Genomic DNA, 71,360 nt, shown 5'->3' on the forward strand with positions numbered 1-71,360 from the left:
CTTCGCTCAGCGGCACAGTTTGGAAAATAGAGGAATATTTTAGTGGTCTTTTCAGATAGTTGTGGATAATCTTTGATATGACACTAAATTTGAAAAGTGGTAGTTTCTAAAAGGTTGCAGTGTAAAATCTGGAGCCATATCAATGAACATTTCATGTTTTATTGCATATAATCAATTGGTCTAACTTTTACTTTATTTAAATGGATCTTTCACCCATGCATGGTTTTGTGACTTCACGCCTTGGTCACTGGGAAAATGTTAGTTTGCTGAGTTATGCTGATTTTCTAAATGTTGACACATTTCAGTCTACAATACCCAAAATAATCACATTCATTTTTAAAAAATTTTTTTTTAAGTTTATTTATTTTTGGGACAGAGAGAGACAGAGCATGAATGGGGGAGGGTCAGAGAGACAAGGAGACACAGAATCTGAAACAGGCTCCAGGCTCCGAGCTGTCAGCACAGAGCCCGACGCGGGGCTCGAACCCACGGACCGCGAGATCATGACCTGAGCCGAAGTCGGCCGCTCAACCGACTAAGCCACCCAGGTGCCCCAATAATCACATTCATTAATATAACCATCAATCTTTAAGCATTGGGAAGCTGGCAAGCTCATGGTAGCAGATAGAAATCTTTCAAAATTCACTTGACACTTGAATTTTATCATTGACAACAAACATTGGTAGTGATTTTCCTTGAAGAAAGGAAAGGAAGCCTCACTTCATTCATTTTTGAGAAAATGTCTGCCATGTGTCCACATCCGAATAACATTAGTTTGTCAGCGAGCCATTCTTTCAAATGAAAATAGTTTTTCATGGCTAAGGCAGCTGACGCCTATTGCAAACCAACAACTATGGGCGTGTGTCTCCTCCGGACAAGTGTCACAGTGCGGTGCCTGGCAGGGTCCGGATTTTGTCACACAGGATACAACCGAGAAGTATACCCAAGGGTCAAGATTTAATAAAATTAACAATTCTCACTGCTTCGTAAAACACAGCGTACGTGCAAAAGGCTTGCTTGCTTTCTTTCCTTCCGGTAGGTAGTGTATGGTGGTGAAGAACGTAGTGACGAATTGTACGGGTGATCCGGGCTGAGGCAGCAGCAATTTCCCCCGCCATTGTTTTGGTACCATCGGTGTGAATGTCAACACAGTGAGAAAGACCATGTAGTATCTTGAAACCAGTTTGGGCTTTGTGGATCCCTTGAAAGGATTTCAAGGACTTCCAAAGATCTGTGGACCACGGCTTGAGGACTGACTGTTTTCAGGATGACCTCCTAGTTTCATTAGATATGTTGAGTCTGACGCTGGTTCCATCAGTGGTGACTGCGTTGTCACCAACAGGTTGGGGGTTTTCAAGGACGTAACACTAATAGTATTAGGAACTAATGTATCTTAGATGCTGCTTCAGATGCTCTGCCTACGTTATCTCACAGCAGCCCTTGAGTCGTTTCCGTTTTATGTCACTTTTAGATGAGGAAACCGAGGATCAGAGAGGTGAATTAACTTGTTGAAGAGCACACAGCTGGGAAGTAGGAGAGCCACCATGAAACTCTCGTCAGTCTGACTCCAGGGCCCACGCTCTGAACTGCTTTGTTATTGCTGGAGAGGCTGACAGGATGGGCAAAGTGAAGAAACAACACGTCAAGGGGGCAGGAGGTCAGAGTAGTGATTGAGAATCTTGGACCCAAGGGTCTAAGTAGCAATTCAAAGGTTTCCTCCAAATCTCTTTTCCCATCTGAGTCTCACAAAGGCTGGCTGAGTTGGCTGGTGAGGGTTCTTATTTCCATTCTATAGGTAAGGAAGTTGATGTATCTAGCAGAGAAAGAGCCCCAGAGTCATATACTGGGAGAGCTCCACCTTCTCAACCAATGCCAAGGACTCAAGGCCCTTCTTGGCAGCCTTTCCCCTTTGGGGTGTCTGCTGTCACATGCCTTGGAGGGGAACTTGGCAGAACAGGCAGTGTGTTGCTTTTGCTTCTAGAGAGAGAGAGAGAGAGAGAGAGAGAGAGAGGAAGGGCAGGCCCATTAGCCCTGGTGCCATAAGGGAAAGTGATCGACCTCCCGACACTGGTCTGGCCAGCAGTGAGAGTGAGCCCTCCTCACCTTGGGATCTGTAACTGAGACTCATAGGGGTTCCCCATTCTGGGGGGTACAATTTACACGAAGCCAGAAACTATCTGCCAGCCAAAAAGGAGGCATGGAGGGGTGTGGGAGAGCTGAGGCTGGAAAAGTACACTGATGACTTTGAGGCCACTGACAAGGGGTGTTTGGAGGAACAGAGGAAAGGGTCCCCAAGTGTAGCTCAAATCTCTCTTTCTACCCAAGGAGAAACTGAGTCCCTCAGAGAAGAAGGAACTTGCCAAAAGTCACACAGCTGGTAAAAATGCCATGCTGGCCCCCAGACTCCCTGATGCTTAAAGCACAGCACTCTCAGAAAAGAGAACATGTTCTGACAAATAAAAGCCGGCCTGCCCGGTGTCCCCACTCTGCTGTCTCAGAGCAAACAGAGGCGAAACTGGTAGCCAAGGTTGCTTTGTAAGGAGAAGCTCAAGCTCTGGGGACCCGCGCTCCTTCTACAAAACCCTTGCCAACAAGGGCCGCGAACTGGGATGGAATTTCTTTGGTTTCTCAGGACATCCCCCCTGGGCTCCTGATCGTGTTCCTTCTGTGTACCACTCTGCATGTTTCAATTCCAAGCGGGCTTTATGTTCAGTTCACTCTGACATTCTTTCCCTTTCAACGAGTTGATTTCGCCTTTGTTCTTTTGTTTATATTCCCTAGACAATCCACAGTTCCTGAGAGTTAACAGGCCTCCTGGATGCGGAAGAGGGGAAGTTTCAGGACAGTTCCTGAACGTCCGAACCTTCAAAGCCCCATGCAAGGCCAGCAAGCAGCCTCCAGAATCAAGGGGGAGATCCTTCCCGAGCCAGGGTCCGCTCCAGATGGAATGCCTGTTCTCAGCTTGGCATTCTTGTTGGTCTCCCTGCCCCAGGGCAGTGCCCTCCCTGGCCTTCCATGGGAGGCTCCGTGTAGAGAAAACTTCCCAGGAATCGGGGGAGGATCACCCGGTCCCCCAGCTCCTTTCCTCATTAGCAGGCTGAATTCAGAATTTTAATTCTTCAGCTTCAGGTTTTGTTCACCAGGGCAAAGGGCAGAATTGTAGGGAACCCTCCCCTTCCTCCCCCTGCTCCCCCTGTGCTCTCCCTCCTCCTCCCCCTCCTCTTTCTTCTTTTGTCCACAGATATTTATTGAGAATCCGCTATATTCAAGGCCCTGTTTTTAGAACTGGGGATTCATCAGTGAAAGAAGCAAACAAATTCTCTGAGGGAGCTGACCATCTGTCGTGATGTCAGGCCACGCGTGGAGCAGAGTGTGGGTGAAGGGCCGTTTAGACTGGGTCGTTAGGGATGGGCTTAGTTAGGACTAGGGTCAGGAGGAGAGGCAGGAGGAGGCGGTGTTTGACCTGAAGGTGAGACACCTGAAGGAAGCAAGAGGATGTGCCCTGAAACCATCTGAGGAAGACATCTCTACTTGCCAGAATGGTCACTGCAAAAATGCCCTCCACCCATAGATAGCACAGGACCAGCTTCCTTCTGCTTCCTGGTGACATCCTCCCCCACATTCTTGAAGATGATTCTTAGGTCCCAATTCAACCTTCTTCTCCTTCTCCTCCTCCTCCTCCTCCTCCTTCTTCTTTTTTTAATGTTTATTTATTTTTGAGAGAGACAGAGACAGAATGCGAGTGGGTTAGGGGCAGAGAGAGAGGGAGACACAGAATCTGAAGCAGGCTTCAGGCTCCGGGCCGTCAGCACAGAGCCCGACGCGGGGCTCAAACTCACGAGCTGTGAGATCATGACCTGAGCCGAAGTCGGACGCTCGACGGACTGAGCCACCCAGTCGCTCCTCCTCCTTCTTCTTCTTCTTCTTCTTCTTCTTCTTCTTCTTCTTCTTCTTCTTCCTTCTTCTTCTTCTTCTTCTTCTTCTTCTTCTTCTTCTTCAGTGTTTATTTATTTCTTTTGAGAGAAAGAGAGAGAGCACAAATGAGTGAGTGGGGGAGGGGCAGAGAGAGAGGGAGAGAGAGAATCCCAAACAGGGTCCGTGCTGTCAGCGCAGAGTCCGATGAGGGGCTCCATCTCACGAACCATGAGATCGTGACCTAAGACAAAATCAAGACTAGGGTACTTACCCAAGCAAGCCACCCAGGCACCCCCTCCCCAGTCCAACCTTCTTATCTCAGCAAATCTGGCCATTATTTCACCCCAGAGTGCCCTTTCATGGTAACCTTCCCTTAACAGCCTTCCCCAAACAGCCATTCTAGAATATGCGGTTAGCTAATTCTTTGTTTCTTCTTCTGCCGTTCTTGATCCTCACAAGAGTCCAGAGTTTCAGAGCTGGAAGTGCTCTCTGAGCTCGGATGGCCTGACCCCTTCACTTTAGAGATGGGGAAAGTAAGGCCCAGGCATAGAAACGGCCTTGCTAATGGCGGATCACGGGGTTAGTTACAGAAATGGCATAGCGGGGCCTGTGCTCAGATGTCCCACTGATACAGTGCTCTTTCTCCTTCTGCCCCCACCCCATCCCACAGCACATAGCACTGCTGTTCCACAACCATTTTCTATACTTGGAGAATAACAATAATAGCTCATGTTTCTCCAGAACTCGGGTTTCCTCTTGCACTGTTGTTCTGTTCTTCTCTGAGGACATTTTCTGAGAAGGGAAACTCTCTGTAGGTTTCTTTTCTCTCTCTCTCTCTCTCTTTCTCTTTCTTTTAAACTAAATATTATCTTTTGCTCCATGCCAGCCTCTGTGCTAAAGGCTTTACACCCAGGATTTCATTTAACACTCAACTCTTTTGTGAAGCGTTGTTAATAATCATTCTTATTGAAACACTGAAACACTGGGAAGCCCAAATTCAGAGAAAGGGAATAACCTGCCCAAGTTCATACAGTCGGAGAATGGATGGTGGAGCTGGAATAAGAACCCAGGCAGGGTGGCTCCAGAGCCTGTACCTTCGTGTGATAGGCTAGTCGGTTCTTCAGGTATAGCCAGGGCAGAGTGCTCCTGTGGGAGCCTCTATGTCTTCGGCCATTTTGGTTACTTTCCTTGTCTCCATTATCATAGCAGGTAGACCAGGCCAGGAACCTACTCTCCTCCAGCCCTTTTCCTAGAGGCTCCTGACACATAGGTTGGCATGCTTAGCATCTCCTGACCTTGACCCCTTGGCCACAGCTGATGCGGTTCCATAGGTGATGTGATTCAGACCGGTAGCTTGACCCACAGAAGACCATCTACGGGTTGGCGGGTATGGTGTGAACACTCTGACCAATAGTCTGGGGCCCCACTGAACTTGTGGGACCTTGTCTCTTGGAGAGCAGTAAGACAGAATGAAGGCACAGAACAGTGCTCCTAATCAGAGGAGGCAGCAACAAATGCCCACTGCTTATGGACACACGAGATAATCCAGTCACTCAGAGTGAAAAACTATCCAAGTGAATACTATTCTGGCCTCCGTGGAGTTTGGCTCTGTGGCTCAGATGGTTTCTTATCTTCTTTACTTTTCTGTGAATTCTTAAAATAAGCCTCTGGTAGATGAATCACATAAGTGGCTCTCTGTCCAAGCTCCCTGGAAGGGGCAAGTAACCCTCCTCAGTCTGGGTCCCTTCTGGAGCTTCCGTCAGCTCAGCTGGCCACCCTCCCAGCTCTCCCACACACCCACATCAGCCAGGACTCCTGTAGTTCCACACTTCCCCAGCCCCTCAGTAGACCTGAGAGCAGTCTCCCCGAGGGAGGCCTAGGAACATTCTGGTCAGATTCCTGAAGCCCACCTCAAATCCGTGAATCAGAACTTCTATGGGTGGTGCCTAGGGAAGGCATGTCCCCAAGCTCTTTGAATGCTTTTATTCCCAAGTGATTTTGCTGGATCCTGAATCTGAAAACAGCGGTCATGGAGAACTACTTCTGGGTTCGATATTCATCTCAGGTTCTACCCAATGTGGTGAGCATACATTCCATGGAGAGTGAACCTATCTTCTGGTGGGGGGAGGCGGAGACGGGGAACATTGGGTCATAGCAGCCGACACCTGCTCTTATGTCTTAGGAACGGATTACACCTGAGATTGCAAAATACCACCCGTGAGCTGAGTTTGCAGATTGCGAAAGTATTATTTTTTGGTAAGTTTATTTATTTGTTTTGAGGTGGGGGGAGGAGCAGAGAGGGAGGGAGAGAGAGAATCCCAAGCAGGCTCTGGGCTGTCTGTGGGCTTGAACCCACGGACCGCGAGATCATGACCTGAGCCCAAATCAAGACTCAGATGCTTACCCAGCTGAGTCACCCAGGGGCCCCAAAGTATTATTTTTTATTTATTTATTTAAAAAAAATTTTTTTTTAACGTTTATTTATTTTTGAGACAGAGAGAGACAGAGCATGAACGGGGGAGGGTCAGAGAGAGGGAGACACAGAATCTGAAACAGGCTCCAGGCTCTGAGCTGTCAGCACAGAGCCCGACGCGGGGCTTGAACTCACGGACCGTGAGATCATGACCTGAGCCAAAGTCGGCCGCTTAACCGACTGAGCCACCCAGGAGCACTCCCCCCCCCCCGCAAAGTATTATTTTTTAGAGGTTTTCTATGATACGCTAACCTTCATTATCAGAAGATTTCACATACACACAGAATATCACTTCTGGCTTTCCTTGAAAATCTGGAAGGTCTAGGAGCATTGAGCCTGCATTCTGTTTGGCAATGATTGACTATTACTGAAGAGCAGTTGGGGCTTGGGTGCCCTTATGACATCAGGGCCCCCTCTCCAAATTTGAGCCTGTGCCAGTGGTTCAAGAAAACTGGGAATGAACACATTTCTTGGTGGATGTAAAGAATATCCCTTCCTGCTTACCAGGTCAACTTTGTTCTGAAAACAACACAACTCAAGATGGCTCACTTTACTCGTGCCTAATGTGTGCCTCATCCTCAAGGCACTTGAGCTGAGACCCCGGACACGGACTCCAGCATCCCTCCGCTGGGCTGTAACTGGAAGCTAAGAGTACACCATAAAACCAGAGACGGATTTTAGCATCTGATTGGGTGGTGCAACGTCCTCTTCGTACAGATGGGGAGATGGCAGCCCAGAAAGAGGGAGAGCCATTCTGGGGGTTACCCGGGAAGTGGGGTATGGCCAGGGTGCCAGCCCGTCTTCCTCCAGAGCCTCGTCCAACCCTCCCCATTCTTCACGTAACAGCTGGCACTATTCCCCCCAGGTTCCCTTAACCTTTGGCCGTACCGATTTTGTCTGGGTGTTTACTGTATTCCAAGCACAGTGCTAACAAAAGTGTTTTACCAGCATTGTCTGATTTCATCGTCATCCCTGTTTGACAAATAAGAAAACTGAGGTTTGCAGTCACTCGGCTCATTAGAGAAGGGACCTGAATCCCGGCTTGGGGGTGCCCAGGCCCTCCGCTCTGGGCGACCTCTTACTGTAAACCGTCAGCCCTTCTGGGAAGACACCATGCCGTTCCCATTTTATAGCTGGTGGGAGCAAGAGCGTGAGTGGCTGGCCCAGGATCATATAGCTGGTGATGGATACAGTGAGGACCGAAAGCTAGGTCTGGCTCCAGTGTTTCTAAACTGCGGGCTCGCTCGCTGTTTTTCCGCCCCTCATGGAACCCCCTGGAAATCTTCTAGTTTGCATTGCTTGGTCTGAAATCACCCTACAGAGCCTAGTATCATATGTCAGTTTGGGTGTGTGGAGGGGGCTGGGTGCATTCTGCGGCACACCGGGTGTACCTGCGTGCTTTTGTGATCCCACAACTTTCTGTGCCGAGAGCAGTGAATGGCAGACACAGCCTAGACCCTCAGGTGAAGTGACTCCCACGAATGGGGGATCTGAGTGTGCGGACAAGAAGGGACTTCTCCACTGTCGCACAGTGAGAGCTAACTCTCCGAAGCCTACAGCCCGAACTGTCCAGAGCCCAAAGGAGAACGCGGGCCCCAGATTTTTTCCTGCATCACCCTTTTCTCTTCCGGACACACGATGCTGGTTCCCTCCCATTCCAGTGCAATCAGTAAAATGCTACGAAATGATGCAATGCCCTTCTGTTGTCTTTCCCTCACTGTGTGAAACATGATGGCAATGGCCTCGTGTCCTCATATGTGAAAGATCCTCATCACTCGGGATCCCGACGCCCCAGAAAGAGTGGCCTTGGTCAGTGGTTTTGCCATCGAGCTTCAAAGAAACCTCAGCTTTCTCGTAGCCGCTTCCAAGATTTTGAAAGTAATCACCATCTTTGCCACCCCAAAATAAGGACCCAGCTTGACGAAGGAACATGTTAATCACTCGCGTAAAATATATTTTCTATATTGGGGCTTAGCGCAAGACGTCTTTTAAAGAAAGAATTCTGCTGCTACAAAAGACAGCAAATCTCATTTTCTAGGATGTCATGAGTCACTGAGCTACAGGATACATCTGCTCAGAGGTAGAAAGTAATCGTGGATCAAAGTCAAAGATCCCAGCAAAGTGGAGGAAACCAAATCTTCACCGTGGGCGAGCCAAGTACCTGGCCGAAAGGTGATCCCGCCTTCCCAGAATCCACTCCTCAGTCCGCTGGGACAACGGTGGGGCAGCGTTTCCTCTGTCCCTGCTAGGCATGCATCGGCCTGCCCGTTCTCTGCGACAGGGCCTTGGAATGGCCAGCTCTCCCTTGGCAAGAGGGTCTGAGCTTGCTGCTGGCTCTTACTACTCAGCCTGGCCTGTAGGATTCTCTGCATCTCCACCGTGGATTCGAGAACCCAGAGTCCTGGCCGCAGAATCTGGCCCTGGATACCCGGAGGCAAGGGTTACCGGGGAGGGGGTGCTGTGAAGTCTTCTGGTCACGCAACCAGAGAGTCCGTTTCTTTCTCTGTGAGCACAAGGGATTAGGAAGGTCCGTTCACCCAGGAACGAATGAGAAAAGCAAACAGATGAAACAGCTATACACTCAGGCCTGTTCTCCTCTCTCCTCTGTTTCCTCAGAGCGTCCCCAGTACGGGCAGGCAGGCGTGCTTACACACACACACACACACACACACACACACACAGAGGCACGGAATCAGATTCAAACTTAGTTCAGCCGTAGTTCTTAGTAAAGTGGTTTAACTTGTCAGGCCAGATATCCTGCTTGTCTGCCTCTGAGCCAGACTTACCACCTCCCCTGCTTGTCTTTTTCTACCATAGGAAAATAACCATGGGCTTCACAGTGCAGCCAGGCCTGGTCTCCCCGGCAGCTGGCCCAGCCAAGGAGCCCTCTGGGGGCTCATCTCCTCCACACCATCAAGGCCAGACTCCCTACCGTTAGGCACTCAAGATCTCAGAGGTTCTCTGCGCTGAGTCATCCCCTGCAAACCTGTCTATCCTACATGTGGGAGAGGTGGATGCCCAATATCTCAGGAAGAGGAAGAGGTACCTCTATCTCCTAAAGAGGCTCCCAGGATCTCTGCATCACGCTGGAAGTCTGTCCTTCATTCCCTTTGCACACCATGGTGGCTTTTGGGCTGCACCTGCCCCACAGACGTGTTTGGTTTCGTCCCTGCCCTGGGGGATGCCACAACATTGTTTCATAAATTTAATTTAAATCCAAAATTTAATTTTTGAATGCCAAATTTCAGCCACTTGTACATCAGCAGGTATCCACCATACGAGAAATGTGAGTAACAGACCAGAGTGGGCTTTGCTTTATTCTCCTTTCCAGACCCCCAACCCCTTCTGTTCCTCCCGACTTCTCTGCTCATGCTGCAACTATGCAGGAACTTCGACCTCATCACCGACTCTCCCCTCCCCCCCAATTGTTTTCCATCAACATCCAACCTGTGCCGAATCCTGTTCATACTTTTCTCCACGTTTCTGGTTTCGGACCTTTGTTTTCTGTCTTCCCCTCAGGTCAAATCTGCCCTTCGAGGCACTGCCATATTAATCTTCTTAAATCATTGGTCAGATAACATCGCCCTCTCCTTATACTGGCCCTCCACTGGCCAGTGGAGGCAGGCTCCCCTTCTTTGGCATGGCCTTTGCGACGCTCTACGATGTTGGGGAAATGTCTCCAAGGCACAGCTTTCTGCAACCCTCTCGATGTTTGCAGCCCTCCAGCCAACCTGAACTATTCCCAATTTTGTCAAATGTTCCCACTGCTTTCTGTGTCTAGATGCCCATCCCTTCTGTTTGGAATGTTCCAATGTGCAGCCTTCCTTGTGAAATTTTCACTCCCTCTTTTAAGATCCAGCTCGAAAGCCACCTCTAGAAAGCCTTCCCTGACCAAACTCTTCCCCTCTCAGTTCTTTAGCCACATGCCTACCCGCTTGACGACTGTTGACATCTAGTATGCGCCAGGCACTGTGGGTACTCATTCATGCATTCTTCCAACTTTTGGCAAATGCTCCTTGAGTGCTTCCTATATGGCAGGTACTGTCCTGATGCAAAAGATACAACACTCGCTGCCGTGACACGATGTCGGTGCCGCGAAGAAAGGATAAAGCGGCTGAGTCTGGGTCACCGGGTGTGATAAATACACGTGAAGAGTGAACACGGCCCACCAGACATCCAGGGACACATGCTCCAGGGATGTGCAGGCCTAGCTGGACCCGCCCAGGAATGAAAGTTCGGGAACAGCCTCTGGCAATTCCGTGGCTCCTCCTGCATCCTGACTCCTTCTTGACGCTGCGGCTGCCGGGCCTTTGTGTTTAGCTCTCTCCCAAGGAAACGCAGCCCCGAGAAGGATCAGCACCCAGGGATGCAGGAGCCCCCCCGGGGGGGCTGGACGCTGGAGGCTCTGTCCTGGGGCCAAGGGCACCACTGTCAGGGGAGGCAATGCAGAGCTGGACCACCGGACAGCACGAGGCTGTGCAGCCAGTGAGAACAGGGCCCGCAGGGAAGCATGAGGGCGGACCTTTGCTTCCACAGTGGAGTCTGAAGTCTGCTGGTGGGACTGCCAGCTTTCGTGGAGAGGAGCTCAGGCATGCTGACCGTGCCGTGGAAATCGCAGGTAAACCGGTTGCCTCCTCTGTGCTCCGCTCTCTCACGTCCTGGCCGTGGGACATCCCCGACCGCTCTCCTCTCCCACACCGGTGCCAATGAAAACCACCAGGGAGCATGTGCGAAGGCTCAGTGCGACGTGTGCTGTGTGGTTTCTCCTTGAAGGCTCACCTACAGTCCTTATCCTATATCCTTGGTAGGCGAGGACACTCAGGCCTCCAGGGGCTATGAGATTTGCACAAGGGCGCATCACGCACACGGGGGTGTTGGAATTCAAACCCAGCCAGAGGCCAGACTCTGGAGCCCCTGTGTTTAACCACTTCAGAGCATGGCCGGCTCTGCTGTTAAAATTATACCTGACTCCAAGGCCTCCTTCAAACGTCACCTCTACTCTGAGGCTTTCCTCGATTGGGCCGTCCATGTCTGCCTATGGCGCGCCTAGCTGCCCCGAGCAGTAGTTGTCTTTCATTCATTCCACAACCATTGTATGTCCACGACCTCTTCTCTGGGGAAGCCCCGTGTTCAGGTAGGATCAAGGCTAACTCTGCCATCAGAGCTGGCGCCTCCCCAATTACGTCTGCTTGAAGCAGCCGCCATCACTTCCAGGGCCGGAGAAAGTTCCGGGTCTTTTCCCTGGGTGTTACAACCAGAAACCGTCCGAGCCACTTAAGAATTCAGGTCAGACATATGGAATTCAGCAAGCCGCAAAACAAGCAGGTGGGAAAATAGCAGGGAGTTTCGCCGGGCCAGGCAGCCCAAGGAGCGGGGAGCATTCGTAATTCTTGCCCCTCTCCCCGCAACAATCCCGCAGAGCTGAATTTCCGAGTCCGCCCCAGAGAAGGTGATGATCTGTGTAAGCTGTGCTCCCTGGGATTCTGGGGTTGGGGGAGTTTGCCAAGCGTGTATGAAATCGCTTTAAGCAAAGACCTTCTTTCCTCGGGGTGCTGTCTTTGCAGTGCCTCTGCGACCCCTCTTCCGGGATGTAGACGGAGCCTGTGACTCAGGCAGGTTCCCAGGTTCAGACAGGTCCCAGAGGAGCCCGTTCCACTCCCACCCCACCAAGTGACCTAAAGGTACTTCTTTAGTCAATCAGGAGACATTTAGAGAGGAGAATGGGAGGAAATTCGCTGAAAGGAATCCCAGGCAGCTATTATTTTTAAGTTTATTTATTTATTTTTGAGACGGGTCGGGGGGCGGGGGGAGTGAGGGAGGGAGGATCAGAGAGAGAGGGAGAGAGAGAATCCCGAGTAGGCTCCACGCTTTTAGTGCAGAGCACGATGTGGGGCTCGAATTCACGAATGGTAAGATCATGACCTGAGCCGAAATCAAGAGTCAGACACTTAACCAGCTGAGCCACCCAGGTGCCCCCAGGCAGCTGTTTAGAAGGTGTAGTCCTTTGGCCCCCATCCCTCCTGAAGAAAGATCTGACAGGCTCTGGAGGCAGTGGTTGTCAGCATTTGTACTGAACAGATGGACCTTTGAGAATCACGGCAAGTTTATGAAATCTCCCCCCACAAAAACCCCGCCTCTCCCACACACAACTTAGTGTCCAATTTTAGGGTATTCGGGGGCTTCCTGAAATCCACCCATGAACCCAAGTTCGATGTCCTTACAGTGTTGTAAGCACACAGGATGATTTTAGGTGGTGTGTGGAGAAAGATCGTTTCAAATTTTAATCCCCGAGTGGTTATTTGAACTTGTACCAAAGTCATCATTAACACGTTAAATCTGTGACCTTGTAAATGTTCTGGGGATGGGGTTAAACTAAAAAAAAATAAATTATGACTAGAACTGAAGACGATTTTAAAGGGAGCGTTAAGTCAATGAGCAGTGGTTCGGGGCCGGGTCGGGGGCGGGGGGGGTGTCTGAGCTGGAGAAAAGGCTGGAAAGTCCTGAACGCAGGTGGACGTTTTGGATGCACTGCTCTGGTTTGTGGAATCTCCCAACGGATTGATAGTCTCGTGGCGGATGAGGCAACTGAGGCCCAGAAGGTTAGGTGACCTACCTAAGTGCTCCCAGTAGTCGGAAGCACATGGGCAGAAAGTCCCAGGGGCGACAGGCTCCTAGGCCAATGCGTTTTCCATAGCCCCATTCATTTTCCTGTTTTCTACCTATGCAGTTACATGCTCAGAGGGCAAAAGGAGGAGTCTACCTGGGTTCATTCTGGGAACAGAGAGAACAAATAGTAACCTCAGATCGCCAGTTGGAGTGCTGTCACTTTCCAAGGGCTTTCACAAGTATTTTCCTTAGATTCTTCCCACTGTTGATACTTACAAATGAAAAAAACATTTCAAGATGCTTGTCATTCCTCCCGCATTGTTCCAGGTTTGACTGTGCAGATTCTCAGGAAATGGTCCGATGTCTTCCCCCAGGGCTTTCTCCTATTTAGCTAGACTCATAAGAGAGAATCAGTTTTGCATGTTCCGAGGCCTCTTTCCATTGGGGTTGACATGGTGCTTGCTGGTCTGGTTGCTGGGTTGAAAACTAATGGTGTCCCATACAAAGAAGTTTCTTTAAATCCTCTGTCCAGGTCAGCCCCCACCAGCTCCTGCCGGGAACATTGTTGTGGCTTCTGAGTGCATCCCGTTAAGTAGGGGAGGGTGGCCAGAAAGAGGATGACAGGACAGGTAGGAGGCTGGAGGTTGAATCAGAGGAGTGGCAGCTGAAGGAACCGGCGTTGGCCGGATAGCAGACAAAAGACTCTAGGTGCCAATCCAAGGTCACCGCCCGCAGGTCTTTAAAGGGTTGTGGTGGGGCGGGGCAGGGCAGGGCAGGCACCGTGCTGCAGGCGGCAGAGTGGGTGGGTGGGCACCTGGGGAAAGGAAGGAAAGACAGGCTCCAGGTGTCACTGTTCTCATGCAGGCATGCAGGCTAGAAGCCTGCATTTTGACATGACATCCGATTTTCAAATGGTGGCCGCGCATTTCAAAACCATCGGAAAACATCGCGTGGCCAAGCAAAACACAGCTATGAGTCAGATCGGATCCATAGACTATGTTGTAACTTCTGCCTCTATAGTCATGAGGATATTTCGGGGTTCCTGGTTGCTGACAAGTCCTAAAGGCCAAGCCTGGGCTCCCCCTTTTTGAAGGTGCCACTGCCTGGGGTGTAGTCCCATGGGCAGTGTTCAGGGGACACATTGGATTGATGACAGACAGCATTTTTACCACTCTTTAGGACAAAGTGATAGCTTTGGAAGAGGTGGAGAACTCCTTCTGGAGGGAAGGGGGGGGGTCAGTCACTGGAGGAGGCGGCATGGTGGCAGGAAATATTGCTATAGAGGCAGGTGAGAGATGGATTGGATGCTGTTCTGTGATTTTATGACAGTCACTCCTCCTGACCCTCAGCCCACCCCCGGAGGACTTCCAAGTCCCTACATCCTGTGTCCCTTTCTTGGCTTCCACCAACCCTGAGGAATCCCTCTGCAGAGCCAGCCTGGGTCAAGTTGCCTGCTTCCTGCCACCTTAGGGCTCCCTCTGCTCGTAACGTCTTCCTGCTTTCTCTACCCACCACCCTCTACTCAGCCACCCCCTGGGCCAGTGTCTCCAGAGCCCAGGCCAGGTCGGTTCCCCAGTCACGTGCTACATCAGCACACTCACTACGGTGGCACTGCACATTTCTTTGGGTGATGATCAGATTCTTGTCTCGCTGGTTTAGATTACCCCGATGCTGTCTTTTAACGCTGATATTCGGTGATTTGGGGACAATCAACCAGTGAAGGGCAGAGCCAGGACCATGGTTCTCAACCTCTATTTCTGCCCCAGGCACCCAGGAGATTACAGCACGCACCTGGTATGAACTGGACTCCTGGATTCAGAAACACTCACAAAAAGGTTAAGGGCACATTTTCTCTGCCGCTTGTTAGGTGGGTAACTTGAGACCAGCCGCAGAGAGCCTCAGTTTTCTCATCTGTAACATGGAAACAATCATGCTGCCCCACAGGGTTCTTGCGAATAAGACAAACCTGGGCTGGAAATCGTAGCTCCTTCTCACTTGTGTGTAACCCTTGGAAAGTTACTCAAGTGAGGATAGCTACTTATCTGGAAGTCTGACATGAGAATATTTTAAAATCTCAGGCCAGAGCCTCCTTCTGCTATGGGTCCCAGCTGGAGTTTTGGATATTTGCTCTCTCCACCAATTAGCAGATCCCCGAATACCGGAGGACTAAGGGAGAAATGAGGATAAATCATGGTTCTCAACTGGGGAGCATTTTTCCTGCGGGGGACATTTTGCAATGTCTGGAAACATTTCTGGTTGTCACAGTGTGGGCAGGAAGGTGCTGCTGGCATCTAGTGGGTAGAGGCCAGAGAGGCTGCTGAATATTATACAATGCACAGGGAAGCCCCCATTGCAAAGAATTATCTGGAACTAAATGTCAACAGTGGACTAAATTGTAACCAAGGAAAACAGACTACAATGAAAGAAAGGAACTTTTTGCGGTTTTATGTATATGTACAATATACATACATATGCATACATATACAGGTATATGTACGCATTTACTGTATGTATATGGGCTGTAAAATGTACTGTTTGTGTATGTGCATATCTTGTCATACGTCCTCAAGTCCATATGCCTATAGCTCCGAGAGCCAGCACAAAGACAAAGCCATGGCACAGAACTCCCAGCCGTGAGCCAAACTGACTCACCCACCGGAGGCTGACTTACCGGAATGAGAAATTAAGCATTTGATCTACGCACAACTTTTTAGGAAAGCAAAGCTTCAGGGAAACTGGAGTGTCCCTGGTGTCCTATAGAGCGTGATCACGAAGCATGCCATACGTTTGTGCCCACATCCTCTTCCTGCCTAACCTTTCCAGGACCCAGTAACTCCTGCCTTTCGGAAACCCTTTAGGAAAGTGAGGGGCTGAGAAGTTGCGGGCAGCCCGGAAGCGGCGAGAGACAGGCCTTTGTGCTGTGCCACCAGCTGGCCACCTACGCTGCCTCACTTTCCCCTCTTGGGCTTTCGTTCTCTCATTGCAGAAAAGGGAGTGTGGATGTGGAAGTGATCCTGTAAGTGTTCTTTCTGTTTGGACAGCACGGACTCTTCGCTAGGAAGGGAAGAGGGGAACTCCCTCGTGGAGGGTCTATTGTCCCCACCTCTGCGCTAGGAAGGACATAAGAAAACCCGGGAACAGCAGCTTGGGAAGTAGAGAATAAGACAAACCTGGGCTGGAAATCATAGCTCCTTCTCACTTGTATGTAACCCTTGGAAAGTTACTCAGATGAGAATAGCTGCTTATCTCAAAGTCTGACACAAGATTAAGAAGATACTGTTTGAACAGTCTCTGACACAGAGTAAGCACTTAATAAATAGAAGCTGCTATTATTATTATTATTATTTTTATTTTTATTATTAGGTATTGGGTGATGGCAGTAGTGTGATTAAGAGATGGGTTTTTTTTTGTGTGTGTGTGTTTTTTACTGATTTTACAATCTACCAGGAGACCAGAGGAGGGGCATAGAAAATGATTAAGCAGTGAATATCAGCATGGCCACTCACATGTAAGGTGAGGGTTGCATTTAAGAAAGAGAAATTAATTCCAGCTGAAGAGATCACAGAAGGCTTTGTTTGGTTGGAAAAGGCAGGGAGAGGGTTGGGAGCATTCTGGAATATGCTAGAAAATTCCATCACCTAAAATGTTGTCCGGATTCTAAATGCCATCATCTTCACTTCCCTGGCAACAATGAAATGGGACTAGTAAGTTCTCACTGTAGTCTACAAGCTGTCTGTGGAACTGATGGAGTCCATGAATACTTTATGATCTGCCTGACCCTTTCAAAAAGAACTGGAAAGAAAGAAGGAAAGAAAGAAAGAAAGAAAGAAAGAAAGAAAGAAAGAAAGAAAGAAAAGGAAGGAAGGAAGAAAATCAAGAAAGCAAAGAAGGAAGGAAGGAAGGAAGGAAAGAAGGAAGGAAGGAAGGAAAGAGAAAGAAAGAAAGAAAGAAAGAAAGAAGGAAAGAAAGACCGAATACATTCCGTGTCCAAGAGAAGTACTTGCTGGCAGGACACAAGCGTACAGATAAAGTGGGGGAGAAAAAAAGCAGGAGAATTCACAGTGCCTCTTCTAACCAGGAATTTAAGGTGAGTGTTTGAAGAGTGAATGTCTTCCCCTTAACCCTTCGGTGGCTCCAAGGCTCACACGCAAGCTGTGCGGAGCGTCCCCGCCACACCCAGGGCTCTCAGGGAGCAAAGCGACTTCCTTGGATGGGAGGTCAGGGCCATGAAGCTGGCCCTACACAGTGGGACGGAGCCACCAAGTTGCTGTCACAGCCCGGCCTCCTGTCTCTAATGAAGAAACCACAAGCGGGGTGGGGCACAAGGTCCTGGAACTGGGGGGAGCAGACCCGGGCTGCGACCCTAGCTTACCTGTGATGGGACCTCCTACATCACAGCTGGAACAGGATGAAGCAGGAGACCACGGGTAAAGGGACCACCGGAAGACGCCAAGTGCTGCGTACGGAACAAAGGTACTATGACTGTCATTTTCAGAGATGAGGACCTGAGAGGCATTGAGGGGCAGGTCTTGGGCCGGGTCTCACACAGTAAGTTGGTGGCAGAGCCGGAGAAGGGTTCCATCGCGCCAGGCCTGATGGGCAGGGTGCAGGCAGGCCCGGCCCCCTGAACAGCTGGGTGCTCTGCTCCAGCCGAGTAGCTGAGGAACCCAGAAGCCCGGGCTGGGGCTGGGGCTGGGGCTGGGGCTGATAAACACGCCAGAGGCATATCCGGCACGGTTCTCACTGCAGCGGCCTGCTCCACTGCCCAGGCACGCGGGTTTGTTGTGGGAAGCCCTGGGGAGCCGAGAGGAAGAGCTTGGGAGAACATGTGGGAAATTGAGCCCGCCAAGAGAAATGAAAAACACGTTAGCTGGTGTGAAGGGAAGAGGACGCAGAGACCATCCATAGCTTCAACGTTTCCGTCATCCATGGCAGAAAGGTGAAAGCAACCTTCTGCAAGGCCAGCCTGAGCCTGAGACCCAGGCCGCCTAAGCAAAAGGCCTCTGGATTTCTTTTTTTCCTCTGTCAAAACTTGTGCACAGACAGCGACTGTGATCGCTCTGGGCCAACGTGCAGGATTTCCAGTTTGGCTCCTAGGTAAGTCCCTGGAAACCAACTTGTATGTACTCTGGGGGTGGGAAGGCTAGTCTAGTGACAAATTTCCCGACCTTCTGAGTCAAGAGACAGGGACACAGGATGGCTTCCATTGCAACTGGCTGTGGCCTGCTGAGCAAAAGAATTGTCCTACTCGAGTCTTCAGATGTCCCAGCAAGCATTTAGATGGGAAGAGTGGAAAGGTCCTTCCTGGGTCTAAAATGCCAGGGGTGCTCAAAATGGAAAACATGACTGTTGCTGAGTCCTAGCTTACGCATTTTACATGCATTATATCCTTTAGCCTTTAAGGTTAGGGACTGTGTTACCATTTCTAGGTTACGTATGAGGAATCTGAGGCCTGGAGAGGTTTGCGACTTATCCAAGAGCACGCAGCCAACGCTCACAGAGTTGTGACTCAAAGTCCTGTGTGTGGCTCTTTGGGAATCACGGTGACTAGTTGATATTCTTCCCCTGAAGATGATGCTGTCCTAGAACATACCTTCCTTGATTCCGTTGGGAGCCCTCCCCACGTCCTAGCTCTGGATATTTTAGGGGAAAGGTCTCTGGCTTTGGAGATGGGACACAACAGATGTGTGCTGGGGCCGGCTCACACCGTCTTAAAAGCGTCGCTTGTGGGCCTCTTTCCCTCAGCTCCGTGTTCAGCGATGCGATGTCGGTAGCTGGAAACGGGGCATGTTCGTAGTCCCACCGTGGAAACAGGCACACTACAAATCAGGGGCTCCCCCGTCACCAAGAGCCGGCTAACTAGCACACCACTGGATGGTGTCTTGTCCCCATCACCAGCTGAGAGAAGAAGCATTTGGAAAGCTACGTAGTCATGTGATGTCGCCGTGACACCCAAGTTCACGACAAGTGGACCCGTCTCGCTGAGCTGGGTTAGGCGGGCGGGAGTCGGTGCGTGTCAGAATCACTTGGGGTGCTGCTACTGGAGGATGGGGACCCAGGCTCCTTGGGGCAGGATGCGGTCTGCTGAATGTCACCAAGTTTCCCCGTGCTTGTGGTGCCCACCACAGACTTGGGAACTGCGGGCCTGAACCCCAAACTGGGAATGGGACTCCCTCCCTGACCTTCCTCCTGAGGGTGATTCACATAAGCATAACAAAGTCGGATCTTTAAAAGGACCCTGCGATAGAGGCACCGCTCTGAGGCTCTCTCTGCTGTACAATGTGGATAATTTGATCCTTGCCTGACGGTTACAGAGATGGCGATTCTGTACTCATGATTTTGTAAGCGGGGAGACTGTACAACGTGTGGCATTGTGATGGCAAAAAATAGGCAGATGAGTTCTCCTCTGGCTCGATTTTCCTTGGAGTGCTGGGGAACACCCTCCTTCCCCCTCCTGCTTCCACATCCTATTTTTGAACCTGGCATATTTTGGCCTAGGGATTAAATGACCAATGGGGCCAACAAACCTGTGTGACAGCCCTGCCTCGCAGCTTCCCGGTGCCTCTGCTCCTCGGATCTGCCTCCTCCCAGGGCCGAGCGCTGGCCTCCAGCCTGGGCTGAAGAGACCCCGCAGCCCCCCATGTCCTTGCCTAGCCTCACTTCTCAAAATCTGGCGCTCAGCTTTTTATGGAGTGGCTGCCCCACCTCAGGAGACTCTCTGGCTTTAATCTGTAAAATATTCCTCTCTCCCCTGTGTTGTGGAGCACGGCCAACTTGGCCCCAGGCAGTGACCTTTCCCGATGGGTACAGATGAAGTCCCCAAGCCTATGGGCAGGGGCCAAAGTTCTAGCGCGCACTTGCCATGAACCTGCCAGCTAATTTCTCCTCTCCGGGTCTCCGATTCCTCATTTGGTGCTTCCCAGTGGGGAGCTGTTGGCACTTCACATAGAATTCTTTACTGTCCTGGATGTTATAGGAAGTTTAGTATCCCTGCCCCCCAGCCACTAAATGCCGGTCGCGTCTGCTTTGTCACTGCGACAACTCCAAACACCCTCCTCCACATTTCCAAATGGCCCCCCCAGGGCTGGTTCTGCTCTGGGACTGTGTTCTGAAGGGCTTTAGTCTTCCCCATCTGGTAAATGGACCAGGGGGGTTCCCCAGAACCAGAGAAGCTTCTTCAGGGGCAGACACGAGAGCCACCTGGGACTGGAAGGAGGGTGTCAGTGTGCCTCTCTTCCGCTCCCCGCAAAGTTTCGCGTAGACTGATTTAATCGACATCACTTCCACAAAATAGCCCCTTTGGAGAAAAACCCCTGTGGCTAAGAAAAGTGTGAAAACCACTGGACTGGATCAGAGGTTGCTAAACGACAGCCCTCGGATCCGACGCACTCTGCACACACATGTTTTGTTTGGCATGGGCTTTGAAGATATTTGGCACTAGCGTTAAAAACAAAAATCTGGATTTGAGGCTTCTTGAAAATAAAACAAAACAAAAACCACGAGGAAATGGGAAGATCTGGCAGTGTCAGGCACAGGTCTCTACAAGGCAACAGCAAACTACTGCTGAGTACGGGCTACCCATGGAGTAGGGACTCCCTGCCTGTATTTCTGTTGCTTGTCTGGCTCTGGAGGGATCTGTGGGCAATGCTGGGATTAGACCAGTGGTTCTCAACCCAGAATATCTGGAGGAGCTTTAAAATTCCAGTACTAGGGCCCTAAGCCGTGCTAATCTAATAGCTATCGTTGGGGGTGGGGCTTAGGCATTAGAACTTAATAAAATCTCCACAAGTGGGGCGCCTGGGTGGCTCAGTCAGTTAAGCGTCTGACTTTGGCTCAGGTCATGATCTCAGGTCAGTGAGTTCAAGCTCCAAGGCGGGCTCTGTGTGCTGACAGCTCAGAGCCTGGAGCCTGCTTTGGATTCTGTGTGTCCCTCTCTCTCTCCCCCACCCCCACTCATGCTCTCTCTCTCTCTCTCTCTCTCTCTCTCAAAAATAAATACACATTAAAAATTTTTTAAAAAATCTCCCCAGGTGAGGAGGTGCCTGAGTGGGTCTGTTAAGCGTCCGACTCTGGATTTCAGTTCAGGTCATGATCTCACGGTCCTTGAGATCCATCCCAATTGAGCCCCTCGTTGGGCTCCATGCTGACAGCACAGAACCTACTTGCGATTCTCTCTCCGCCCCACCCCCCCCCCGGCTCCAAATAAATAAAGAAACATCAAAAAAAATTCTCCCCGGTGATTTCACCATGTAGGCAGTCGTGAGAGCCAGCAGACTCTGCAGGATCTTTAGCTTTGAAACGGGTACTGACTACCTACCCCCCTGCCCTGTAGGAGCCCCAGGCTCTTTCCCTTCCCCCGGAACCCCCTGATTTCCCCCGGCACAGCTGCATCAATCCTCTTGCTCGGTGAGTAAGCTCTCACTTGGCAGTGCGTCCGTCTGGCTTCCCAGTGGGCTTAGGGCTCTCTGGTCGGATCCAGTCGATGTCCCGATCTTACCAAGGCCCCCACAGGGTTCAGAGCCCTCTCTTGGGGTCCCAACCCACAGGGAATCTGCTAGCCTCGTACTCACCAGCTGCTGTCAGCCTCTGCCACAGAAGCAAGTCTGGACTCCTTCCTAATACTCCATCTGGAGCGACACCTTCCAAGATACTGCTCCCTGGGCGTGATTCGTTTGTGTAAGTCCCCAAAAGCAAACTGGACACTGTTGACATTTGGGGCCAGATAAGTCTTTATTGTATGGGCTGCTTTGTGTATGGAAGGATGTTGAGCAGCATCCCTGGCCTCCATCCACTAGATGCCAGAAAAACTGCAATCCCTCCACCCCCACCAAAGCCATGACAACTAAGTGCCTCAGGACATTGCCAAACGTCCTTTGGGGTCCCCAGTCACACCCACTGAATAGCACTGCTACAAAGTAACTCATGGTCTCACTTTCTCTTAAGCATAGATGATATTTGCTAGGATTGTGATTCTCAGCCACCCTCATACCTGTATGCCCCCCAACCTTGTGTCGCCTGGGCCCCCAGTTTCCCTTTACAGTCAATAGGTCTCTCTAATCCTACCCACCTCTAATGTTTGTGACCATACCCGTAATGACACATGCACTCACCCAGCTGCTCAAAAGCCTAAAAGTCTTTTTTGATTCCTCTGATTCTCAGGTTATAGAGCCACATAATCAACAAGTCTTAGAGGCTCTATGTTTAGATGTATCTCAAATCTCTCCACTTCTTACCATTTCCAGGTTACTAATTTTGTCTATCTTTTTTTTTTTTTTTTTTGCCTGGACTATTTCAATAGTCACATTTTCTCTTCTACAATCCATTCTCCTTCCTGGATTCAGAGGAGTCTTTAAGGAATGCAAACCAGAGTATGTCGCATACCTGCTTAAGAGCCTTCAATGGTTTCCCCTGCTTAGAATAAAACCCAAAGTCCTTATGAGGCCCTATGAGGCCAATCTGGTTTCAGCCAACTCCACCAGCCACTCTTCAAACTATTCTTCCCGTATTACCTTCCCACTTGACTGGCTGCCTTTCCACCTCTTGAATACACCCAAAGCTTTCCTGCCTCAGGGCCTTTGCACATGTCATTCCCTCTGCTTCTTTTTTACAAGCTGGTTTCCACCACTGGCTTCTTCTCAAGCTTCAGAGCTCATCTTAAGGGCCAATGTTGCAAAGAGCCACCCTCACCCACCTCCAAGTTATTCAATATCCATTGCACAAAGTGAATGAGTCTATTACATTTTTTATTATCTGTCAAGCAATTATTAGAAACTATAATTACCTTGTCCAGTTTTTAGTTTCCTTGTTATTGTGCATCTTGCCCCACAAGCATATGAGAGGGCACACAATCAATTTCTATTGAAGGGATCAGTAAATGAATATCCACAAGCTTCAGGTCCCAGACTCCTCAATGTACTCATGCTAGAGCATGGCTGATTCTCCTCCAGCTCTGACATTTTATGATGCCGCAGACTCTGCACCAGTAAAATGTCAACTCACAGTGGGCCACTGGGAATTCTATGAGTCACTCAGGGGAATATTACAGTCTTAGTGCCTCTGTGACCATAATAGGCCATCTTTGGTGGAAGGATACTCATTTCTTAAATGTCAGTGCAAGAAGGGAACTTACAATCAAGGCAGCATCTCTTCATTGGACAAGTAAGGAATCTACCTTTGAACTTCATCATCCATTCACCAAGTTCACCTGGCACTGAAAGGTACAGAAGACAGGCCCATTCTTGCCAAGGGGGTCGAACCATCTCGTGCCACTGGTAAAAGGACGCCCATTCTTATGGGCCAGGTTTGAGTGGCCTGGTGCTTAGTTAAAAGTGCTGGTCCTGGTCCGTCCTTTCTGCTGGTAGAAGGGAAGAGATTGTGCTTTATTATTTCTGCCGAAAGCCCCGAGGTTGGCAGAGAAGCTGGTCTCTAAGGGTTTGTGATGGTTACTTTCTCACTCCTGATATCAAAGGGGAATTGAGTTATTTAGAAGAGTTTACACTCTCAACTTAAAATAGATACAGCTTAGCGCTCCGCTTCCAATGTCCATCAGCAGAGTGGAACGGAAGAACTGCGTGGAAACGAGTTGTCAAAGATTATTGGGAAGAAGAGACAAAAGACAAAAAGGAAAGAAAGAAAGCTCATGGGAACAAAGAAGGAAACGTTGCAGTGCCAGCTGAGATATGGGGCCGACTCGAAAGCCGAAGGCCCAAGGTGGAGGGCTGGAGAAGTGGGTGAGGCTTCTCGGGGGTTGTACGTCACTTGCTGCCAAGCATTTGGCATGCCACGGTGTGCCAACCCTGTCTCCTCTCTGGTCCTCTGTAAACAGAAAGGGTGGAGTAATGGTCTTGGCATCATTTCCAGAGTCTTCTCTACTTGTCACTTTTTGCTCCAAAACCACAGACAGATCCCCAAAGAGAACCGAGAACACGCTCTGACATCCCTTCTGTCATGTGCCAGTTATTCAAAGCCAGCCAGTGCTTTTCGAAGGCTGATGGACCAGAGCGATGGCACAAAGTACCAGGTGGTAAAATGCAGCTACGTCCCTTCACTCAGCTAATGAACCAGGCATTACGAAGCTCCTGAAGACATCAGAATACACCAGCCCACTCCCCCCGCCCCTGCCCAGAGCCCAAAGTCCCAAACACTTTGAATTAAAACCAATAAGAAAAGCTCTTGCATTTGTGTATATGCCTTTTGAAACTGATAAAGTGCTTTCACGGATTTTATTTCACGTAAGTCTCACAACAAACGTGAGAGGTATTATTCTTCTCAAATTACCAAGAAGGAAACTAGAATGTGGAGCCAGTGATTCGCCCCCAAGGTCACCCCGGGGGTGCTGGTCAGCCCCTGTCTGCCCTCTGTTCCTATCTTCATGCTTCCCCTGCTTGCTTCCCATCACGGGAGCCTACGTGCTACAGTTTGGCTAATGGGAGTGTAGGACAGAAGACTGGAGGAGAGGTGGGGAGAAGCTGGCTGTTTGTTCTCTCTCCTCCAGTGGCATCTCCGGCAGTGGCTTCCTCTGCTCTGTGCCTCCAGCGCCTGCCAAGTAATGCCCTGGCTTCTGGGATCTCGTAACCCCACCTTCTCCTATGTCCCTCCAGACTTAGGAGCAGCACCACCTTCCTGCCGTTGCTAATCTCTGGTTCCTTACGCTCCCTGTTTGGCTTTTCAGCTCTTTCTATCACCTGTGCATCCTTGTATTAAATTTCTTCAGTTGCAAGATCCGGAGTGGTTTCTGTTTTTCTAGTTAGATGACGCCTGAATGCCCTAGCTGGGGAATCACTACCATGAGGAGCTATAGGCATGGCTTATAGGTATAAGCTATAAGACGTGTGTGTATGGTCTGTGTGTGTGTGTGCGTGCGTGCATGTGTGTGCACGCGTGGGAAAGTATGTGCATTTCACTATTGAGTGGTGAGCGCCTTTTCACCCGAGAACTGAGCCTACATATCTTTGGATCTCAAGGCTCTAGCACTATGCCTAGCATGCAGCAGGCAGCAGTAAATGTTTGCTGACCCGATCTATTTGTTTGGTAAAACAAACCCAGCCAGAGTGGCTGTTGAGTTTATCACTCTATCTCAAAGTATCTATTAGACCTAGGAAATACTTGTCCTTCTAGTCAATGAAATGTACCAGTGAGCCACTCGGCCACACTCCACAAAGCCACACAGGGAAAGACATCATTCGTGACTTCATGGGATCCTTCTGACATTGAACGTAGTTATTTTAGATGAGAAATAGTCATTCCTTGAAACCTGGAGAAATGTACAATTTCCCAAAAGAGAAAGTGGGTGAAAACTGGATGAAAGACATGGGGAAACATGGAAAAACACATTCTTTTAAATTACGTCAGTTTCCATGCGGTTATGTAGGCCAAGTTTAGCAATGTAGCTTTGGCCTGGGATTGAGAGATCTGGGTGCTGGTGTCCGCTCTGACTTTAACCCACTGTATGGCCTTGGGCAAGTCCTTTCTCTCTGGCCCGTGGTTTTTTTGTTGGTAAAATGAGGAGGTATGATGAAATGCTAAAATTTTATGCTAAAATGTCCAAATGCCTGTCAGTGTCTAGAGAATCAAGCCTAATTTTATTATCATATCAATAATAAGAATATCTCACCTAATCTGACTGCAATTTACCTCCCCAGCCTTAACACACTCCCAGCCCTCTATGCCACCTGCTCAGCCATCGTCTTATAGACCTTTATGATGTACTATTTTCTCTATTTGTAAGTATCTTCTCTGCTCCTTACCCCAGTTGGTGGCTCAGCTTAAAATTCCGTCCTTTTTGCTCATTTCCCCCTTCTGTGGGGATATAAGGAATAAGGTGCTTTGTCATGGAGAGGCAGTGTGGGGTGCTGATTAAGAGAGTAGACTGTGGTGCCTGCTGCCAGGGTAAGTGTGGTTCAGCCCAGAGCCTGCAATTTACTAGCAATTGACTAGCGTGACAGAGGGAAAGTTACTTACTGGCTATGTCTCAGTTTCTTCATCTGCAAAATGTTGGTCATTTTCCTGGTTGGACACAGACTAAATTACCTGGCTGGGGAATAACACCAGTATGGGAGCCGTAAACAGAAATGGGCTGAGACAGCACACCAGATATGTGTGTGTGTGTGTGTGTGTGTGTGTGTGTGTGTGTGTGTGTGTTCTTACAAAACAGCAAGAGTCTTTCTTCTGTGGTCTAAGCTTATACATTTTTGGATCTTTAGGCTCTGAAACAGTGATCGACATGGCAGGCATTAGTGAATGTTTGTTGACATTTAATCCTGGCAAGGATGACATTAGGTAATAGCCCCTGTGCCTAGAAGAGTGCATGGCACACAGGGACGGTTGGTGATACAGCTAGTATGGGCATCGACCATTACTGGTGTTCCGCCTGGCTTGTACTTCCCTGTATTACAGCAGGTATTGTTCCACTTTTGTGTGCCCATCCCTTTTATTCAACTGTGAGCTAGTCAAGAATAGAGGAAGGTTATTGATGGAACTATGTTCCCCAAATTCATATGCTGGAGCTTGAACTCCCACTACTTTGAAGTGTGGCTGTATTTGGAGGTGGGGCTTTTAAGGAAGTGGTTAAATTGAGGCCATTGGGGTGAGCCCTAACCCAATCTGGCTGGGGTCCTTCTGAGAAGAGGAGATTAGGACACATGGGGAGACAATAGCAGGGTTTGGGTGCACAGAGGAAAGACCCTGTGAAGAGGCAGCAGGAGGGGCGCCTGGGTGGCTCAGTCAGTTGAGCATCTGACTTGGGGCTCAGGTCATGATCTCACAACTCATGGGTTCAAGCCCCGCATCGGGCTCTGTGCTGACAGCTCAGAGCCTGGAGCCTGCTTCAGATTCTGTGTCTCCCTCTCTCTCCGCCCCTCCTCCCTCGCATTCTCTCTCTCTCTCTCAAAAATAAATAAACATTTTAAAAATAAAGAAATATAAAAAAGGCAGCAGGAGGATGGCTTCAGAGGAAACCAACCTTGCCAGCCTCTTGATCTTGGACTTCTAGCCCCTGCAACTATGAACAAATGGACATCTGCCATTGAAGGCACTCAGCCTGTGCTAGTCTGTCATGGTAGTCCTTGCAAACTAATATAGAAACTAAGTTTTTATTCATATATTTGACAAATATTTACAGAGCATCTCTGATATGCCAGGCACTAATTTGCTACAGAGTGTGCAAAAAATCAAAGAAGGAGAAAGAGCTTCAGTCTCAGGAAGCTACTAGCCTACGGGGAGAAATGGACATTCACAGACTGCAGAAGGGATGTGGTAAGAGGGAGGAAGGAGAGGTCCGTGAGCTTTGAGGACACACAGTGCCGGATGGGGTGGGGACTGACTAGAAAGGGGTGTTCAGCTGTACGTATTGTCTTGTGCCTGGCGCCACTGAGGTGCTGTGCTCACAGGCAATGCTCTGTAAAGGGGGGAGGGCTTTACTGAAAGCTCCGACCTACATGAAGGGAGGACATTTCTTAGCACTCCAGGAAATAGAGCCCAAGGGCAGACTCTGCTGAGCATTGACGATTTACAAGGCCCCACAGAGCTAGGGCAGTGGAAAGACCGATGGATGGGAGGGAGGAGGAAGTGGGTTCTCATCTCAGCCCCGCCACAAGCTGGTGGTGTGGTGACCTGGTACAACGCCCTTCCTCGTCTGGACCTCTGTTTCCTCATCTTTAAAAAATGACAAGGTTAGAGTAGTTCACTGCTAAGGTCCCTTCCAGTTCTGTAAAATCTTTTCCAAGATCTAGTTCACGAAAGATTCCGTCTGGATCTCGGTTTACTTCTCCTTCACTTGAGGGTGTTAGCGATCTTTACTGTTCTTTTTAGTTCACAGAGATTTTATAAGTCTGTGGGTGTTTGGAAACTCTTGAATCTTCCGTCCCTGAGCATTAATTCATCTCATCAGGCAATTGTCCCTGAGTTAAGAGTAGGCACTAGATGTAATGGGGTCTGGCCTCTGTTTCCCCCATTGACTCCACTCAGTTGTGAACACTTAGACTGGTTTATCTTTCCAACAGGAAGTTATAGAATCACAACCGTGTACTAACCACAAGTCTTGAGCTTAACAGCTAGATTATCGACTAAGTCAAGGAAACCAAAGGAGGCTACAGAAAACATACAAAAGTAAGGATTGGTCTGTTGAATTTCCTGGAAAGAAAGCAACGTCTTCCACCCAGCTACTCATTGCAAGGAAGATTTACCACAAGCATCTTAAAAGCCAACTTCTATTAGAAGGGTTTAGAGAGATAGTAGATCACTTAGGGGGAAAAAATTGTGAGTGTCCAAGATTAGGGAAATGCTTCAATTAATTTTGATACTTCATGTGTAATTTACGCGTCATTTAAAATAGTATTTTAAAAGATAACTTCATAGCATGTAGAAACACTATATTGATAGGAGAAAAAAAGCAGGATACAAACCATAATTTAACATAATCGTATTTTCTGTTAAATCTATACTGGTTTCTTTACACTATTCTGCATTTTCAAATTTGCTTCAAGATGTACTCATTGGCTTGATGAGTCATTTAGCAAACATTTCTTATGGGTCCACTGCCAGCCACTGTGTTGTAGACACTAGAGATAGAAGTGAGCCCCAGCCCTCTTGCAGTTTCCCCTCTAGTGGGTGGACACAGATGATAAAGAAGAAACATGGACGAATAGGAAAGAGTGCAGACGGTGGTCTGGTGGACCAGCGGGGGATAAGGAGGAGAGTGAGCGGGGCGCTCACATCTGGGAGGACAGCCCTGAGGAGGTGCCCTTACAGTTGAGACCTACTCACACGAAGAAGCCTGAAGATCTGGCAGGAGAGAAGACCCATCAGAGGGAGCCTCAGTTTCCACAACTCCGAAGTGAGGCAGTAGGGCTAGGTCAGTGATTTGTTTTGTTTTGTTTTGTTTTGTTTTTTTAAGTTTATTTATTATCCCGAAGGCAGGAGGCAAACAAGCAGGGGAGGGGGAGAGAGAGAGAGAGAGGGAGAGAGACAGACAGACAGATCGAATCCCAAGCAGACTCCATGCTGTCAGCGCAGAGCCCGAGGTGGGGCTCGAACTCATGAACTGCGAGATCATGACCTGAGCCGAAAGCAAGAGGCAGACGCTTAACCTGGGTCAGTGACTTCTAAGAGCACCTCCAGTTCTTAAAAAATAAAAACATTGCTTTTGTGTGCCTGTTTACCTTTTCAAAAAACATGTAAGCTTCTTAAACATGGGGCCCAAGTCTTAGTCCCCTCTTTTTTTCTTCCCGGGGCACCGCCTTGCACCTCACAGGTCCCAGGGAAGGAGTGTGCTGCAGGCCGGTATATGTTGGGGCGAGTCATTAGATCTCATGGTGAGCTTCCACTGTGCTTTCTTGTGAGCTCACCTGCCGAGGTCTTTATCCTGGAGGTAACAGGCAGCCACTAAAGGCTTTTCAGCAAAGCTTGACTTCTGTGTTTTGGAAAGTTCTGTGTCTCAAGCAGTAATGAAGGGAAGTCTGGAGGGGACCGAAAGTGGAAGCAGAGAGACAGGGAGACACATTGTTTTCCTAGAGAATGTCCCCTGGGCTGTGATATGGGAGAGAGCCCATCGGTGAAACAGGGACTCCTCATCTGCACAAAAACCCCTCCGTGGTGGTGGGGGCAAGCCCTGGGAGGTGAGAAAGTGTGAGACTCCACCTATTTATAACTGGGGGAAATGAGGCACAAAGAGACAAAGTGACTCACGGGCCAAGGATTTCTGCCTTCAGGGCCTCCTCTCGGCTAATGTGAAAACCAGACTCCACTTGGTGTCTTATCCCGGGAGGAGGCAGGACTCTGCGTGTGCCAGAATGGAAGGGAGTGTCGGGTGGGCCGGGTGGGGAAGGGGGAGACGAGTATCCTGGGCAAAAACGGAGACAAATGCTCTGGTACCTTCATTCCGACACTCCCATAATCCAAGAAATGCTAAAATTGGCTGTAGAGCTTGTGTTATGAAACGAGAGCAGATCAAACAAAAGAAATAAGCCAAACTTGAGTCACCCGATGATGATAATCTGGTGGAGGGCACGCAAACCCAAGCGAAAATAGATCAGAGACGCTTTCCCAAGAGACACAGAGCTTGGAGATCCTGGAACCAACCACCTCACGTGAAAGATGGGGAGGCAGAGGTGGGGACGGAAGGGACTGTCACACCTTGGAGACGGAGAATAGGCTCTTCCAGCGGAGTCGGGACCAGGACTCGAACCCAGCTCTCCCCATTCAGAGGTCAGTGCTTGCCTCTCACCTTTACAACTAATTCTACACCTAACCCTTTATTTACCAAACTTACAGACAGGTGCAAGAGCAGGGGGCAACTGAAATGACTTCAAAACACCTGGCATCCACTGCGTGTTGCCATGTACACACGTGTGCTCACGCACATACGGACGCACTGCTCCCGTTGGTCAAGATCTTCCTCTCGTTAAGTACCACGGACCATTACTTACATAGCCGCATTCATCACCCTCGATTCCAAGGCACAGCTCATGGAACCCAAGAAGAAATCGTCGTCCCACTCTTTATTTTATGGATGGGGACCGGAGTCCCGAATGGATGAGGAGGTGGAGACACTTTAACAAAGAACCAGGGCTCCTAGCCCCCAAATGCAGTGCTCTTTCTACTGGCCCGAGACCTGCAGGAAGGAAAACTGAGACTTTTAATACACATGCATTACTTTCCATTCTCAAGCACGAGTTCTCAAAAGGAAGGTGCTAGAGATCTTGACAATTTCCAGCTTATCGCTTTGGCTGGGGCCTGAAATCTTGGCACACGCTTTGTTGAAATTCTACAGAAATCTTTTAACTTCTCTGAGAAGTTATCATGGTGGTAACGATAACAGTCGTCTGCTAAATAAACATTTACGGGTGTCCGCTTTGTACCAGCACTCTCTTGGGTCTTCTGAATGTACTTTTAAGCTCCTTTAATTTTCATGCTCTTTTTTTTTTTTCTTTTAGTTTTAGAGAGACAGAGATAGCACGAGTTGGGGTGGGGCAGAGAGAGAGGGTGACACAGAATCCGAAGCAGGCTCCGGGCTCCCGACTGTCAGCACAAGAGCCTGACGCGGGGCTCAAACTCACGGACCACGAGACTATGACCTGAGTTGAAGTCGGACACTTAACCGACTGAGCCACCCAGGCGCCCAATTTTCATGATCTTATGATGCAGGATATCATCATTCTCATGGTGGTTTTTGTTTCGTTTTGTTTTGACACAGGGAAATACAACTTGGAGAGGCCAAGCAATTTTCTCCAGGTCATAGGTCCAGGAGGAGGCAGAGTTGGGATCTGACCCTCTCTTGGCTTCTATTATGCAGAGCACCTCAGGTATGTGGTGACCTGTACCACACTGTCGACACTGCCTGCAGGAGTCTCACAGTCCTGGAGGAGAATGGGGCCACATTTCTGCAGACCACATCCTCTTCGGAGGCGCCAAGTTCAGCTGTGAGCTCTAGTTTACTTGCCAGGTCTATAAGATGCTTCCAGAGGTTCAAGGTGGGGTTCCAAAGAGCCAAGCCCCTAGGTAGCTGGCTAGGCTCTAAAGAGGCCGAGATCATTAATTTGAGAGGACTAATATCCTTGAGAGGTTTGGCCCCGAGATGCGAAGGGAACGCAGTAAGAGTATATCCAAGAGGGATAGACTCAGACCGCAGAAAAAATATAGAACCTGGGACATAATTTTAAGGTCAGTTTGCTGGTGGGGGCCCCTCTGTGTTCTATGTGAACACGCCTTTCCCAGAAGACCCTGGAGCATTTCTGGCACCAGACAAAAATTTCCTCTAGTGTCCATGATGCCATTTCATTTCTGTTTTAATGTCTCCAGACAGGGAGCTCATTACCTTTCGGACGACTATCTCTGCTAGGACGTTCTAGTCTTTAGACTGGGCCAGGATACGGGGTGCAGCTCGGCCCCTCGGTTTACAAAGACTAACTCTGCTTCCTCCCTGCTCAGCAGCACGCTGCATATTTGAAGAGAACTTTCTTTTTCATGCCAGTGCTCCCCAAAGTGTGCTGGGCAGAGCAGTAAGTTTGCATGATGTTAATAGGTGTCCTCTATAAAATATACATATCAAAACAGACAAATAGCATTTGTGGGCACGATAGGTTAAACCGGGTCAACCAGGTACACTTCCTGAAAGTCTACTCAGGATGTTTACCACACTTCTGCATAGCGCGGACTCCGAAATGGAAACACCGGCCACGCGGCATTTCCCAAACTTTTGACCTCGAGACCTTTTCCCTCCCAGTGTCCCTTTTGCTATTTTGGAAAAACCGTTTGGAAAACGCTTCCCTACGCAAATCTCCGAGCTGAAAAGTCAGGCTCCTCTGACGATTCCTTTTGAGACACATTATTGAGATTTGCTCACTATCTTTGTTCTCTAGTGCAAGGCTGTCTGCTTACAATACAAGAAGCCCAGTTAAAGCCGAATTTTAGATAAACAATGAGATTGGGGGGGGGGTATAAGTATGTTTCATGTAATGTTGGGGACACATTTATATGAAAAAAGAATTTGTTGGCTATCTGAAATTAAATTTGACGGAATGTCCTATATTTTTATTTGCTAAATCTGGCAAGCCTAGAGGGGCCCCAGATGTCCCCCTTCCTTTGAAAAGTGTGTCCCTCAGAATGGGGCATAGTATTCCAGAGGTGTACCAAGACAGAGACCATTGATAACCTCAGAAGTCACCATGAACTACACTTTTCCCTGAGATGTTTTTAAAGGGAAGACGGTAATGTTTTTATGGATGGTTAGAAGTCCGTCTGAGATTGACAGCTACCTTGATACCTGGTATCTTCCTGAACCTCCTAGCAAAATCCAGAAGCCGATTTCCCATCCCTCACCCTTATTCGTAAGCATATTTAAATTTCTCTGGTGTTAGAGTTAAGGAACTCGATCAGGGGCACCTGGGTGGCTCCGGTTAAGCCTCCGACTTCGGCTCAGATCGTGATCTCACGGTTCATGGGCTTGAGCCCCACGTCCGGCTCTATGCTGATAGCTCAGAGCCTGGAGTCTCCTTCAGATTCTGTGTCTCCCTCTCTCTCTCTGCCCCTACACCCTCTCCCTTTCTCAAAAATAAACATTAAAAAAATGAAATTGATCCAAAAATCATTTATAAGTCCGCGTTCATTTTCTGTCTCCCCCATTAGACTGTAAGAAATTAGGGGCGCCTGGGTGGCTCAGTCGGTTAAGCGTCCGACTTCAGCTCAGGTCACGATCTCGCGGTCCGTGAGTTCGAGCCCCGCGTAGGGCTCTGGGCTGATGGCTCGGAGCCTGGAGCCTGCTTCAGATTCTGTGTCTCCCTCTCTCTCTGCTCCTCCCCCGTTCATGCTCTGTCTCTCTCTGTCTCAACAATAAATAAACGTTAAAAAAAAAAATTTAGACTGTAAGAAACTAAAGTGCAGGGACCCACCACGTCAGTCTCGGCCATAGCGACATCCCTTGTAGCTAGCATGGGCTCTGGCATTTATAAGTATTCAGACATCTTTTCAAGGAGTGAATGAATGAATGAATGAATGAATCAAATGCTGTTTGGAGAGCTAAGCAGACCAGCTGACACTCCAAGGGGAGTGCCCATGGGGGCTTTCCTCGTGGTCGGGATGTGCCCTCCACCTCAGGCTTTCCCAGACCCATTAAACACTGTTCACCTGTCCCGAAGGCAGTTCTGTTGGAAGATGTGTGTGCAAAACAAGAACATCTAATTGCTGTGACCAAACTAGGACATTTTAGCCAAACACAGGCTGTTTTCACGAAGCTGAAATACTTCCTGGACTCTGCAGTTGTTACCAAGGTGTGGAGCTTGGCCCTTCGAAGCAGGCTGGGCTGTGCCAAATGGGCATGGGATCGGGGCAAATCACACCAGGCCTTCCCACAGAAACATCCCGATCCAAGAGGGACCGGGCAGAGTGAACAAGCACAGCCTCAGCAGGGCCTGAGCTGCTGGCGGCGGGGGCGGGGGCCTGGTGGGGGGGGGGGGCAGGTAAGTGATCCCACAGCTCTCACTTGGGGAAAGTGCATCTGGTGACGGCCACGAGGAAGCCGAAAAGCCTGGAGCTTCTGCTCTAAGCCGCGGTTGATAGAGCCAAGCCGAGCGCTGGCCCCTCCCAGCATGAGCTCACCCAAGCTTGGGGCTTGTCAATATCGGAAGCATCCTGGGGACTGTCCCCGGAGCGGGCGGTCACTCGTCCGCAGCCTGGCACCTGGGGCTTCAGTGCTGGAGAGTGTGGACGTTGAATTTTTCTGATACAGTGCCGCAGAAAGCAGAGGAGTACGGGGAAAAGAACCTGAGTCCCAGGGGGGTAGCTGAGCACAGTAGAACTGGTGTCATTTCCTGACCGTGGGTAGGAAGACCTGAGTTCAAGTCCCAAGCCTGCCTGCTGGTAGCTCCACACCCTCAGGCAAATCTTTTAACCTCAGTCTTTTTATCTGTGAAATGGGAACAAGCAGGCCGGGGTTTTGGAGTGGTAAGGATTAGGTAAGACGCCGGAGAGAAAAACCCTTTGTGACCTGCCAAATGCTCGATCAGTGTGAGGGACTGTTGGGACACGGTGTCCCCTCGAGCACAGATGGTCTGCGGCACTTGATGGATCTGGTACCTGCTTCCAGGACAGCATAAAAGAGCACCCAACTGGGAGAGGAGAAGGGCGTTGCTTCCGCGGCCTGAAGCAAAATAAAAAGAGCTTCAAGTTACATTATATAATTCTTTTTAATTATAGAAGAAAACAGTTCCGAGCACACGCTGGGAAACATAGGATCTCAGTGGGTAGGAGTCTTCACAATGTCCAAAAAATCACTTGGGAACATCTTTATGGCCTTAAGGCGTAAGGCTCTAGGTGAGCCTTTAATTGGACATGAATGTGCCTATTGATCTCCCTGGAGTCTGTCACTGGCTCTGGTTAAGGATCTTGCAGGCTTTGCAGGAGCAAAACACGTACCAGTGTAAATCCAGTTCATCGGAGGGAAAATAATGCAGAGTGTGGTGGCTGATGAATTACCCCCTACTTCTCCCTCTGTTGTGAGATGCTTCAAGCCACCGGAGGAGAATCTTGTTAATGTGTAAATCTGCGTGTACGTGCGTTTACTGGCCCAGGCAGTGAGGGACACGGTCAGACATCTTGCCTTGAAAGGCTTTCCTGCAGGGCTTTGTCTGTTTCTTCCTCTAGTGTCACATTTAGTGCGGTGGTCACTTAGGAAATGCATATACTTGGAGTCCTACCGCTGTCCCCGCCGGGACCTGCAGACGTCGCATTTCCCATCGTTTACATTCACTTCTTGCTACTGGCGACTCTGTGCAAAGGGCGCTGCGGGCTTGGAGCTGGGCAGAGGCCCTGCTTACAGCTCTGGGAGGACACAAGGCGATCTTTATGCAACCCGACCTGCCCACCCTCCCCTCCTTGCCCAGGCCAAGAATAGTCAATGATCATGTTCTGGAAGAAACCCCACCTTGTCATCGTGTGCTCTGAGCCAAGAGGAGTGGGAACAGAGCAGGAAGGCCAGGAGTGAGGCCAAGTGTAATAGCCCAAAGCTCCAAAGTCGGAGGGTTTGGGGGCACCTGGGTGGCTCAGTCGTTAAGCGTCCAACTTTGGCTCAGGTCGTGATCTCACCGTCCATGAGTTCGAGCCCCACATCGGGCTCTGTGCTGACAGCTCAGAACCTGGAGCCTGCTTCCGATTCTGTGTCTCCCTCTCTCTCTGCCCCTCCCCCACGTGCGCTCTGTCTCTCCCTCAAAAATAAATAAACATTAAAAAATAAATTAATTAAAAAGTCTCTTCACGTGTGGCCCCTGCTGCCTCCTGTGGGCCTGTCCTGCCCCCCGCTTCCTTCTCCCTCTCTGCACACCGACTAAACTGACCTTTGCTCAGTCTTCTTGTGCATGAGGTTTTGTCTCATCACAGGACATTTGCACATGCTTTTCTACCTGAGTGGCATACTCTTCTCTCCTTTCTTTTTCAAGAAATTATCTAGCTAGTCCTCAAGGTTCAGTAGAAACCTCATTTCTGGGGTGCCTGGGTGGTTCAGTCGGTTAAGCATCCGGTTTTTGGTTTCAGCTCAGGTCATGATTTCATAGCTGGTGAGTTTGAGCCTCGACTGGGGCTCCGTGCTGACAGTGCAAGACCTGCTTGGGATTCTCTCTCTCCTCTCTCTCTCCTTCTGCCCCTTCCCCACTCATGTGCTCTGTTTCTCTCTCTCTCTCTCTCTCTCTCTCTCTCAAAGTAAATGAATAAACTTAAGAAAGAAAAAAAGAAACCTCACTTCTTTGGGGGAACCTTTACAGAGCTCTTAGATGCCCTCAAAACACCATACACCTCCTCCCTAGCACATACCACAGTTGCAACTTTGTATGCATTTTAAAAAACTTCTCTCTTGCATTACACACAAACTCAGTAAGGGCAAAGATAAACTGTGTTCTTCAACACCTAACAATCCCTGGCACTTAATAGGAACTCGATACACATGTATGAAATGAAGGGTGTATATACTTACCAAGGAAAAGGGGTCTGCATGTGAACCTGAATCCACTTGGGGAGCAGTGGGACTGTGATTACATGACGTGGCGCCTTTGCTCATTTGGAGCACACAAAAGTGTGCTTAGGCATCGCACGTGTGTATTTCTCTAAGGTTTAGGTCTGAGTATGTCTGTGTCCTGTATGTGTGGATGTATTCTCTTTTTTTAATGTTTTATTTATTTTTGAGACAGAGAGAGACAGAGCATGAACAGGGGAGGGGCAGAGAGCGAGGGAGACACAGAATCTGAAGCAGTCTCCAGGCTCTGAGCTGTCAGCCCAGAGCCCGACGCGGGGCTCGAACTCACGGACCGTGAGGTCATGACCTGAGCCGAAGTCGGATACTTAACCGACTGAGCCACCCAGGCGCCCCTGTGTGGGTGTATTCTTATGGGGGTACACACGAAAGAACCTAGTTGTGGCCACATAGCTATGTGGAAACGAGCGTATATGTATTTGTGTGGATATAGGTATAGGCATCAGGGTTAAAGTCTGTGTGTGTGTGTGTGTGTGTGTGTGTGTGTGTTTATTTGGGTGTGTCCATCTGTGGAGGTATATGTGTGAATGTGTATGAATCATACCCTTCTCTGCAGCTGGGTGGGACCCCCATCAGATTTCTAAGTAGGAGGGTTTATGTACATTAGGCAAATTGATTCATATAGACCTTGGTATGATTTGACTTAACCAGGGCATGGTGTCAGGGAGGAAGGAGCACTGGACTGGGAGTCTATCACTGCAGCAAAATTCCTTTTCTTCCTGTGCCACTACCTCCCAGGCTACATGCAGAGGGTTTGGGACTAGGTAACAGTGATGCTTTTTGGGGGTATAACTGTTGTCACAAGTACATTTTTAATGAAGTGCCTAATTGCTTAAGGCATTTTATTGTCATTCAGGGTACTTCTTTATCATTTGTACATTATTTTCACTTACATTGTTTTATTTGATAACATTGGAAAATTAGGATTCCGGTTATTTGATACGATGATTTTTTTTTTTTTTTTTTTTTTTTTTTTGTGAATGTATGCAAGTGGACAGGATCCTTTCTTTCGTATGCCTACATTTTGTGTTCTTCCGTGGGAAGGGCGGGCAAGGGAAGCCATTTCAGCTTTAGGTCCCCAAATTGCCTCACAGCACCTGCACCACGGTCCTCTGGGGGAACTTGCGACAAAATGCAGATTGCCGGCTCCCGACCGCAGTCCCGTGAGATCAGAATCTCAGGGACTACGGTCAGGAATGTGTATTTTCTCAGAAGTTCCCCCAAATCATTTTGGGACCCCACTGCGGTAAAATAAAATTGTGCCTAGAAACTCACACCTCCACTGACACCATTAAGCCTTCCACGATCCTACAGAAAGAGATTTCTGAGGCTGGCCACCTCAGGCCCTTGAGGCTGACCCTCACTTCTGTTAGGTTGAGGAGACCAGGTGATCATTTGGAATTATGGAGAAAACACTGGGACCTGGAACAAGAAAGAAGTCTGAAGCTGTGAGCAGAGCAGGCTTATGGCTGGCTGGCAATGCATCTCAGGAGAACTGTGGGTACCTCTCAAACAAAGCAAAACACCAAACAGATTGTCAGGGTTGTCTGCAATGTTTCGGAGCATCTGATGGGACTTTAACAAGACCAACCCCAGACAGTAGGACAGAGACAGAATGGGCACAAGGAAGAAAACTCTGCAGACAAAGGCAGCTGTAATTGAAAAGAAAGCAAAAGCTCCCTAGGACTCCAATTTTGCTTTGTCATGAGTATTGCTGTTGTGATTTTAAAAACTGTTTTCTCTTCCTGGTGAAGGGACTCTATTCAGAAACTGCAGCCTTCCCCTCTCAGCACTGGAAAAGTGATTATAACGCAAGCCGGGAGAGACGGTCCTCTCCCGGCCCCTGTGCTACCTTGTCACCGACCCCACCTCTCGGAGCCTGGGGCTTCTTAGTTCACTAAGGATGTTATGGGCTTGCTCAGTGCCCATCCCCCCTGGCTATTCTTCAATGTGAAACCTGGGCAGAGAGGCGGGGAAAGCGCCCCAAATCCAGCTGTCAAGGGCTTCCTGCCATGATGGTCAGGATTGACTCAGTGCCAACTGATGGGCTGGGGCCAAGCGCCCACCTCTGCTTCCTACCTGGGTGGGGGGAAGCTCACTCAAACCGCCTGAATACGGGTGCAAGATGTAGTGTGCGGCCCACCCTCAGGGCAATCTGGTTTCCCAGCTGATACTTAGCCACAGCTGACCTTCGATGACACGGGCTTGTCTCCGAGTCACAAGGCTCAGACGTTAATCAGGGCACACGAATAGAATCCCCGCAGAGTGAAACAAAGTGCACCCATGAAAAATTTCTTAGCACCATCATTTCCCCACTTGTCCCTCACGTGACCCCCAAAGGGGAAACGATGGCCTATCCTAGCGGTAAAGCACAGGGGCTCTGGTTCAGAATACGCGTCATTCCAGTGGGTCGGGCAATCTTTGGCAACTGGGGGAACCCTTTCAAGGCTCCGCTTCCTTATTTCTAACATGGGGACGGACATGATGGTCCCCATTTTGTAGGGTCACCGAGAGCCCTACATGAGATCATGTGTGAAAACTGGGGGCGCCTGGGTGGCTCGGTCGGTTAAGCGTCCGACTTCAGCTCAGGTCATGATCTCACGGTCCGTGAGTTCGAGCCCCGCGTCAGGCTCTGTGCTGACAGCTCAGAGTCTGGAGCCTGTTTCAGATTCTGTGTCTCCCTCTCTCTCTCTGCCCCTCCCCTGTTCATGTTGTGTCTCTCTCTGTCTCAAAAATAAATAAAGGTTAAAAAAAATTTTTTTTTTTAAAAAGAAAACTGCCAAGCACGACGCTGAGTTCATAGCAGCACTCAGGAGCTGGGGCCATTGTTATCACCAGAGGTGCTCCAGGAAATAGACAACTGCTGTTACACTTTTCAAATAGTCGGTATCGGCCACTCTATAACTTGAATAGATTTATTTTAACATAAGTCAACTGGTGGGGTCAGAGGCATATAACAATGCAACCAGAACCTTGCCCTAGGAGTTCAGTGGTTAGTACCCTAGGCTCTGAAAGCAGACTAGAGCCCAACTGCAGAAGGCATGCTTTCAAAGAGACAAGTATGGAAATTTTTTTTTTTTCACCCACTAGCAAGGAAGAGGCGATTCTGTCTGATTTTGAGAATTTATCTCTGTAAACTTATTCATCAAAATGTGATCCCGGGGACACCTGTGTTAGAAACACCTCGGGGGGAACTTGCTAGAAGGCAGATTCTTCTAGAAGGTCCCAGCTCAGATTTCCGTATCCTGATGCTCTGGGAGTGATGATTCCTTTGTGCCCCTAAAGTTTGAAAACTGTTGGCCACTGTGTGTTGCCAGGCCAATTATGATACCTGGGTCATATTATAAATAGAATATATTCAAGGAGGCATTTGTAAAATTACTCTCGGTGGGTCCAAAGTCGTATTAATAATCGATTTCACTTTTATTTAAAAATATATTTAGGGGTGCCTGGGTGGCTCAGTCGGTTAGGCCTCCGACTTCTGGTTTCGGCCTGGGTCACAATCTCACGGTTTCCTGAGTTCGAGCCCCACATCGGGCTCCAAGCTGGCAGTGCAGAGCCTGCTTGGGATTCTCTGTCTCCCTCTCTCTGCCCCTCCCCCACTTGTCCTATCTCTCTCTCAAAATAAATAAATAAATAAACTTAAACAAAATTAAAAATAAATTTATACACATTGTATAGCCATGCTTAGGACAAAGACTGGAAGCGTCCACATCACGTTTAACGATGCCTATCTCTAGGTGGTAATGTTATGCGTGATTTATCTCATTTTGTGCTTTCCTATATTTTTAAAGGTTCTACAAAGAACACTTGTTACCTTTTTAATGAGGAAAAAAATGTGCTTTTAAAATAAAAGCCTTGCCACCAGATGGACAGCACTGAACACTTCCTGAAATCTTTCAGAATTCTGGAAAAGGGAAACCCAAGACTCATGGAAACCAAGCTATCCCTCATTCGAGATGACGAAAACAGGCCTAGGGAAGAAAAGTGACCCTGCCCGAGCTTGCCAAGCTGGTTCGTGGCCGGGCCGTGAGGGACTCCAGGTCTCTAGGCTCTTGGACCAGAGGGGCTTTGAAGTGCTCCGTGCTTTCCAAGGACCTGCCTCCCTTCCTTCCCGCCCTGTGAGGGTGACGGAAAAACCACAGGAAGTGCACTGATTCTGAGGGTGGAGAAGTATGTAATTGCCTTTGCAGAGAGGACTTTGCGGCCCTCGTTATTCCCTCTCTGGGAGTTAGTAGGTCATTTGCAAAAGGCATGGGAAGAGCAGCCGATGAAAAGGTCTAATAGTTTGGAAAACTGCTTAACCTTATTTCTCTATTTCTGGATTTCCCCCCATGGCCAAGGACTGTTGAGATCCTGATTTCCCCCGGAGGTTTCCTGTTTAGGAATGCAGTGAAACCTCCGAAATCCAGAGGAATTGGGGAGAAGGCCAGCTGGAATTAGGGAACGGTCTGAATACTTTTTAAGAACATTCAGGTCTATTGTTTTCAAGGACACAGAGGCACAGATTTGGAAGGAGCTTCGTCCAGCTCCTGTTCGGCGCAGGAACCCTTTGTGCTTCATCCCACACAGAGCTTTATTCGGGCTTCTCTTGAATGCTCCCAATGACAGGAGGCTCACTGTTCAGATAGACAAACTATTTCAAAGTGTTGTGGTTTTTTGTTTTGTTTTGTTGTTTTCATCTGAGCTGGGAATCTACCTTCCTTGAAGCTTCAGTTTGCTTCCTGGTATTCATATAAAATTGATACCCTCCTTTTCCCCAGACGGTCCTTAAATATTCGAAGGCAGTTATCATGCATCAGAAATGTCTTCACAGCATTCTCCTCTGCCAGCTGATCACCCCCAGGATATGCAACCATTATTTACATGACAAATGTCATCAACTCTAATTAGAAATATAAACGACTGTCTCTAATTGGCTTCTAAATTAATGGCTATATAAACTCATACCTGAGCACAGCTGAAAACCACCTGCACGGGTCTCATTATTTTACACAGGTGCAAACCGAGGTCCACTGAGGAAAACTGCCTGACCCAACGTGAGACAGAGAGAATGAGACTGAGAGAGAGAGAGAGAGAGAGAGAGAGGTGGAGTTGAGACCTGAAACCTAGCTGCACAAATCCCAGCGCAGGGTTCTTTTTGCCTCACCCTGTCTCCTATTATTCATAAGACACCAGTATTTCTCAAGCCCTTGGGAAGTTTGTTCTCTTAGGTATTTCAAAAATGCCTCCTTCATATTATATTTGCACTGTCAGAGAAGGAGGGTAGCACAGGGCTGAAATTAGTGGACGTTATGCTGTCAGTGAAAGGTCTCATTCCAAGTCTCATTCACCTTCCTCGCTCTCTGCTATCAGAAGATCATCTCCCCCCCACCCCCGTCCCCGAGGATGCTAGTTCCCAATGAGCAGTGCCCCTACAGGGGCCCCCCTAGGCCTGCGACACTTTCCACGAGGCCCAGCTGCCCACCGAATTTCGAACTTCCCAACATCAGAACCGAAAATGGATCCGCCAGGGCGCGAGGCAGGCTGTGTTTCTGCTCTACCCTGTGCTCGTTTTAAAGTTGCAGATTGTTTTTTTCAGTTTGGCCGGATTCTCCGATGAAAAGACAAAGCAAAGACTCAGAGAAACAAGCTAGACACTTGGGTGATTGGCTTCCTGTCTCAGTCCCCAGCAGCCCTGCAGTCACATGCTTCGAAGGGCACATTCCTCCCTGCCCCAGCCCACAGCAAGCTCCCTCTTCTTTCCGAGAGGTATTGCGTTTCTAGTTCTTATACTCACTTGGGCGTGGGTTGTGAGCTGCTCTGTGCCACTTCCTGGTCTGCATGGGTTTGGACTCCCAGGGACCTGGGTTCCAGTCCTGACCCCGCAGCTAGCCAGTTTGTGCGGCTTTGGGAAGTTACTTAATCTTTTCAAGCCTCAGTTGTCTCATTTAGTAGGAGAGGACAATTCTGTTGCCTACATCATGGGACTGTCAGGATGACATAATGCCTGAAAAGGTGTCCAGCACTGTTCGTCTCATTCAAGTAAGACACCGTAAAAGGGATCTGTTTAGTATTATTCATCTTATGCTACAGAAGGTAGAGACTGAAGCCTATACTCTTCTCACGCTGCACACAGTAGGTGCCCCATAAATACCCCCCGACTGATTCTAGCCTGGGCTTCTTGCGGGTCAGAAATATTCTTTTTTTAAAATTTTTTTTCTTTTAGTGTTTATTCTTGAGAGAGAGAGAGAGAGAGAAAGACAGAGAGTGCAAGCAAGGGGAGGGCAGAGACAGAGGGCGACACAGAATCGGAAGCAGGCTCCAGGCTCCGAGCTGTCGGCTCAGAGCCCGACGCGGGGCTCGAACCCACGAGACGTGAGATCAGGACCTGAGTCGAAGTCGGATGCTCAACCGACTGAGCCACCCAGGCGCCCCTGGCCAGAACTATTCTGAGCATCATGTAACAACAGTTCCTATGCTTCCAAGCTCCCTCTTCCCCAGGCTCCTTCCCCCAATAATGACCTCAGTGGGGAGGCCCACCCTGGCCTGCCACTTTGCACACCTGTCAGCTTGCATCTCAGGATAAGGTTCTCATCTGACAGACTCTGAGAACTTGCTGTCCAGGCAAAGAAAACTTCACGATCAGGAATCCAACACAAACCTTATGTAACCAACCTGTCAGCAAGAGGGACAGAGGGGCACTGACAGACGCCTATCTCCCTACCAAAAAAAAAAAAACAAAAACAAAAACAAAACAAAAGGAGACGGGAAGCAAGGGATTGAGGCATGCCAAAAATGCTCTTGCTTGTCAAGACCCTTAACACTGATCAAAGCTCTTGGATTTGAAGGATTCCTGAAGGAACGCAGAGATGGCTAAACCCCCTCATACTGGAGTTTTCACGGAAATTGCATTAGATGCTTCTGTAGCCCAAAGAATATATATACAACATTTTTTTTTTCTTTTTGGTTAACAACGTTTATTGTCCACGGGACTTACAACGATGACAGAAAAGTTTACAACATTTTTTTTTTTCTACCTGAAATCTCTACCTGGAGTGGCTTGAAATTCCCGGTGGCTTAAGGACTCTTGTATCTTCCCCCTAAATGCTGAGGGTGTCCTAGTGGACTCTTGCTGAGGAAAAGAACAATTCTTTCTCTTGTCCCCACCACAGATTATTCGGTCATTGCCTGATTTTTGTGCTAAGGACCCAAAAGCAATAAGAACATCCACCGGAATGAATTGGTTAGGGGACAGCCCCAGGGCGAAGCTTCCACAACAGAGGGTGAACGCAGAAGTCAATGACAATGCGGTGGAGAGAGCACATCAGCTCCCGGAATAACAGGTGACAGCCAGGCTCCCCGGCCATAGCCCTGTCTCTGACATCCTTGGCTTCTTACCTTGGACAGGCCATTCCCCCTCCCAGGTTTTCATCTCTTTGGATGCCAAATGCTTTCTGTGGACTCTTTCAAGTCCAAGATGCTGTGAGGCTACCGGAAGGGTGAAGATATGCTGGAGAAGCTGCCTGCCCCTCTGGGTGTGGGCCCCCGAGCAGGAGAATGTGACAACCGGCATGAAAGCCCTTGGAGAAGCGAAAGTGCCGAAGGGCACACACTCTCCAACTGGCTATAGCACGTTCCAAAACCTTGGGCACCTAACTTTCTCCCGAGAGCTGAGTGTGCACCCGGACACCCAGCACTGAGCTGACAGGAGGCAGAGGAAGCCAATGCTTTTCTGGTTGGGGATCTTGGCTGGGACAGAAGGGAAGACAGAAGTGGAGTCAGCTTGGTGAGCGGGTGAAATGGCAACGAACATGGAGGCTGATCCTCCCCAGGCTGGCGTTGCCAGGGAGGACGGTCCTCTCCGTCAAACCTGGGCCAAGCTCTGGCTCAGACACACGGTGCAAAAATAGAAAGGGGGTGGGAGAAGAAATGTGTTTACTTTTGTGATTTTCCCTCATGTGCCTCTCTCTTAAGGGTATTAGAATCTCTCCACGAAAAGGCCGTCTTAGACTCCCCGGCTTCACCTCCATTGATAAACCCGACCAAACAAACAATGCACAAATCCAGCCATTGGCAGGGCAGCTGGAAGGCCAGTTTGGAAGGCAGGGTGGGGTGGAGGGAAGAGCGATGGTCTGGGGTCTGTCACTAACTGGGCGAACCATGGAAAATCCCTCTTGGATGCTTTTCAAAATAAGCGATTGCATTAGACAGACTCTAAAAATCTGTTTAGGTTTGTGAAGCTTATATCTGCGGATCTCAACCAGGGGTGGTCTCACCCCTCAAGGAGTATTTGGCAGGGTCTGGAGACCTTTTTGGTAGTCACAATTCAGAGGGTGCTCCTGGTATCTACTGGGTAGAGGCCGGGGATGCTGTTGAACGGCTGACGATGCATCGGACAGCCCCCACCACAGAGAACTACCTGGCCCAAAATGTTAATAGTGCCGAGGCTGAGACATCTTGCTTTATACAGAAGTCAGGAGGTCAAAGAGGGGGACAGGCAGGAAGAGACAGAAGTAACGAAAGAGAAGGGGTTAAAATCCTGTTTCCCGGGTCATGAGGTATTCATCGGTTAAGCGTTTTCCAGTTTTCTCCCTATGACCAATACCCTCTCAGTTTTCTTTGGAATTACAGGGCTGTGTTTGAGTAGCTTTTTCCTAAGAACTCCCTCCTTTATCTTTAAAATGCCAAACCCCAATGCAGTACAAACACCTCCCCTATGAGATGCAGCGAATACATAACATAAGCAGCTACTGGAACTGAAAGGTGGGTGGTGAGGGTGCACGGAGGGACGAAACAGATGTCCGTAACTCGGTTTCTATGAGTCAGTGTTTCTGATGTAACAACACAGAATGATCACCATAGGACCAGCGAGACAAGCTATGCTGTCAGCAGGGAGAACTGCTTTGAGGAGCTGGCACTGGGAGGGCTACAGGTTTGCAGCGGCAGATTCAAAGGCAAAAGAAAGGGTTAAGCAATCAGTGCATGCCATTCTCGAATCATTCCATATTAAGTCCCTGGGCAGTTATTACAAATAGTTACCTGCGGTTTCCAGCGGGGGAGGCGACCACACTCCAGTCAAGGGTTTTTGGAGAAACAGGTGCAATGAAGTCATGGTCAAACAATTTATTTACTGTAAACTTTAGACTTTGCTCAGGAAAACAACTGAAGCCTGCCCCTCCAATCTCTGCCTACGACACCCTGTTTGAGCAAATAAGAGGAGTGGGGAGAGTCCACGTTCACAGCTGAAAGGTCCGAAATACTCAAGATCCTCCAGTGCAAGGGTGCAGGAAGGAAGGACTCCTTCGGATACAAATTACCAGCAGCAATATATATTACCCCTAATACTTGACCAATGAGGTAGATCCACGGAAAAGTCATCAAAACAGAGCAGCCCCAGGTCCTCTGGGACCGAAGCCCTTCAGACACAAACTTAACACGTTCCATGCAAAAAGGAACTGAACTGGACAAGAAACAATCACTCGAATGTGTTTTCTCTTTGTTACAGCTTAAAAAAATAATAATAATAAAAAAAAAAAAAGGCAGAAGGCTGTCCTTCCTCCTGCACATCTCTATACAATTTTATTCTAAGTTTATTACACTCAAGTTAAATAGTCTGTTTAGTGTTTGGTTGGGGGGGGGGTCATAAAAAGTAGAAAAACCCGCCTTACAACAGTGAGTCGTTTGTGCTACCGTTCTGCCCTTGTGAATCAATGCTATCGTTAGGCACAGTACCTTGACGGTTTGCAAGGTTTTCCGTGCCTGGGGGGTCCTCACACAGCACTTCGCTGTCTTTCTCCTGCCCCAGGGGACCTCCGCTGTGTTCCCCGGTATAGTCTGTTCTGCTGTTACTGTTGTTGGAGTAGCCATTCCCATAGGCCTTCAGAGAAGACCTGCGCAGGCACAGAAGCTCCTGGAAGGCAATCCTGAAGTCTGGGCTCCGGCAATAGATAAGGGGATTGAAAGCAGAGTTGACGTAGCCCACCCAGTTTAGGAGGATGTAAACTTCCTTAGGGATGAGGTTATCCTGGATCACGTGCACTATGTTGACGATGAAGAAGGGTAGCCAGCACAGGGTGAACGTGCCCATGATGATGCCCAAAGTCTTCAAGGCCTTGTGCTCCTTCAAGCAGAACTTGGAGGCCCTGCGATGTCCATGCCCGCTCCGCCCATCCTGCTCCACTTGGCTGAGATTTTGGGCGTGGAAGCGGCCCTCAGATTTGTCGATCTTCTGGAGCTGCCTTTGGGCCACCTGAAAGACCCTGGAGTAGACGAAGACCATGACCACCAGGGGTAGGTAGAAGGACACAATGGAGGAGGCGATGGCATAAGCTTGGTTCGTGAAGAAGTCACAGCAGGTCTCCTTGGCATAGCAGTTGATGGCTTCCTGGTGGGTGGCCCGGTACCAGTGCATCTGGATGGGCAAGAAGGAGGTAAGCCCCGACACGATCCACACCATCAAAATGACCACCCGGGCCTTATTCTTGGTCAGCAGGCTCTGGTACTTGAAAGGCGATGTGATAGCAAAGTAGCGATCCACGGCGATCACGCACAGGGTCTCAATGCTGGCCGTGACACACAGCACGTCAATGGAAGTCCAAAACTCACACCAGAAGTTGCCAAAGGTCCACATTTTCATGAGGATGTGGCTGGCCCCAAAGGGCACCACCGCCAGGCCCATGACCAGGTCAGCACAGGCCAGGGAGGTGATGAAGTAGTTGGTGACCGTCTGCAGACGCTCGAATTTGGCGATGGCCGTGATGACCAGCACGTTTCCAAACACGATGGCCAGGACGATGAGCGACATGACGATGCCCATGCCCACCACCCACGCGTCGTTTCGTTCCTGCGTGCCGTCCTGGTCCGGCGCGTGGCTTCCGTTGGGCGCTAGCAAGAAGACGCTGCGGTTCCCGGGCTGCCCCATGGCGCGCAGGTTGGCAGGTGAGCGCACTGGCTGCCGGCGCACCGGCCGCGCCTCAGCGGGCGGACCTCCGGCGCGGCGCTGCGGGCAGCGAGCGGACGCCGGGAAGCCTCATCCAGGGGCCGTGGGGTGGCTGTACTGGGGGGCGCGTCCTGCACTCAGCCTGTAGGGTGCTCTGGGCTCCCCGGGCGCGTCGGACCCAGCCTGCGCTCTGGAGAAGCCGCCCCGGATTGCGCGCTGCCCGTTATGTGCACAGGACTTTAGGGGACTGCCCTCGCGGTGACGTGCGGCAACTTTCCGCCAATGGCGGGCGGGCAGCCCCAAAGGGGCGAGGCCGGGTCCCCTTCCCGCCCTCCCCTCCCCTCCCCTCCCCTCGCCCGTCCCCTCCCGGGGCTGGCCCGGGCGGGGCCCAGCTGCTCCCCTGCGGTGGGCGGGCCACCTCTCCCTGCCTGCTCCCTGGCTGCCCCCGGAGGCCTGCAGCAGGGGCTGGCGTGGGCACCATCCGATCCGGGAGCTTGGGGCTCTTTGGGGGCTGCTACCTGTCTGACCCGGGCCCCTGGGCGGCCTCTCCCCCACATTAGGCAACAGAGACGACAGTGCCCACCCCGACACGCACGGACAGGCACACATGCACCCCGACGGACATGCTCAGACTTATACGGAACCACAGCCACTGACACGGAGACACGCCCGTCCAGCGCACCCACAAGCACGCTCGCGCGCGCGCGCGCGCACACACGGAAAGCCACAGGCACACAGTCACCCCTGCCCAACAGAGACGGGGCCAAGAAACAAACACAGAAGCGCCCAGAAGCACAAAGGCATAGGGCACACACACAGAAAGAAGTAAACAACACACAACGCTCACTTGGCGGCAAGCAGAGCGCCACACTCGGACGTCCCCATCCAGGTACTCCTGACCCCTCCTTCGTGCACCCACTCCCCGCGACACACACACGCACGCACGCACAGGGCACATTCCCTTTCAAACATTTGGCAGGACCACAGGGGGTGACTTGAACAGCTGCCCGATTTCCTCAGCACACTCACTGTCAAGTACTTTTGGTGCCCTCCTTGGGAATTTGCAGGCATTGGGACATATAATTTCACCCTTTGGGTTTCGTTTGGAGCCGGAGCTGGAGTATGCCCGTGTGCGTTTGCGGCCGGAAGGAGAAGGTTGTGCACTTAAATTTGTAATTCTTGGGAGCGTGGCATCACTCCCTCGTTATCTGTGGGGATGGAGAGGAGTTCAACATGGAATAGTTTTCCTTTCAACCTCATCTTCAGCAATTCCATGGCAACTAGAAAAATCCTTTCATCTGCTGGGCAGTTGATCTGTGGGGTTGAGCCATCTGAGATTGCCCACTATCCTGCGGTTTCTGACTTTAAAAGTGACAATTTCATATAGATCCGACTATTCGAATGTGTTAACGTTAAGAAAGTTATGAAACCACAGGAAACAAGATAATTTCTCCTTTAAATAAAAAAAAAAGTCAGACTTAAGTCTTCAGACTGGGGTCTTTGTCCATGAAATATTATCCTTTGCATCTGGCATAGGACTTTACTGTTAAAAGGAAATTAATTTTCAGGGTTTGACTTCACATGTATTAGTAGTGTCTTTGAAAGACTGAAAGCATTTCATGCAGTGTAACCAAACATGCTTTGCAGATTACATAATAACATAACAATGGCTAACATTTAGGGAACATTCTGCTATGTGCTTTTCATGCATGATTCCATCTAATCCTTCCCACAGTCCCATGGTGGGGAGAGTACTATTTTTAGCTTAATTCACAAATGGGGCCCAAAGAAGCAAATAGCTTGCCCAGGAGCACAGGGCCCTGCGATGCCAGAGGCAGGAGGTGAATCGAGGTCTTGACTCTATAGCTCATCTTTTAATCCTTCCAATGCACTGTGGCCTCACAAGCAGAGACGCATGGAGGCTAGGCAAGAGGGACTCTAGCCAGAACTGGAATAGGCAGGTTCCAGATCCCCTGCTATAGCGCGTTCTAGCTCACTTTCCTTAGGCATGTCAAAAAGATGGACCCTAACTTCTTCCATCCCTAAGTGGGAAATAAAGTCACTTTCATTGGGCCGAGTGTGAACTGAGTATATAATAATAAATGTGAAAGGGCTTGTGCACCTGTATATGCCACACAAATAGGGGTTATAAATGAAATGTGTATAAATCACTTAGTAGTTTGGAATATGTTATTCGTGTCCTCTAATAGAACCATCAAATACTTAAGGACAAATGTAACGTGGGTGTTGACTGTAGTAGAAGTAAAAACGCAGGAACAAAATGCAACCTGCATGCCCCCTTTAACTTCCTTTACTAGCCAGAAATTGTTTTTGCGAGACCGATGCCTTAAAAAGCAAATATTTCCCATGAAAGGCACAAATATTAATTAAAGATCTATTACGTTCCCATAGTGTCCAAAATATACCCACCCCATATTTGTGTTTTCCAAAATTGGCTCTGGTATGATGCATTTTAGGAAGAGGCAGTGTCTGTTATGCAACACAGTTTCTTTAAATATACATCTAGCCCGAATTGTGGAACTAAGCCACTAAACCTCCTTCCTGTTTGTAAAGCTATGGAATAAATAAGCGTATTGTTTAAACTTCCCGTAACAACAACAACAACAACAACAACCAAAGAACAAAGAAAGCCCTTTCAGGGCAAACACGAATTGATCAAGGAGATATACAAATGAGTCACTTAAAAGTTTAACTTTGAATATTTTGGGAAACCCCTTTTAAAAAGCCCACAAACACTAAATCAAGGAGGCAAGACTGTTCAGGTCAAGGAGGAGCTTCCAGCCTTTACACATCGGCTTTCCCAAATGGACAGTCTCTCCTTCCCTCCCTCTCTACCCCCATTACTTTCTCCCTCCCTGCCCCTCTCTCTCCCCACCCCCTCTCTTTTCCTCTCTGCTGCCTCATCAAGTCAGTAGAAATTTCAAGATGCTGTCTTCACCCCAAGAGTCTTCTCCTGACCTCCTTTTAGAATTACAGGTGGAGAGAGAGTTATATTGGGAAAGAGGGGAACAGATCATTTAGTTCATTTCCCCCCACCTCCTCCAGTTTACAAATGAAGAAGGTAAAGTGTAGAAATATGAACTGTCAAGGGGAAGGCGCCAGGGAAGCTACGGCATCCTTATATCTCTTCACTGCCCAATGCTGTCCCTTCATTTGTCATCAGACGACTTTGATTGGCCCTGCTTGCTGGGCTGGTGAACTTAGACACGTAATGCTTCAGCTGGTCTTGGAAGTTCTTAGTAGACTAAATGCACCTTTATCTGATGGAAGAAAAAAGCAAGCTCTTTCATAGTGATTGATAGTGTCTAATTACATATTTTGTCAATCCCTTAAGACACCGATTTGTCATTTCCTGCTTGCCAAACAGAAAAAAAAAAAAAAAAAAGAAAACACCTTTTGTTTTACTGAACAAATATTTGAATAGGAGTAAGGTTTTGTGGTGCCTGAGAAGGTCCTGACACCATTAGTGGGACAGTTGAGGAAAATCTTATCCTGTTCTTGGTTTAGATGAGATTCCTTCCATCGTTATGATCCGCTGAGCAGAGAAACATCTGTAGATTTCTTTTTTTTTTAATTTTTTTTTTTTACATTTATTTATTTTTGAGACAGAGAGAGACAGAGCATGAACGGGGGAGGGGCAGAGAGAGAGGGAGACACAGAATCGGAAGCAGGCTCCAAGCTCCAAGCCATCAGCCCAGAGCCCGACGCGGGGCTCGAACCCACGGACCGCGAGATCGTGACCTGAGCTGAAGTCGGACGCTTAACCGACCGAGCCACCCAGGCGCCCCCTTTTTTTTTTTTTTTTTTTACGTTTATTTATTTTTGAGACAGAGAGAGACAGAGCATGAACGGGGGAGGGGCAGAGAGAGAGGGAGACACAGAATCGGAACATCTGTAGATTTCTTTCAAAATAAGGATCTTAAATGTCTGTCTGTAATATTATCTCTGTATAGCATCCATTTGCATTAAATGAGATTAAATGCATGTAAAGTATTTAGTGTGCTCCCTTGGAAAAGAGATGACTCCTACCGTTTGCTTATTTTTGAATCAAAATGTACATGTAGAATGCACACTTATTAGATCCTATGTGTGAAAGGACACGTTGAATGTGGATCATGAGTCATTTGTCTTTAATTTGAATTGCTGGGAAAACGAATGAAAGCAGGAACAAAAACTTGGTTCCTTGGAAAGAGAAATGACTCTGAAAATTACCATTGCCACTGAGTTATAGAACTGGGTGGAATGTTCGTGGTTTTTGAATGCAGCGTCCTACAGCCTGGTCAGCTCCTTATACGATGCATCCACCAGAACTCTCAGACGGCTCTCGTGAGGGCAAACTCACCAGATCCTTCTGCCACTGTCTGTTTCGACTGTCCAGATAGTGACCTGAGATCCTGTACAGCTCCTGCCTGTGGATTTTAAGTCTGCCCCCTTGAGGCCACTCAAAACAAGTCTCCTCTCTCTTCCCCAAGACTGTCCTCAAAGCTTTTGGGGGAATCCCTTGGAATTCTCCTGAGCCTTCTCTTCAGCTTAAATATCCCTTGTTCTCTCGGGTCTGGAGTCTCTTTTACCATCATGGCAGATCCCTTCTATTCTTACTTGAGACTGCTGATGTCTAAACTTAACATCAATACCTGGAATGATCCTGGAACAAGTCCTCAAATAATCAATTTGCAGTCACCTTGGCAACCGCAGAGTAAGCAGAGCAACCAGCAAAGCTTTCAGAACAGCTGATTAGACCAGATGAATTTAATTTCCTGCTATGCTGGCCTTTTATGAGATACATGCTAATAAATTCTCTGCCTCTTGGGGGGACTGAACAAAGGGAGCTGGCTTCAATTAAAGCAGGAGAGACTTCAGTTGGTCCTATGAAGGACTCCTTGGCCTGCAGACCATCAGTCATTCAAAGAAACTAAACTCTAGCAGCTTTTCTCAGTTGGGGCTTTGCAAGAGAATTGAACCCTACGGAAAATTGAGTGACTGTTCTTACCAATTCTCCCAAGAACGGTACATAGCTATTATCCTCCTAGAGATGTAAGACAGAGGTTCAGTTGCTACATACCATGTAAAGGATGCATCAGGGCATAGGCCTTGATTCTTTTGCTGAATCTGAGTGGCGTTGCATGCAGTCTTCCGCCGATGTGGGAATGAACATTGTGTGACGACGAACGCTTCTATGTGGTACAAGCAGTTGGGCGCAGAGGAGGGCACACGGATGGGGGACCGGGAGGCCCAGACTCTGGTCCCACAACAGCTATCCTGCTATAAACAGCCTTAATCAAGTCCCCTGCTTTCTTTGTGCCTCAATATTCATCCATGACATGGGAAGGTGGCCTAGGTGACATCTGAGGCCCTTCTGTTCTAAGCTGAGTAAGCCTGTTGTGGGAAGGAGGCACGCAGAGGGTCATTGAGGAGTTGAGTTCTTGACTCTGAAGCCAGGGAGGAGCTGGCAAGCAAAACCTGTCAATGCCCCCGAAAACGACGGGGCCCCATCTTCCATCCCGTCAGCCCCATATTTCACCTCTGTGATTCCCGCTATTCCGAGCAGCCGGCGTGCCATGATTTACTCAATACTTTTTTTGACAGTGACTTATTTCTAAAACTCAAACACATTTGTTTTCGAAGAAAATGTTGTATGGCTGCCACTACTGCACATGAAAACCCATGTCATCCGCCACAAATAGAAGGTAACCATGAAAACAAAACAACGGTAATAAATTCTAGCTGGACATTGTCGTCTGCCAAGGTTCTGAGCCCCACGCTTGCTCTTCTCTGATTGAAAAGGAAGATTAGCAAGTGTTGGGGAGATATTGATGGTATTCTAGCACCAGAGGGGACTTCCTCCATCTACTTTAAAAGAGGGAAAGAAAATTGAAAAGGGAGCAACTCGTAGGCGGTACTTTGTGTTTAATGTGGTGTTACTGAAGGATTTAAAAGAATTTCGTATTCCACCTCGAGGAATCTCAGCCCCAGGCTGGTGCTCATGAGACCCCTTGATGTGATAGGAAAAGCACGGGTTTGGGAAGAGATGGGATCTGGGGTTCCAATTCCGTCTTTAACCCCCCGAGGGCGTCAGGCAGTGTGCTTAAGCCCTCTGGACCTCAGGCTGGTTCTTTGCAAAATGAGGATCAAATCTCTGGGATGGTTGTGGAGGGAATAGAAAGAATGCATGAAAAACTGGACTTGGAAAGGAAGGGAGAGAACCAAGAGACGTGACACTGGAACAGATCAGCCGTACTCGGACTGGCTGTGGGTTGGGGAGTTGAGCCAAAGGAGTCAGGGCCGTCGCCCATCAGGGACCGGACGAGTAGATCAGTGGCCTGAATGTTGTTCGGACAGGTTGGGGCGATGGGTTCAGATATGGCTATATCGAACTTGGGGTTTCGACTGGACAAGAAAATGGAAGTTAGGATGGCATAGGGATTAGGAGATAAAGAGATCTGGGGGGATGTGTCTGCCAGTGGCTGGAACACTGGAAGTGTTCCCTGCATAGCAGTTCTGGCAGAGGATCCTTTGACGGTTAAATGAAATAATGCATTTAAGGAACTTAGCACAGAGTTTCCAAAAGAAGTGTTTATCATCGTCATCATCATCGCCCTAGATTTTCCAGCACAGCTTTAATTTCAGGACATTTTATTCATTTCCCCAAAGGCGGCCTTTTAAATGAATAAATTGATCCAACAGGGAAACAGAATCTTTCGTATACATCAAGCTACGAATAGTGGTGTAACCTCTGAGATGGATGTTTGGGAAATGTCTTAGGTTGGATTTCTTAGCATCGCTGCGCTGAGGGTTTGTGTGCAGGTGATTGATGGAGGAAGGAAGAGAAACCAGCCACGGAGGGGAGAAGCAAAGTGAGTGTGTGGCTTCAGGCAGTGACCCAGGCCCAGCCTGATGGCCTGATCCTCTGAGGAGCTCTGGAGCGACTCTGGAGCCAACTGCTTGGTTTGAAGCCCTGCTCCCTCTGATTCGTAGCTGTAAGACCCTGGGCAAGTTACTGACTCTCCTTGTGTCTCGATTTCCTCATCGGTAAGTTGGAGTTGTTGACGTTAGGACCTCACAATCTCATGGGGTTGTTAAGAGGAACAAACGAGTTCATATCTGCAAAGTGGTTCGCACTAACCCGGCGCATTTCAAACGCTAAATTAATTACTGATATTAAACACAGGGAAGACGTGGGAAGTTCTGTTAGCTGTGGTGCTCAGGAAACCTACCGCAGGGAAGAGGTTGTATATGCAGCCCCTTGGACTGAGTTGCTGCTAAGTGCAAACTTCCCGGTGTCTGAGCCTAAGAAAAGGAAATGCACAGCGTGTGGTGAGCTCTGCAGGAAAGAAGTAAAATGATTGGGGGGGATCAAACAGTATCTGCAGCAGCAGAGGAGGGCTTGAAGCAGGGCGGAAGGGAGAACAATGGAGAAGATAAAGCTACATGTGACTGGGGAAGAAGAGGAGAGGAAGAAAATTGCATTCGGTCCGCGCAGGAAAGGAAACAGGGCTGACTTCTCGCCAAAGCAGGGCCTTGGGAAAGATCTCACTGGGTCAAGGACGGGAGGTCCAGATGCCCCAGCTGGGGTAACCACCGTGGGGCAGCGAACATGCCCTGGGCCCAGAGGAAGGAGAGCCCCGTCCTGGCCCTCGCACCTCTGTGTGACTGTCCCTCCCTGGGTCTCAGTCTGGTCCCCAATCTGTCAAGTGAGAAGGCTGAATCGACTGATGGCACCAAAGTCAAGGGGTCATCAGGGGGTCTGAAAGTCAATAGGCATAGTTCCTGTTAACAGTGTGTGTATTAGATGCCAGGAGCTGAGTTTAGCACCTACCACGTGTACTCTCTTCTTTTATTCTCGTTTCTGTGCAATGCTATGAGGTAGACACAGTTATGCCCATTTTTCAGATGAGAAAATGGAGGCTCAACATTACAGCCTGGCCCAGGTACCACGGTAGGCGAAAGGAGCAGAGGGGCTACAAATCCAGCTCTGTCGGATGAGAAACCTTCCCCTGACCCGCTAACAACAGGACTCAGATGCAGACGTCCAGTCAGTGCAAGGACAGCGTGCTCAGGCTGTGCAGGAGAAGCGCCCTGGCTGTCAGGGTCTTGCAGCTGAGTTTTTACCAGACTGCTGGGCTAAAGAGGCAGCAGTTTCCAATCACTTACCGGAAAAAGGCCAAATGACCAAGATTTGGGGCCAAGCATCCCGGTCACTCTTTCTAAAAGGAGAGGGAGAACGTCAGAAGCAGGAAATCAGTGGCCACGAGCCTCGGGGTTTTGCCCAGGTGCCTTCCTCCACCCCTAGAGCTGCTGCATCCAACCTCGTTCCCTACTCCCCTCCCCCTGCTCTGGTCCCCACCCCCAACACACACACATTCACACACACACACACACACACGCACCTGCGTGCACACACACTCACACTTTGTCAGCTTCTTTCATCAAGACTTGCTGACTATGAGACTGGGTTAGATGCCTTTTCTATATGCTTTTGTGCCACACTATACCCTGGCGCTCAGCCCATATTATTGTCATTCCACATTTTGCTTGTCAATACTTTTATCCATCTTTGTGTCCCCAACACTCCACCACAGAGACCAGAATACAGAAGGCAGGTATTCACTACACATGCATGTGCACACACTCACACACACACGCACACACACACACATTGACCTAGATATTCTTAAAAGTATGGGGCAGAGGGATATTGCAGAATGAACAAATGAACAAAGGTCCTTGCCTTTAAGAAACTCAGAGGCATCTGTCTTTCTCTGTATGACTTATTTCACTTAGCATAACAGTCTCCAGTTCCATCCACGTTGCTACAAAAGGCCGTATGTCATTCTTTCTCATTGCCACGTAGTATTCCATTGTGTATATAAGCCACTTACAAACTGAGAATCGACTGAGGGTTGATGGGGGGTGGGAGGGAGGGGAAAGTGGGTGATGGGCATTGAGGAGGGCACCCGTTGGGATGAGCACTGGGTGTTGTATGGAAACCAACTTGACAACAGATTTCATATTAAAAAAGAAAAAGAAAAAAGAAACTCAGAGGCTCGTAAAGGAGGTTGGTTGGTACATCAACGCGACTTCCGTGCAGTGGAGTAAATCCTGTGATGGAGCTAAAGATGTGGTTTTGTGGGCAAAACACTAATTCAGCCCCCACCTCCCCACGTAAAGACTGAGGAGATGGCCTAGGGAAAAATTCCAAAAAAGCAGCTGTGCCTCAGTTCACAAAGGGTCTTTAGCCAAGAGGCTAATGGGATTCTTAAAAAGAAAATAAATTAGCAGAGCTGTTTGGAGAGTAATTTGGTAGACTTCATTAGAAAGTAAGCTGCACATATCCTTTTGTCCAGCAATTCCCTCGCTTGAAATTTGTTCCTTAAATGTCAGATGCGTACGTAAGGATACGGCTCCAATTTTGTTTGTAATATGGAGTAAAACTAAACTAATTGTTCAGAAAGGGGAAATGGTGGAGTAAACCAGAAGAAACCAATAATCATGACGTGTAATTACTAAAAAGGATGAAGTAGGTCTAAATGTGGGGACTCAGGAAGTTCTCCACGTTTTATCAGTAAGGTATAAAAGCAAATTGTGTACCAGATTATACAAAATTATCTCAGGTTTTTTTTATGTTAAAAACATACATCTGATAGTTTGGGGCGCCTTAGCTACTCCTCCCAGGTCCTGCTGAAAGTCCTAGGTGGGGCATAGTTAGCGGTTAAACACGGAGCTGCCTCTCAAGGATTTATTGTGATATTGCGAAGATAAGAAGGATAATTATATGACAGGGCGTGTGACAAAGGCTATAAAAGAGGGTTAAAAAGAGATCTGCATTAACAGAAGCCTGGTTTTGTTAGTTATGTGAGGGAAGATGAAGAGAGATCGAAGAGTTTCATTTGGTTTGTGGCCATGAGCGAGCTGGGTGTGGAGGACGGACTTGACTTTGGGAGTCAGGTGTGGAAGAAGGGAATACCACGGAGAAGAAACCCTGTGACCGGGTGCAGAAGTGGGAAGCTTTAAACTATGCTTGAGCAGCAGCAACTATTCCAGGAGAACTATGCCACTTGGTCCATGGAGAGGGCACCTGGTCCGTGGAGAGGGGAACGGTAAGGTCTGCTTTGTGCTATATATTTTGAAAGCCCTTGAATACTGGGATAAGGATATGAGGCTTTTGGACATCATGGAAGGGGGTGGGACAGGCCATGGAAAGCCACAGTCGGGAAAAAAAAGCCCGTAGTGGGATACACGAGGCTATTTCACAGAGGTGTGCCCAGCAGCCCTGTGCCAAAGGGGTGGATGAGGAAAGAAACCACTGTGACAAGGGAGTAACCTGGTGCTGCCCCCGTGGCTCTTTGCTTGGTACCCGGTCTTTGTTTCCTCGTTTGTAAAGCAGATTTTGACCCTTCTCCTCTCTGCCCCAGACTGGCAGTGAATCAAACACACAAATGTGTGTGTGGCTGTGGGCCTTGTTGCTTTCCCATAGGGTTCGTGTTCATTGCTGGGAGAAAATACAGGACAGACCTCAGCAAGTGGAGAGTTCAGGTTGACCGAGGGGGAGGGACACGTGGCAAGCTGCGGGAACATATGGGGTGGTCATCTGGGCCCTGGAGCCTGGAAGGAAGTGAGTGGATCTACATGCAAAATCCAGAAACGACGAGAAAACTTTCATCTACCACACTGACAAAATGTAATGCTTTCCAAAACCTCAGGGTTGGAACAGGACTCAGGAAGACACTGTTATGACACATTATTCGGTTACACAGGTACTGTCCCAAACACACGGGTCTGTCAGGTATATATAGAAAGGATGTTCACTGAAGTTCTGCATAATTAGAAACCAAAATTTTGTTTAGCGTGACGTGAAAGGGCACAGTAAAAAACCAAAAACTGGAAATAAGGATAAATAAATTAATGTATTGATATGCCTGGATTATTATGCAAACACAGATATCTGGAGCAGCTTTATTCATAATTGCCAAACTTGGAAGCAGCCAAGAGGTCCTACAGGAGGCGAATGGATAAATAACCTGTAGTGCATCCAGACAACAGAATCTTGTTCTGCGCTAAAAAGAAATGAGCTATTAAGCTGTGAAAAGATATGAAAGGAACATAAATGCATGTTACTAAGTGAAAAAAGCCAGTCTGGAAAGGCTACGCGAACTGTGTGACTCCAACTCTATGATATTCAGGAAAAGGCACACTTAACGGGGATGATAAAAAGACCAGCGGTTGTCAGAGGTTAGCTGGGAGGGAGGAATGAAGAGGCAAAGCACAGAGGATTTTTAGAGCAGTGAAACTAAAGTGTCAAAATCTTTAGAATGTGCAGCACCATGGGGGAGCCCTAATGTAAACTATGGAATTTGGTGATCTGTCAATGTATGTTCATCAGCTACAACGAATGTACCTCTCTGGTATGCATCTGTGTGGGGAAGAGGGCGTACCTTCCTCTCAGTTTGCCATGAACCTAAAACTGCTCTTAAAAAATAAAATCCATTTTTTTTTAAAGTTTATTTTTAAGACAGAGAATGAGCAGGGGAGGGGCAGAGACAGAGGGAGACACAGAATCTGAAGCACGCTCCGGGATCCCAGCTGTCAGGGCAGAGCCCGACGCGGGGCTTGAGCCCACAAACAATGAGACCCTGAGCCAAAGTCAGATTCTTAACAGACTGAGACACCCAGGCGCCCCCAGAATCCATTATTAAAGAAAAAAAAAAAAGGTAGCTCTGTGCTAGCTGATATGAGGGAATATCCAGAATATAAAGTAAAAAGGTTCATTGTACAACAATGTTAACTGATCTTCACTTGTAGAAACAAATCATGGTATGTGGTATCTACTTAACACAAATATGTATCAATAAGGAGATGTGTAAATAGATTAAAAATTAGTGTGACAGTACAATGGGTTTTATTCTGCGGTTCAAAAGAACGAGATCCATACGTGTGATTGAAAAGGATCTCTAAGATACTAAACGAAAAGGGTTGAAACAAAATAGTATGTATATCTCCTTTTTGTGTACATAACATGTTTCTATTTTCACAAGTATACTTTGGAAAGACACTCAGAAACAGTTAGCAGTGCTTAATGTGGACTAGTGATGCCGAGATGGGGCTGGTGGGAAGGGCAGGACCATAGGCTTTCATTTTCATTTTTTACTCAAATATTCTGTTTGAGTTTTCACTATGAGTACAATTTTTTTTTTAATTTAAGTTGAATTAGCATACGGTATTATGTTAGTTTCAGGTTTACAATACAGTGGTTCAACAATTCTCTTCATTTCTCAGTGCTTATCAAGGTAGTGTACTCTTTTTAAAATTTTTTTTTAATGTTTATTTAATTTTGAGAGAGAGAGGGAGACACAGAATCCGAAGCAGGCTCCAGGCTCTGAGCTGCCAGCACAGAGCCCGATGCGGGGCTTGAACCCACGCACCGTGAGATCGTGACCCGAGCCACCCAGGCGCCCCAAGGTAAGTGTACTCTTTGCCTATTTCACCCACCCCCCCACCCCACTACAAGTACTATTAAATGTGTAATTTGGTGTTAATAATTTTAAAAAAGTCATGTTCTCAGAGTTCTAGAATATACTGTTCTGGCCACAGAGTCCTTCCTTTTTGACGCCCCTTTTTGGTGAACAAACTGAGATGCAATTTAACCAAAAGTTAGCGAATTTCATAAGAAGTCCGTGACTCTGGAGACCAGGAGAGGGGACAGGGAGGGGAGCCAAGATGGAAAAGTAGAAATTGTTAGAATTTTTAGTAACTTCTTTGGCGGGGGGGGGGGGGGGGGGGGGCGGAGAGGAAGGATGTGAGAAGAAACCAGGAAATGAAAATAAAGACGCAGAAAAACTTGAACAAATGGGGAAGCTCCATGAGTGTTGTCTGAGCTTCCTAAAGCCGTGTCTGGGGCCAGTGGTCTGTTTGGGGCATACGTGAATGTGGATCTCTCCCTGTTTCTGCTGATGTGGCCCTTTTTGATAGTCCAGTGGATTAGCAAGGCTAGGAATCATTCTGTCTGAGAATTGGGGTGCCCCTCAAGTTTGCCCAGGTCCGTGGAGCTCCCACTCCAGCGGAGGCTCTTCAACCATACACAGCGAGGGCACTGGTGGCGACCTTGGGCCCCACCCAGCTAGAGCTGCCCCGCTCCTAACCGCCTTCTGCCTCCTGCCCCTGCACGAAATTAGGTTTGCACAGATCTTCCATTGCTAAAAAGAGACACACCGATATTCCGACCCTTTCACTGTCTGAATGGGGAGACGGAGATCCACAGTGAAAAATGAAGCTGAGAAAAATCGCGGGGGTGGGAGGAGGCATGGGTCAGAAGCCAGGGGTTCTGACTCCCCATCTCCTTACAGCTTTTCATTCTTACATTTTAGCTGAAACCGAAAAAGAAGAGGGGAAGAGTTGGAGCAAGCTGAAATTTCAAAGTCTTAACTTGAAAGAGAATGCTCCTGGGGAAAAAAAAATAATCCTAGACTCACCTAAACCAAGAGGGGGAAAAGCCATATCAGGAATTAGAACAGACAAAAGAGGAAAATCGAACCCAAATATTTTCGAGGATAAATTGAATCATAAAATGGAAACAAATAATTGAATGGGAAGGTTTAAAAACAAAAATTAGCTGGTGCAACCAACAAATGTGTTTAATATTTTTAAAAATGTTTTTATTTATTTTTGAGAGAGAGAGAGAGAGACAGAGTGCAAGCAGGTGAGGGGCAGAGAGAGAGGGGGACACAGAATCTGAAGCAGGCTCCAGGCTCTGAGCTGTCAGCACAGAGTTCAACACGGGGCTTGACCTCCTGAACCACGATATCAAGACCTGAGCCAAAGCCGGACGCTTAACCAACTGAGCCAGCCAGGCACGCCAACGAATGTGTTTTGATTACCTCCTATGGACCAGGCCATTTTTGCATCACTGTTGATTCCTTGATGAACGAGTCCGGCTCCAATTCCTGACCTCAGTGGGTGTGCCTTCTAGCTTACGGTTTGGCAGTTTGCACAGAACAAGAGGAGGGATTCACTTGCACAAGCTCTCATTTGACACCCTCTTGTGGCATGCTAATTATTCGCAAAGTGCAGCAAAGCCTGATGTACCCCTTCTGGCATAAAAAAGATGCTGGCCTCCGCCTCTGTAAAGTTCCAAGTCCAGAGTGAAACCTGGAGGTCCAGGGAGGCTGCGGAGGGCAGAGACCTAAGGCATGGCTTACTGGTTACAGTTACAGGAAAGCGGAGGAGAGCCGGGTAAATAGAGCAGCCAGGGGAGGAAAGCAGAGCATTGCTGAGAGGAAAAGGGAAAGAGGAAGTGAGGGGAGAAGTCAGTTGGTGACCCACCAGCTCAGAGCGTGCAGCCCAGGCCCTCAGAACCCCAGAATCCTAGAGCCGTCCAGCTCTCTTGCACAGAGTAGGAGCCCCAGGCCCATAGGCGGGAAGGGACTCAGTGTCACACAGCAGGTAGAATGTTCTGGAGTCAGATGGACCTGGGTCTACACGCCACTTTAGCCATTTGCTGGGGGTGGTTTTGGGATACTGGGCAAGCTTTTCTCTTCGCCTGGATCTCATCATCTGTAAAATGGCGACAGTGATTGTAATGACGATGATGGCTTATCTCCACCCCGGCCATTGGTTCCTGTCCTACGTACGTGCCATTGTCCCGGCAACAGGTGGGGTTTACCATTCACCCTGTTGAATCTGTGACCACTGTGACCAGTGAATACAACAGAAGGGATGCCGTAGCAGTTCCAGAGCGAGTCTTTGTGAGGACTGGTACATTCTGCCTGTCTCTCCCGAACTGCTTGCTCTGGAGGAAGAACCCCACCAAACACGCTACTCAAAGACCTCCCTGCGGTTGGGCAGCCCAGGCTCGCCAGGAAGTGGAGAAGCCTCAGGAACAGAGATGCCCCCCAGGCTCTTCCAGCCCATCCAGCCCTTCCAGCACAGCCCCAGACTTCAGAGGACCCCGGCCTCCTCGGCCACCATGTGACTGTAGATGCAGAAGAAGCTCCTAGCAAAACCTGCCCAGCTGAGCCCCTCCCACAGTCAAAAGAGCTGATACCAAAACGATGTTGTTTAAGCCACTACGTTTTGAGGGTGTTTGTTACACAGCAGTGGTAAGGGAACCACGTGCCTTCTGAGGCTGTCAGTGGATTCATTTAGAACAGAGCGGGGGACATATGAAACTGGAACAAACGGTAGGTTTTAATTTTTTTTTTTTTAATTTTTTTTTAACATTTATTTATTTTTGAGACAGAGAGAGACAGAGCATGAATGGGGGAGGGGCAAAGAGAGAGGGAGACACAGAATCGGAAGCAGACACCAGGCTCTGAGCCATCAGCCCAGAGCCTGACGCGGGGCTCGAACTCACGGACCGCGAGATCGTGACCTGAGCTGAAGTTGGACGCTCAACCGACTGAGCCACCCAGGCGCCCCTAATTTATTTTTTAAAAAATGTTTATTTATTTATTTTGAGAGAGAGAGACAGAGGGAGAGTGGCTGATGGGGGAGAGAGGGACAGAGAGAGAGAGAGAGAGAGAGAGAGCATCCTAAGCAGGCTCCGTACCGTCAGCACAGAGCCCAATGTGGTGCTCAGTCCCATGACCCCGGGATCACGACCTGAGCCAAAATCAAGAGTCGGATGCTCAACTAACTAAGCCACCCAGGGCCTCCGCTGTTTATTTTAATGAAGTGATGCAAACCACAAATTTCCAGCACCTCCATCAGCCCGTCGTAGCACCCCTAAGTGATGCGCTGGCAGACCACAGAGAACCAACTGCACTCCCCCTTTGTCGGACAGCCGCTCGGGCCTTCGAAGACAGCCCCCACGCCCCACTCCAGCCACACCAGCCTTCGCAGACCTTCCTGTGAGTCAGGTGTTTGCACGTGCTGTCCCTGATGCCTAAGCCTTTCCTTCCCCAGTTTACATCATTCGTGTTTCCTCATCCCTCGGCTGAGTCATCATCTCCTCTGGAAGTGTGGGTCCCCACCCTCTGGGACATGCCCTCAGAACGTGGCGCCCTGCTCTTTCCAACACTTATCTCGGTCTTGCACCTTTGCATGTGTTTGTGAGATTATTCAATCACCATCTTTCCCAGAAGACTCCCTCGGGGCAGGGACAACCCCGATTGTATTTGCTTTTGCGCATCACTCTCTCCCCCCAGCCCAGCCCCAGCGGGAACCCTGCCAGCTCAGTGAATACTGGGTTCCAGAAAGCTAGCAAGCCCGCTCCTCTTCTTCCTCACATCAAGCCTCCCCAGCCCCCTTGTGGTGTAGGACTTGGTTTCAGCTCTGTTCCTCTTCCCCTTCCTCGGCTTCTGGTCCAGGCTGTTCGGCCCACAGGTCCTGCCCTTCTGCTTGCAGAGCTCTGTCCTCAAGCCCTGTCACCGGGGCTTGTTTAGTCTTTCTGCTATTTTGGGAGGCGGCATCTCTAATACTCAGCAGTTCCTCCTCCGTGGTTGTCTGTTTCCAAACAGGGCACTTCCTTCCTCAGACTTGAACAGAGGGTACCCAGGGGCTCCAGGCAACACCGCGACGTTGACACCCCTCTTGGGCATGCCCCTCCCTGCATCGATTCTTGCAACACCACACGCCCCCTCCTTGCAGCTGCCCTGTCCACTGCATCAGGTAGGGCACCAGTCAGCCCTCACCTGGAATATTGTCTTTCCACCACGTCCGCCCTCCTGTATACCAGCTGCCTCGGGAATTTTCTGCAGTACGAAATCTGCTCCAGTTACTTCTCTGCCTAGATTTTCAGTGGACCCTACCTACCCTCTTTGTCTTCAGCAGAGGTTGCAAATTGGTGGCCACATCGAGCCTAGAGATGTCTTCGGCTTGGCTGAGAGAGTTCAGAAATTAATTAGGCACTCATGTTTAAAGATTTGGGACTTTCATATAAAATACCAGATGCTCAACCTCTCTTAAAAATATCAGTGAGCCATGGGTGTGCCTGGGTGGCTCAGCTGGTGAAGCATCTGACTTCAGCTCAGGTCATGATCTCACAGCTCCTGGGTTCGAGCCCTGCATCACGCTCTGTGCTGACAGCTTGGAGCCTAGAGCCTGCTTCGGATTCTGTGTTTCCCTCTCTCTGCCCCTCCCCTGCTCATGCTCTGCCTCTCTCTGTCTCTTTCAAAAATAAATAAACATTAAAAATATTTTTTAAAAATACCAATGATCCTTGTGTGTTGACGATACTTCAAGAAAAAAAAAAAGAAAGAAAGAAAGTAGGGGCGCCTGGGTGGCTCAGTCGGTTAAGCGTCTGACTTTTGATTTCAGTTCCAGTCATGATCTCACGGTTCGTGGGATTGAGCCCCGTTTCCAGTGGGCTTGATCTCTCTCTCTGTCTCTCTCTCTCTCTGTCCCTCACCCCACTCAAGCACTCTCTCCCTCTCTCTGAAAAACAAAACAAGACCAAAAGATAAACAAAATAAATTATAAATTAAACAAAGAAGTAGGCAGACATAACCTCAACACGCAAAAATCAATTTTACATTCCAGGTAAGTGGAGGAAAGATAGAATATTGAATAGATGGTGTTGGGATACATAGCTAACATTTTGGGGAGACATTAAATTCCTATATTACATCAGAAGCAAAAAGAAATTCCTGGCAGATCAATATACCAAATACAAAGAATAAACCTGTAACGGTACTAAAGGGGGAAAAATATCAGGGATTCAACCACACTGGGGACACAGAAGAGTGGTTTGAAGGGAAGCAGCCCCCAGAGCACATCGTCATGAGTTTGCCCAGTCTCTACCTGCCCTAACAACCTCCACCCTCCCCACCAGTGGTCCATGGCTACTCATCATCACCATGCAGTGGCTATTCCCAGCGGTTCCACCTGTTATTCTGCCTTCCTGGTTTCCCCCGGGCCCTTGCATGGCCATCCGTATCTGGCTTAGGAGAATTCTCAATTTCTGAGTCTGTTGAGAGGAAGAAGGGAGGGCTCCTGGGTGGCTCAGTTGGCTGAGCATCTGACTTCAGCTCAAGTCATGATCTCATGGTCCGTGGGTTCGATCCCCTCACTGGGCTTGCTGCTGTCAGCGAGGAGCCTGCTTTGAATCCTCTGTCTCCCCTTCTCTTTGCCCCTCCCCGGATCATGCTCTCTTTCTCTCTCAAAAATAAGTAAAATTAAAAAAAAAAAAAAAAGAAGTAGAAAAGGAGGAAAAGAACAGAGAACATTAGCATGTGTGATTCACGGAGAAATTTTAATTTTGTGTGGGTGGGAGGGGTAAGATTATAGTTAATTTTTACTTTCCTCTTTGTACCTTCCCAAATTTTCTATACGAAACGTGCTTTCCTTTTCCAAGGCTAGAATGACATAAGGGATGTACCTGCAGATTTTAGCGGTGGCTATAATATCTGGAGTACTTGTCTCTCATTCTATAGTTTCCGGGGATTTTCTCTCCCTCTCTCTCTGCCCCTCCCCCACTCTGTGCTTTTTTTCTCTCTCTCTCTCTCTCGCTCTCTCTCTCTCAAAATAAATAAACTTAAAAAAAATAAACACAAGCCTCTTAAACATATTTAACACATTTTAATAAAGGCGTTTTAAAGTTTAATGCATGTTCATAAAATGACTACATTTGGGCAAATGGCACCAGCTCCAGAAAGTACCGGCACATGTTAGCTCATTTGATCTTTATGATCTTGAGGCGCAGGCCGACTTGCAGGTGAGGAAACTAAGGCTCACAAGAGGCCATTCTTTTCATTATTTTGGCCTTGCTTTAGGTCTCCGGGCTGGCATGTGACTGAGTCAAGACTTGAACCAAATCCCCCTGCGCCATGACTGAACTCTCAACAGGGCCGTGGGAGGCAAAGAGCAGGTCCAGGACAAGATGACTGGAGACAATACAGCCGGGATGAATCAGATACCCACGGTAGACCTGGGGCCTGTGTGCACACAAAACGTGCACTCTTCCCACCCTTTGCCTCCTCCCGGCTTGCTCCTCCCTCCCTGCCCCACCTTCTGCATTTCACCTACCTGTTCATTTCACCGAGTGTGAAACAGTCCCCTGAACGTCTAGTTTGGAATCGCCATGTTGAAAGTTTATCTAACAGAGTCACTATATTGGAGAAAGGCAGCCCAGGCTTCCTTCCGCTGCCTGCTCTGGAGCATGTAAACAGTAGCTGGAGAATGGGAAAAAGGAAGTGTCATATTTATTTGATGGCTGAAGCCTGGGATAGGATCCTCTGTGTGATAACACCCTGCAGAAATCCCCAGCGATTCCCTGGCACTTCTGTCAAATCCTTGCTCATACCTGCGGAGGCCCTTAGAGGCCATCTAGTTCCTTCCCCCTGCCACGGATAGGGAACTGGAAGCTCAGAGGAGGGAAGCTACTTCCCCAAGGAGACAATCAACCTGTGGCAGAGCTGGGATTGGAGACCCATGTGCAGGAATCTTTCCTAACTATGTGATATCCATACACTTTTATATCGGGTTCTTTGCTTGTGCTGGTTATGTGCCTATTGCCTTCCCCGCTGTGTGATGCTGGGGCCGGGAGTCTGCAGACTGCATTGCCTGGAATACCTTGCTGGGTATCTTCACATCTCCCTCTGACAGCAGAAGGCCATCACGGCTCTACTGCTGCCACTTTCAGCACACCCTGTATCGTCTGTGAGTGTCCTCAGTACAGAGGTCTGAGCCACAGCCACGTGGTCTCTGTCTATCTGACATCTCAGCATTGGCCGTGCAGGGCCCATTCCTCCACCTCCTGCTTTCCGGTAACCTTTCCATTTCCCTTCTGTCCCCTCTGTTCTGGGGGTGGTGACTGTTTCCTGCGATTACGCATGCATGGATTTCTCAGCATTTGCTTTTTGCTTTTATATCCATCCAACAAGTGCAATCAATTCCCTGCACTCGATGCCTACTATTTGAAATACCTAGCAAGGCATCTGATCTTCAAACTGAACTCCAACTGATACGTTGCTTAAAAATGTTTGCTTTCTTGGGGCGCCTGGGTGGCGCAGTCGGTTAAGCGTCCGACTTCAGCCAGGTCACGATCTCGCGGTCCGTGAGTTCGAGCCCCGCGTCAGGCTCTGGGCTGATGGCTCGGAGCCTGGAGCCTGTTTCCGATTCTGTGTCTCCCTCTCTCTCTGCCCCTCCCCCGTTCGTGCTCTGTCTCTCTCTGTCCCAAAAATAAATAAAAAACGTTGAAAAAAAAAAATTAAAAAAAAAAAAATGTTTGCTTTCTCATTTTTGTAGCTTTCTGTTCTATCCATCCATAGACACATAAAATAGGGAATGCCCAGAATAAGGGAGGAGAGACTAGCTTTCATTAATTCAACAGATATTGACTTTAGATCCATCCTTGTTCTGAGACTCAATATTAAGCAATCCTTGTCTGTGAGGTAGTTGAGGTGTTTTGGGGAGTCGGGTCAGTAAGCAGGCAAGTAAAGTACAAAGTGGAAAGGGTTGTGGATGTGTGACCGCAGGGCCACTGGAAGAGCATGAGCAAGGCCCCTAAACTAAATGAGTGGGTTGGAAAAATGTTAGGGAGGGTCTTCCTAAATAAGAAGTATCTAACTTAAACCCGAGGGATATGTAGGACCTTGTCAAACAAACTGGTGGATGTGGAGGTTGCTGGGAGAGATATTATGGACAAGGATGGTAAGAAAACATGTCAGGGCTTGTTCTAGGTTGAGTTGTGTCGAAAATTTATATGTTTAAGTTCTACCTCCCAGTGTCTCAGAATGTGACCTTATGTGGAAATAAGATTATTACAGATACAAATAGTTAAATAAGATGAGGTCAAAGTGGAGTAAGGTGGGCCCCTACAATATGACTGGTGTCCTTATTAAAAGGGAGAACTTTGGAGACAGACATACACACAGGGAAAAGGCCATGTGAGGAGGAAGGCAGAGACTGAGATGATGCGTCTATAAGCCAAGAAATGCCCCAAATTGCCGGCGAACCACCAGAAGCCATGGGAGAGGAACAGATTCTCCCTCACAGCCCCTAGGAGGAACTGACCGTGCAAACACTTTGATACTGAAATTCTAGCCCCCGGAAGTGGGAGACAGCGAAGTTCTGTTGCTTAAGCCACCCAGTTTGCAGTGCTTTGTTACGGCAACTCTAGCCAACTAATACACGGTCTGATCATGAAGGGTGTTAGAAGGCTTAGTGAGTAATACTGTCATTCAGTGAGCACTTCCATAACACGATCTGCTTTAGAGGACGTGCTTTATAAGAACTTAAGTGCTGTACGGGAATGAACTCATTTACATTTTCATGACAACGTTAAGAAGAAAGTGATATTATTATTTCATTTTGACAAATAAGGAGAAGGAATACAAAGAATTTTAAGATGACTCGGTCCAGGTTACCCAGCCAATAAGTAATGTGTTGAAGGTGGGCATTGAATCTAGGCTGAGAAGGGGTATCCAGTCAATATATGATACTACTACCGGATGAGGGGCTCGCTTTTTACCTTGGGAACAATGACTGTGGGGAGAATTTTTAAGTTGGGCTTCTGGAAGGATAGTTTACATGAAGTGAAGTTTAGTCTGTCTAGGTATGCAGTTCTATGGATTTTGAACGAACACGTATGGTGGCATAACCACCCCCACTGGCCAGTTTTCAGGCAGAACGGTGACATGATACACTTTCCACCTCACAAATGTCATCCTGGCTACGGGATGGAGAATGAATTGGGAGGCGACGAGAGTGGAGACAGAGACGAAAGATGGTTGTGTCCTGGACCCGAGCAATAGTGTTGGATATGGAGAGAAGTGAACAGGGGCCAGAGCTATAGAAGAGGTAGAACCCATGGGCTGAAAAACCACTTCTTCTAGAAGCTTTTAACATGCCAGTGTGGGTCAAATACAATCTGAAAGACCCCAGGTCACCTGAGATCTTTCAGTAAAGACCTCTTTTCACCTAAACAGCCAACACACCAGCGATGATATTTACTTACCAATTGCTAATGCTTCCTGCAAACTGCTCTGGCCAGGGGCCACCCAGTTAAGTTTAGAACAATTAGTAATTACAATCAAACCTAGGCAAATTATCTGATTTCGAGGCTACTAAATTATTCTAAAATTCCATCATGAAATTGCATTTACGATGGAAGATTTGCTGACAAAAGCAAAGAGAGGCTTAAGCAAAGCTTCCGTATACATCTGATTTAAATTTGAGGCATTTTCAATCGTTATTTCCCAGTGGTGGCCTCTCTTGAGGCATTAGCGCCTTTACCTCCAAGTGACCTGTGTATGCTCGTTTCTTACGCCTTCCTTCTTAAGTTTCCATTCTTTACTCAGAGGCCCCTTTCCTTTCCTTTCCTTTCCTTTCCTTTCCTTTCCTTTCCTTTCCTTTCCTCTTTTCTTTTCTTTTCCTTTCCTTTGCTTTCCTTTTTTCTTTTCTTTTCTCTTTTCTTTCCTTTCCTCTCCTCTCCTCTCCTCCCCTCTCCTTTCCTTCCTTTCTTTTCTTTTTTCTTTTCTCTTTTCTTCTTTTCTATCTGATAAAGTAGATAGCCTACTTTATCTTCTTTCTTTTACTTTTAATTTCTTTTCTTTGGGGGCTTATCTTTTTCTGGAAATTTTAACCTGTTTATTTTCTATTCCTCACCCTTACCCCCATCCCTAAAATACAAGCTCCATGAATGCAGGGACATTGTTTATATTGGTTATTGTTACATTCTCAGCGTCAGGAATGGTACCAAGCACGTAATAAATATTTGTGGAATGAATGAATAAAGCTATAGCCCATTATGGCAAGACTTCAACACCCATGATCTAGGCGAACCACTTCAATTTGCAGATGAGGAAACTAAGACCTGAGTGGGGGGGTGGTGAAGAAATTTGCTTGAGGTTCCAAGCAGGTTGGAGGCTAGGTGCAGGTGGTGCCCAAATTCCCTGGTTCCAGCCCAGACTGCTTCATGTGGCCACTGATTCATGCAGCCTCTCAAGCTTGTCCAGTCTTAGCACAGCAGAGTGGGTTAAGAACATGGACTTCAGAAAACAATCTGACCTAGGCTTAACTCTATCACTCTTTTCTCCTTTGAGTCTGTTTTATTTACCTGTGAGTCAGAGATAAAAACCTACCTAGTAGATTGCTATAAGATGTACAGGAGATAATTCAGGGGTCTGGAGGTCCCTGGCACAAAATAAATTCTCCATAAGTGCCAGATATGGCTACTCGTGTAAGAGAACCACCAGTGGGCCTCGTATCTTTCTGGAGTTGTGGTAGGCTTAAATACTTTCTCATTTTAATTTAAACTGTAGGTAACAGCAAAGTACTAGGGGATATGTTAATATTTGATGGGGGGAAAAAAGGGAAGAGAGTTCCCTTGTATGAGAGGGAGACAGCACATGGAAAGAACTAGTCCCCTAACTCACTGAATCCTATTTTCCTCATGTTTAGAGTATAGGGTTGAATTCCATAATCCCGATGATGCTATCTGTCTGATATCCTATGATTCATCCCCTGAAAATAGAAACGGGCTTTCAATGGTTCATGCTTAGTATGAGTGAGAAGTTGAAGGAAAATGACTTGGTGCCTCAACCTCCCTTTTTTTCCCTCTAGCAATGGTGGATCACTTTGAAATTTACTTCTTTATTAATGAATAGGCATTGCGTGTCTTCCCTGTGCCAGGCCCTGTGGTAGAGGCACAGGAGTGGCTTTCTCTTTTGGAATCTGAATGGCTGGGTTTTCCTTCTTTCAGGCACACAAGTGTTCCTCGGCCAAGTGCTGTCTTGAGTGCTGTATTAATTTCCTAGGGCTGCCATAAACTGGGTGGCTTAAAATAACAAAAATTCTTTGTCTCACAGATCTGGAGTCTAGAGGTCCAAAATTAAAGTGTCGGCAGGATTAATTCCCTCTGAGGACTCTGAAAGGGAATCTATTCCATGCCCTTCTCCTGGCTCCTGATAGTTTTCTGGCAACATTTGTTCTTCCTTGGCTTGTAGATACTTCACCCTGATCCCTGCTTTCATCTTCCC

The 71,360-nt window shown here is 48.5% G+C and overlaps 1 protein-coding gene and 1 long non-coding RNA gene across 2 annotated transcripts; both read right to left on the reverse strand.

The window, feature by feature from the left end:
• Nucleotides 1-12,294: 12,294 nt before the first annotated feature.
• On the reverse strand, nucleotides 12,295-17,619 carry LOC122226513. Its single transcript, XR_006205655.1, has 3 exons — nucleotides 17,540-17,619; nucleotides 17,367-17,450; nucleotides 12,295-13,808 (listed from the first exon to the last, which is right to left on the reverse strand). It is a non-coding gene; the product is annotated as an uncharacterized LOC122226513 (long non-coding RNA).
• Nucleotides 17,620-44,435: 26,816 nt separating this feature from the next.
• Nucleotides 44,436-47,631, reverse strand: ADRB2 (adrenoceptor beta 2). Its single transcript, XM_042949810.1, has one exon. The coding sequence runs from the start codon at nucleotides 47,407-47,409 to the stop codon at nucleotides 46,153-46,155; it is 1,257 nt and encodes a 418-aa protein (XP_042805744.1). The 5' UTR covers nucleotides 47,410-47,631; the 3' UTR covers nucleotides 44,436-46,152.
• Between the last annotated feature and the right edge of the window lie 23,729 nt (nucleotides 47,632-71,360).

Source organism: Panthera leo, chromosome A1, assembly GCF_018350215.1.
Source record: "Panthera leo isolate Ple1 chromosome A1, P.leo_Ple1_pat1.1, whole genome shotgun sequence".
Classification (NCBI taxonomy): domain Eukaryota; kingdom Metazoa; phylum Chordata; class Mammalia; order Carnivora; family Felidae; genus Panthera; species Panthera leo.

Excerpts from the sequence above, each read along its gene's own strand:
- ADRB2 (XM_042949810.1), bottom strand. The coding sequence starts at position 47,409 with ATGGGGCAGCCCGGGAACCGCAGCGTCTTCTTGCTAGCGCCCAACGGA.